Raw genomic sequence first — 72,089 nt, 5'->3', positions numbered from 1 at the left:
CCCTGTTTATTATCCTAGACACTTAAGATTTAAGTTTCTGTATGCCCTGTGAAAAGATAAAAATTTATTTTTGCATGTGGATACACCCTTAACCGATTTCCCAGTATTGTTTATTAAAAATACCATCTTTACCCCGCTGGACTATCATACAATCTTTGGCAAAAATCAGGTCTATTTCTGGACTCCCTACCGGGTTTCTCTGGTCTTTCTGGCTGTCTTTAAACTGTTACCATATATTCATGAATACCATGGCTTTATCATAAGTGTTGAAATATTGTTAAGTCTTCCAGATTTTATTTCAAGATTACTTTGTACTTTCATTCCATACATCCTGTTAGTATTAGAATGAGATTGTTAACTTCCAAAACCATTGTGAAATATTAGTTAGAATTACATCAAGTCTATTGGAAAACCTTTTATTTAAACTACATAGCTATAAGAATGAAAAAATGGTAACTACAAGCAATACATTGGGGAACCGCATAAATCCATCATGGAATAAAATCAGTCAGATACAAAAGAGTGTATTCTCTCCACTTCCATAAAGCTCAGTAACAGACAAAAGTTAATTTGCTGTTTTAGGTATCAGGAGCATGGTTACTTTAGGAAGGAGGTAAGGAGGTTAAATGGATGAGTTTATTTAATTTAGTTGCACACTTATATTTAGGAATTTTCTGTATGCATGATAACTTTTAAAAACTTTACATTGACTAGGCACGGTGGCTCATGCCTGTAATTCCAGCACTTTGGGAGGCTGAGGCGGGAGAATCACAAGGTCAAGAGTTCGAGACCAGCCTGGCCAACATGGTGAAATCCCGTAACTACTAAAAATACAAAAAATTAGCTGGGCATGGTGGCAGGGTCTTGTAATCCCAGTTACTCAGGAGGCGGAAGCAGGAGAATCACTGGAGTGAGCCAAGATTACACCACTATGCTCTAGCCCTGGTTACAGTGGGAAATGCCATCTCAAAACAACAACAACAAAACGCTTTCCATTGAAAATATTTGTTTCTAGAATGTGAAAGTTTTAAAAAACTGTATTTTCTTCTTCTTAATGAAAAATACCTCACAATTCGAGGAAATGCTCCAGGCAATCAAATTATATATGACACTAAAGAACTCAAGAGCAAAGAAACTGTGGCGTATATTTATTGGTGATAGTCATGATTTAATTTAAAGTAAATACAGTAATTATTGAAAAAGGTAAAATATAAACTGCAAATAACATAAATACTAGGTAATGTAAACACTAAGATTATATGTATGTAACAATTAAGTGCATCTATAGTAACATTTAATAAAAATCAGTCTTTAAAATAATTGGAATATTAAAATTTTAAGTGTGCACATTTCCTCATTTCTATTAAAAATAAAATATATTTTATTTATAAAATATTTTATTTATAATGTCCTTAATTTGAAAACATATATTGATAAATGGAAAAGGAGAATATAAAGGTAAAACAAATAAAACGTATATATTTTTAAATAACTAGTGTCTGGGTCATGGGATAAGAGGTGACATGCACAATCTCAGACAGCCTTGATGACAGACAATTGCTACTGATTATTTTCTCCAAATCCCCTGGGTAAAGGCAGTTCACAAACAATGGGGAAGCTCTGAGTCATGTCAAATAAAAAGAAGCAGGTGAGTAGGGTTTTCCGGGAAGCTGCCTTTAGGTCATATTATTATAATTAACAGTGAGTGGGGCTTTGAAGAACCCCAACCTTGTTCTGTCCCCTTCAGGTGGCTGCAAGGCTGCTGATTTCACTGTGATTGTGGAGGCTGATGGTTTTCAATGCTACCACTAAGCTGGGGAGTCTATTATGGAAACAAGGCAAGTTGAACTGCCACCAAAGCTCTCTCTCTTAGTAAGGCTCAGTCATCTTTTCTTAGCCTTTGGTTAATATTTTGCAATACTTTGGTTAGCTTTAAGAATTCTGAAAACATTGGTCTTGGCAATATTTGCCAGTGTTTTTCTTTTATATAGAGAAATATTTTGGCAGGCAGTACCTCTCTAGTCCTGTGGACAACAGAAATAGTATTTATCTTAAAGCTTATTTGTTTGTGATGATTTAATGAAAGATATTTGAAGGTGTAAATTTTTTAAAATAATCATAATTTTAAATATTGATAAACATTGTATGAAACAGGAAATGCTATTGTTACCACATTGCAAGATTTCTTTATGTGTACAAGTTAAGATGAATAACCTTAAGTTTTCTTTTAGTAGAGTTTTAAAATAGATTTAACAATGAAAATCATTAAAAAACATGACATGTATTCTGAGGTGCTGAAAATTATTTAAGGCTGCGGGACAAATATGACTAATACAATGGGAAGGAATAAAATATTCAGGAATAAAATATGAAGATGCTTCTCTGTTCCTGGCAATCATCTTGTTCCGGAGCCTCTTGGACATCCCAGAGCTATAGAGAAAATGATTTTTGCATGTTTCAAACACACTTGAGTAATGTCGATTCCAAACCTAGAAATGAGTTTAAACTCCCAGGAGTTTGAGTTCCATTTACAGTTGGCAAAAATGTAGATTTTTTTTTTTAAAGAAAGGTACTGTAAGAAAAGCAAATTCATACTACCTGAGCTGTTGAAAAATGTGATAACTGCTCTTTTGAAAGATCTTGAGCCTACATAAACCACCTGCTATGCAGCTCAGCATCACCATGAGAAACAGGGATAAAAGAACACAGAGGGTCAGAGGAAAGCTGAAAGCTTAAAACTCTGCAAACTGGAATCTGGATAAGAGGAAAAGAAGACAATATCCAAGATAACACATTTTTCTTCTATAGGGGATAATCCCAGTTCCAAATTACCTCATAATTTATTAAAAAGTTCAAAATCATCCTATCTGCCCTAGGTTTATTAGCAAATTTAAGTAAGAGAGACAATTTCCAAGCCAAATAACAGACATACAAAAATGTATTTTAAAACCTTGAAAGTGAAAAAATCAATTTATTCTTCTCGTTTCAGGAATGACCACTTTCTGGAGCAAGTCCAAGAGGTAATATTAAACATACGAGAATGATCATATCATAATAGCATGGAAGTTATAAGACTGTCTTCGGATGGATGAACATTTCTTCATATTAACCAGATAAAATTACTGACTCACACTATCCTAAGCTGTATCAATTAAAGCAATGAAAGAAATATGTTATAATCCCTCTGTAATTACCCTTAGACAAGACATATATTTATACTAACTCCAGATCATAAATTCCTTAACAAAAGCTTTGCTTAAGAATTTAAGAATTGGCTGGGCAGGGAGGCTCATGCTTATAATCCCAGCACTTTGGGAGACCAAGGTGGAAGGATCAGAAGGTCAGGAGATGGAGACCATCCTGGCCAACATGTTGAAATCTCGTCTCTACTATAAATACAAAAATTAACTGGGCATGGTGGTGCATGCCTATAATCCCAGCTACTTGGGAGGCTGAGGCAGGACAATCACTTGAATCAGGGAGTCGGAGTTTGCAGTGAGCTGAGATTGTACCACTGCACCCCAGCCTGCTGATGGAGTGAGACTCCGTCTTAAAAAATAATAATAAATAAAAAAGAATGTAAGAATGTAAGAACTGTAACCATAAGAATTCCTGTAATACTTTGAGATGATTCCAAATAAATTTAAATTTTAAGAAAGTTAAAAGTAATTGATGAATTTCTTCCAACTGGAAAAAACAAACCAAAACTCACAAGTATAAAACTAGGTACAAACTGCTAATTCTTAAAGCTTCTGCTCCGATATTGCTAAGTTAGTATTTTACATACATTTCTAAAGTTTTCTTTTCTTTCTTTTTTAAAATTTTTCTTCTGTTCTCTTCAAACTGGTAGCCTCGTCTTTAGTCCCTAGCCACAGTTGATGCTGCCAATAGTGGTGTTGTGGCTAGACTTCTGCTATATTTCCCAAAGCCTCTCTGAGAAATTTAGGTTTTGCATAGAAACAGGGTAGCTTAGAAAATTTGTTTGCCTGTTTTCCATCAGAATAGAGTGTTCCAGGATCTGAGCAAGAAAAGAAAATGGGCGATAGGCTTGTCTCTAGAGATTCAGAAACTCATGTTCAACATTTTGAAAAGTGTCCAAAAGGAGAAAATGACACCACTGAGGAATGACTATCCAGAAAAATTAGACTGAAAGCACAGAGCATCATATGAGGGGAAAAAAGGTGTTTCCTTAAGCTTACTGTAAAGACAATCAGTAAAATCTGAACAAAGCATCATTTCCACACCAAGACTCGTGTATTAATGTTCACAGTAGCTTTATTATAATAATTCTAAACTTTAAACAATCCAAATGTCTACCACTAAATGAATGAATAAATAAAGTGGTATATTTGATACAGTAGTTAGCTAGTCAGGCATGAACAGGGCAGGAGAGGGCCCCACCACACCACACCAGGAATGTCAGGTGACCATAAAGTGATGGTCAGGCAGTTGCTACACTGTCTCGCTAAAATAATAATTGGTTGCAGCTGGAGTCAGGGAAAGGCAGTTTCCCAAGAGATTAGAAACACCTGAAGCTGGTGATCAGCAGCTTCCTGATAAGGTCTTGGTAGTTGGGTGAGTGGGCTCCAGCATATGTATTAAGAGGCAAAATGGCAGAGTTTAACTGGTATATGACTTTCAGGGACATTCTGCTGGTAAAGGGAAGAGCACCTCAGGTGAGCATACGTACAGCTCCAATAAACACACTGCATGCTCATCACCCAAGTGCTAGCAGGCCACTGTGCATGTGAGCAGCTGACCCCAGGGAAGAATCAGAGGAGAAGGGATGCAAGACCCCAGAAGTATGCCAACCTATAAAACCCCAGGTCAAAAGGTCAAGCCACGCACTTGTCTTTCAACTTGCCCATTTGGCCCTCTTCCAAGTAAGTGTACCCTTACTTCTTACTTTCCATTCTTGCCCTAAAACTCTTTTTTTTTTTTTTTTTTTTTTTGTGATGGGGTTTTGTTCTGTTGCACAGGCTGCAGCATGGTGGTGCGATCTAGGCTCACTGCAACTTCCGCTTCCTGGGCTCAAGTGATTCTCCTGCCTCAGCCTTCTAAGTAGCTGAGATTTCAGGTATGAGCAACCATGCCCAGCTAATTTTTTTTTTCTTTTGGTGTTTTCAGTAAGACAGGGTTTCACCATGTTGGCCAGGCTGGTCTCAAACTCCTTACCTTAAAAGATCCACTGGCCCCAGCCTTCCAAAGTGCTGGGGTTACAGGCATCAGTCACTGTGCCCGGCTAAAGCTTTTAACTAAGCCTGGTTCCTGCTCCAAAATTTGCCGTGGTCGGTTTCTTTTTCTGCATACGCTCCTCAGTGGAATTATTTCTTTTGAGGAAGCAAGAATTGAGGTTGCTTCAGACTCCTATAGATTTGCCAGCACCAACATATTCATACAGTGAAATACTACTTAGCAATAAAAAAATTTAACTATTGATACACAGCATAGAAGAATCTCTTAATAATAATAAACGTATTCATCAAATGTGAACATTGCTGTCATTGTTCTTGTAGTCCTGTTTCTTGTAATGAACAGGTGTCTTTCTTCTGCTACAAATTTAACATTATTCACTTAATGTTTACTTGATGTGAAATGATCACTTGAACAATAAATGCCGTTATGGTATTTTCAGTTTAGCTAAGATATGTGATCTAGAATCAGTTGGCTTACTGTGATCATGAACACAGGTGCAAACACAAGGGCTAGATTAATGTATCAGGATTACCTTAATGGTATTTGGTGGTCATTTCCATGATTCAGAATATGCTTAAACAGTTTTATATTATACTCAAAACAAAAGAATAAAATCAAAAAAATTTCTCAGAACTATTAGAAGAACAATAGTACATCATTAGAATGCAATCTTAGGATCACTGTTAAATCAGGACAAATATGTATATAATCGGAAATGTATGCATTTGTATCTAAACTACACAAAAAAGGAACTGCATAAATTTGAGCAAGATATTTAAATCTTGGATAACTGTTGTCTTTATCTGTTAATGAATATGGTATTATCTTGATCATAGGATTTTGCATGAATTTAGCTAAATAACCTAGATCCACACTTCAATGTATGATGCACACTAAATGTTCGATAACCCATATGCTCCTTTATTTTCTATTAAATAAAATTTAGGAAGGCAAACTTATTAGGGAAAAGTTAGGAAGGCAAAATTATTAGTAAAAAATAGGTGGATATATGTTTTCAAGTTAGTGAGAAGTTTCTCGTCTAGTATTATTTACAACCATTTCTAGGTTCAAACTTATAAACATGCATATTATCCCTAAGAACTATAGTTTTGTTTATAATTATGTATTTATTTAAAGTATTATACTTTGCAGGATGTATGCTATGTTTTATATAATATTATGGCTTTTTTTTTCATGGTTCCTTATTTTTCCATTTTATGCCTAAGAAATGATTGACAATTAAGTTAAAATTCAAAATAAGAAGTTAATTTTTGTGGGATGAAATTTAGTTCTCATATTATAACCATTAGTGATATTCTTTGACAGTTATCAGATATATATTTTTTTCCTTATTTTATTTTACACCACATATGTTTCTTATCCAAAAAGTATGGATATTTTAAATATATAGATTTTTTGTTGCAATTCTCATGAATAAAACTGAATGAAGGGCTTTATAAAACACAGAAAAAGTGTTCCTCTTTTTTATGTATGTGGAAACTGTTGGAAATAAGACAGTGTATGTCACAGAGAAAAGAAGCTAGTTTCCAGAAAAGTGACTTATTTCTCTCTTTGTTCTGTGGAGTTTTGTCTTCGAAAGCAGAATTAGACTTTAAAATGAATATGGAACACCAGAGGGAAAAACAGTTAAGGTGAAGTTAGCTTCTCATATTTTGGTTGGACTCAAGGAGGTAGTAGTGAATGAATGTCGATATAAGCAGGTTTGTAGTGGCATCGTTGTTTTTAGAAGTCAAATGTTTGTTTTATTACAATATTTATTTAGGAGGCAATGAGAGTATCCATTTGAAAACTGCCTTAATGAGAAAATTTTATATTTAATGACTGTATTGTAATGAATGTGTTGAAATAAAACAGAATTCTTGTGACAAATATATTCAGGGTGTTAAGAAAAAACAAGGTTCCGTTATTTAGGAACTAAATAAGAAGGAATAGAGTCCCTAAGCAGAGTCTTCATAAAGTTCTTCATGAAGTCCTTTGGGCAGTGACATATTAGTAACTTGGTTGTAGGAATGCTTAAAGCAATCCCTAACGCTGTAATAATGACCGTGGGTTTTCTTTCCAGAGATGATATGGACATCACTCTTCGCTTTAGGACACAATTTATATTTTCCTTGCAGTAGTATTTAGTTACCAGATTTGAAATAAAATAAAGAGTCAATTAGTACAGTTAGTCCCGGATTTTCTCAATAACTATACGTACTTGGAAAATTTATTCAGGCTCTCCAGGCTTCTTTTATTCTCTTTACCTGTGTAAAATGGAATAATTTCTAAAACGATTTGTAGGTCTAAGAGTCTCAGTTATAAAATGTTCATGATGTTATGTCACAAGTGCAACACCAGTTCAGGTCCTCCAAGAAGCATATACCAAGATGGAATTAAGTTGCAAGAAATATATTGGGGTATTGCCCTAGGAAATTAAACAGGGAAGGAAGTGGAGCAAGCTACATTAGCTGTCAGACCATGATGGTGGTCGGACTTCTATGCAGGAAAGTGGGATTGCAGGTTGCAGGGTAGTTCTAGTAAAATTTTAGCAAAGCCATGAGAGTCCTTGAGCCAAAGTTCCATGTTCGAGGAATCTTCCGTCTCACAGGAAAGTCTTTGCCTTACTTAACTGATGTGCTCAATCACTGCTTAGAGAACAGTTGATACAAAGCATGACCTTGATGTGAAGGCGGTGATGAATTTGAGTACAGTAGCTAGGCCATTAATTATACGTTTGTATTAGAAAATATGTGAGGAACACTATCAATAGAATGAAATGTCTGGGTGATGACAAGGGGTTGTGGATAAAACCAAGGTTTTCTCATGCAGATGAAGCCTTCAAGTAACAGGCTTCAGGGAGAATAAATTGTAGATGTTAATCAGACTTAATATCTTTGTTGATGTTAATGCTGCTCAACTTTTCCTGAATTCCCAAAGGGAAGAGGGTATAATAAAGCATGTTCAATTTCTTTCTTTTTTTTAAATTTTATTTTAGGTTTAGGGGTACATGTGAAGGTTTGTTATATAGATAAACGTGTGACGCCAAAGCTTATTGTAAATATTATTTCGTCACCCAGGTAGTAAGCCCAATACCCAATAGTTATATTTTTTCAAGTTAACTTTGGAATGCCGTTGGCGAAGAGAAGGTGTCCATTCAGATGGCTGGTGGGGGTGGGGGTGACTAGAATTTTTCTTTAGGTTTGCGTAGTTATTGACTTACACTTATTTTAAATTAGAGTCTTTAGTCAATGAGTGAGAGGTTGTTAGTGCAGACAATTTTGGCTTAAAAGGCTTCTCTTTACACTAATGCTTATTTAAGTTGTTATGAAAGACAGACAAGGTTTAACCTGGTAAAAACTGTAAGGTCATATGCTAATTGCATCTATAGAATTCTAAACTCTTGGTTCACACAATAAACATTGAGTGGAGAGATAAGGAAGTTTATAATACATGTTTTCAGATGACTAATTTCTCTTTAGATGTTTTATGTTATATTTAAAATATAATGTCTTTGACAGACGAAAGTTTTACCTTAATTTTGCTATTTGGTTTCATTGCCTGGTTGGGAAGGAATACTTAGACACTGCTCTTTTAAACTGTCATGGTTTACTATTAGCAAGTGCGTGATGTTTCATTGCTCAAAATAATTTGTTTGAATGATTTGAATAAAAATAACTTTGATTATAAGGATTAATTTTTTATTAAACAAAATCATAAGTGGAACAAGGCAATGCATTTTATATTAATTTTGACAGATTTTCTAAATGCCATTTCATTACATTTCACTGTAATTAAATGCAAGTATTTCATTTAATACAGCAACTGCTTCCCAAATCTTACAAGACATTTTGTATTATTTTACTCATTAAGTAGCTATTAAAATATGTGATTAGACATTGACCAGACACCAACTGAAACTGGTATCTTTATTAGAATAGACCTTCTTTTAAACAGCTAGTTCTGAGGTCATTAATATGAAGGTTCTTAATCATATTCTTCTAAAAAGCTATTGTCCTTTGGGATACTCTAACAGTAAGTCTTCTAACATATAATTAATTTTACTTTGAATATATTAGGCTTTTGCAACTTTGCTAAAAGGTTTGTCTAATATGCATTGTATAGTGGGCATATGTAACATGAATGATGTAGCTTTTCTATTTTTTTGGACAGGGTTGCTTTCATTGCCAACTATACAAAAATATTTCACAGATTTAAAACATTTATATATTAGGCTACAACTTCAAATTATCTTTTCTGTGATGTGTGACAATATTTCCGTTAACATTGAATTATTAGAGTAATTTGTTAGTTTTTTAAAGATATTTTTGTAAATACTATAATTAAAAAGTTTGTCATAAATATTTTTCTAAAGACTTTTTTATAGTCTGTTTTTCTCATTTTTCACATAATCTTCCACACACCCAAACAGATCACCATTTCTTTAACAAAGCTGCTTTCACTAGGCTGATTTTAGACATATATATATGTATGTGTGTATGTGTGTGTGTGTCTACATATATATGTTTATGTGTGTGTGTATATATATATAAAACCAATGTCATTTTTAGTGTGCTTCTAAATTTATAGTGAAATAGTAAGCTCTAAGGTTAACTACATTCTCTTTCTGTTTTTATTAAATAAAATAAACTTAGAGAAATGCTGGAAGAATTAACGCACAGACACGCCTATATCCTTCACTTAAATTTCTTCACTGTTAATTTTATACTTTGATGCCATTGCACTCTCTTTATTTATTTGATTTCATTTTAATTAATTAATGGATCAAGTTGTCTTTTTGTTTTGATGCTGAACAATATGCATCAATATCAGGCTGTGTTGAATCGGTGCAAGTTGGAATTTCTTGTTGACTGCTTTGGGGCATTGCCCTGAGTCACCCTAAGCAGAGACACCAGGCACGACGGCTGAATTCACTGCATATATGCAGGTGCACACTTCTGTGTCTCCTGCCACGACCTATCTGCCACACTCCAAATCCACGTTTTCATCCCGCTCAGTTCAGCATGTCCAAGATGTTCTTCTTATGACATTCCACAAGCTGGTCCTGCCCAGTGTTATCTCTGTCTGTTATGTTATCTGTGTCTTCCCCATCACTTAAGTTTTCTCCCTGTTATTTCCATATGCAATGTATCTCAAGTGTTGTTGGTTTCAGTTTATAAAAAATTTGATGGCTTTCAATTTTTCTGGAAGGCACACAAAAGAGAGAAAACAGGGAATTAGTGACGTTAGCTGCCCTCTATTCCCTACTTTCCCTTGACCAAATATTTCTCCATGTGGATTAAATCCCCTGAAATTCAAAAATTCATCATGGGTCACTTTTTGAAGCAGTGTGGGAAGCCAGACCTCCTGGACAACTTTTATTCCAAGTTGGGAAGTGACAGAGACTGAACGTGTCACCTGTTGGCCTGTGTGACTGCCCATCTAGGAAGCTCTAGCACTCTGGAGCAAATGACTGATACCTATTATTTTCTACATGGTCGTTGTGACGCCCTTTTCAAAACGCAGGTTTGATTATGACAAAAACTTCCTTGGCATTATGATTGTGCTTGACTAAGGATCAAAATACTACTGTGGCTGGTGTTGACTTACTGGTTCTAGGGACTGTGCAGTGTTTTCTCACACCGTAGTCAAACCTACCCTCTTTATGCTCACTGGCCCCTTGTTAGCAGCTGTGTGCCCTATACTGTGTTTTCCTGAAACATAACGTACTACTTGCTTCATTGCCTCCTGCTTTTTTTCCAACACTCAGCACTGTCATCATCACTTTCTCAGATAAATTTCTTCCCAGTCTTTCTGATCTTCAGTACATCAGCCTCATTGTTTGATATTTACATGAAGGCCTTCTAGCACAGCATAATTTTCTGTGATATTATTCTCAGCGTTTCCATCTTAGAATTATTTGCAAAATTTTTTAATTGGTTGTTTTCTCCAATTGTTTAATTGGTTGTTTTATAAGGATGAAATTATAAACTTCGTCATTATATGAATTATAAGTTTTATACTTAAAGAGGCCAAATCCATTTGTTTAACAGTTATGTAATTCAACATGGTTTCACCATTGCCCAGAACAGCACTAGAATCCAATATATGTTTTGAATTAAAAACTAACCAAAATTATCACTTTAGTGGTTAAAAACTGAGATGCTATATTGAGACCGCCTGAGAACAAACCTCTGAACAAATATATTTCTCATCACTATTTATTTAAATCACTAAATAAATTAACAAAATATGTTCTACGTGTTTTTTTCAAATTTTGCATATACATGAATGACAATAATAACAGAATATAAATGTGCCAGCTGTTAAGGTACCAAAGTAATTCCAGTAACTCCAGCTATTGCTTTAGAGCAGGACAAGTAATATCTTATTTTTATTTCCTTGACCTTATAGCAAGTGTTTCCAGCTAAGTTATTTTTTTTTTTAGCTAAGAATTTTAATTGAAGCTGGTAGTTAGTCAAACAACCTAAACAAAATACAAGTGTTCCTTTCTTTTATCTTTAGAAAAAGAAAATATCAGAAAAAGATGTAATATTTAATGAAACTATTATAAAGAATGGGTTGCTGCCATTGATTTTTCCTAGCAAAATACCGATATACAAGTAGGTATAATTTAAAGCAATTTTTCAGTATTCCCCATAAGAACTTTTTCTCCGTCTAAATAGAAATTGGTTTTCAACAATAATCTTTGAACAAATCATATTTAGAAACATATTCAAAAGAATAAAATTGATAATATTTTGGACTTAATATAGTTCATCTGGCTTTGGAGTATGGCTTTATGTGCCTTTTTGTATTTATAGCTGTATTTTCTCAACCAAAATTGGCATTTAACTCACTTGAAATAACAATGGCTTGAAAAATAAACCTTTTAAAAGAGTGTGTTTCCATCAGACAACTCTAAACATTTGGAAAAATTCATGACTACCTTCTGAAATAAATGCAATAAAGAAAAAACGTGTAAGCCATATTTTATATGGTTAAACATAATGTGTTTGAAATTTATATGAAGGCTTAGCTTGACTCAGAATCATGTACTGACTGGCTAGGATAGCTATTTCTTAACATCTTCCATTCATTCTTTTACAAGTCGAAACTTAAACCATAAATATATGACCATTTAAAAGATTCTGTATCATAGGAACTCTTTTATATAACTTAATGCTTCTTAAAAGAAATAAAATTTAGTCATTTTGCAGAAATTCATTAATTCGTAGAGTAAGACAAGTAACAGTATGGATAGTACTTCCATTGCAAATAAACATGAGAACTTTTAATATTTTTGCAGTTTAAAATCAGCGTTACAGAAGATATTCTTTCTTGTCCTTATCTTATACATTTTATTTTAATCAGAAGCACAGAGGTATACTGCATTTGCTCTCCTGTTATTTTTTAAACATATTGTTTTTGAAAATGACAGAAAATCAGAATTAAAATAAGATTTTTTTTTCTGCATATGAATACAAAGCACATAAGGTATAAATGCACAAATATAGTACTATTGGAAAAGAACACATGGAGCCATTCTGCTAACATGATTATTCATACCATGGGATTCACAGTCATCATTACTCTTAGTAGGACCCAAATGTTAGCGATGATATTGAATATCACCTTGAGCTGTTCTTTGAGGATGTTTTAAAAAGAAAACAAGATGATTTGGGGATGGTTAATGGGAACAAAAAAAGTTAAATAAAATAAATAAGACCTATATTTAATAGCACAATAGAGTAACTATAGTCCATAATAATTTAATTGTACCTGTTAAAATAACTAAGAGAATGTAATTGAATTGTTTGTAACACAAAGGATAAAGGCTTGAGGGGATGAATACCCCATTCCCCAGGATGGGATTATTACACATTCCATGCCTGTATCAGAATATTTCATGTACTTCATAAATATAGACACCTATTATGTGCCCATAAAAATTGAAGTTTTAAAATGGTTAAAAAGTGCCTTTTGAAGCATATGATAAAACACAGAATTGTTCTTATCAGATTCCACATGAATCCTTATTTCCTTGCCTTTACCAGCAGTCACATTTTATTAAATACGTATTCTAATTTTGTGCAATTTTTGATCTGGACTTTTTGTGAGTATTAGATTTCAACTCCTTAAAGGTTGATGCTTATTAAGCAATAATATTTGTTTACTTGAAGTTGAGGGTTTGCTGGATGGCAGATGGATTCTACCACGCACTGCCTCTTGTTAATCTGGAAAAGAAGGAGGCTCCCTTTGGCTCTGCACACATCCCTATAATCTTACTATTCTTTGCCATGTCGATTTTTTCTTTCTCGAATTTTATTTTATTTATTTATTTATTCTCTCCATGCTCCCCAACCTGTGACATTAGAGGAAAAAAAAATACATCAAAGTCTAAGCAGAAAAAGGTAACCCACTGGAAAATGCCCAGACACCATAGCTGCACGATGGCATTTTCCACTGGCCAAGATGTAGTTTTTCATGAACATCTTCCTGTGGATTACATAAGCACATTGCATAATTAATTGATTATACCTATCTTTTAAATTTCCATTTGTGGAAATTATTTTTTTCAAGTCTTTGGGACAGCAATTCTCAAATACTCGAATTTTCTTGTTTTATTTCATACATCTTTCAGTTGCTATAATATAGCAATGCAATTAGTTGATGTGATGAGTTGAGGTTCTTTTCAATTCATAGGCCCTGCTATCCAGTATGTATTCATTTACATGGAGAGAAAGAAAACAGAATAATCCTAAAGCAAAATAATTAATAAACATAAATAAGTATAAGCTAAGATCTTTTTAAGAGAGAGTGGATAATAAGGGAAATCCAAACAGGGAATTGAAAATAAAATAAAATAAGATTGAAATGTCATTTATATTTGGGCACTATTTGTTTTTCTAGCATAGAGTAGTTAACTGAGAGCTAATCAGCAGGATTTAGAAAATATAGCTACCTCAAATTAATTTTGGTGTCATTCTTAAAGATTAGAGAGAATCAATGCCTGAAGAAAATGAGTAGTTACCCTTCTTTCAGTGCTGTTGCATAACTCTGAGTTTTGCTTTTTCTACGTTCCTTTCATCAATTTCTTGTACTTTTTCTCCTTCTTTTTGCTGAAGAAAGTGTACCCAGAAATCAAGAATCGGTTAATGTTCATGGCCCCCCAAGTATGCAGATTCAGTTATCAGTGGGAGGCAGGTATACTTTTAAAATAAGGGTACAGGTATAAAAATCCTTGATGAGAGCACGACTCCCAGTGTAAAGTGTGTGTGTGTGACAGAAATATGAAATTCATGTCATTGTTTCCTGCACAGTGTTTTGCTCAGACTTAGACTTAAGTTTGGAAGCTATCTGGAGTGCCACAGGAATTACTATAAAAGTCTTTGAATACTAGTCCCCCTAGACCATCTCCAGAAACGTGTAAGTCACTAAAAATGTTTTTAAAGATAGTCTATATTTTATATGATATGTTTCATATATTTATATATAATCTATATAAAATATATAATTATATAATCTATTTAGATTATATGTATAATATAGTTTATAAATATATAATGTATTTAGATATATAGATTATACATAAATTATAAATTATATGTAATTATATATTATCTATATGTATTATATATTATGTACACATGTGTGTACTTTTAGAGAGAGAAGTAAAAAAGAGAGAGAGAGCATTTGTTCTTGTATTTACTGAAACCAGTCTCCTTTGTTGACAATAGCCATTTTGGCTATTAGGGTGGCAGAAACTGATTTGATATTTATTTTCTATGATAAAATGTTACCCATTTCACTATTCTGTAATATTATATTATTTATTACAAATGTTCAGTAATATTCTTACGTTGTCCTCAGAGCTTGCTTTCTTCTTTCACAACCTTATAAACTTTATAGCATTTGGCTCAGATGCTTAGACTTCTAGTTTGGTGATAACCTAAACGATGTGTGGTTAACACAGATTGCATACCAATCTCTAGAGCTAACCTTGCCATTGCAAGTTTGCACTGTGATAACATTTGTTGTAGAAAACAAAAATCTGGAAGCTGAGCAAGTTATAAATATCTAAGACAATTAGATTGTTCATCTACAAATTTAAGATAATAATTTGCCCCTCATCAGATTGTTACAATTGTATGAGGATAGGATATGCACTTAGAATACTGTCTACCACAGAAAAAATGCTGAATAAATAATATTGAATAAAAAAGAAACCCTGCATAAGAACCAACTTGATTAATTTCTAAGGCAACAGGCCAACTATGCTGTTTGGGTAACAGAAGAGAATGATGGAAAGTATGGTTAACACAGAGACTCAGGCTGGGAATGGTGGTTCACTCCCATAATCCCAGCAATTTGGGGGACTAAGGCAGGAGGATCTGTTGAGTATAGTGGTTTGGTACCAGCCTGGACAACAAAGCAGAACCCCATCTCTACAAAGAAAAAAAAAATAGCCGAGTGTGGTGGTTTGTACCTGTGGTCCCAGCTATGTGGGAGGCTGAGTGAGACCCTATCTCAAAGCAAACAAACAAAAAAGGCCACGGAGATTCTTCCAATCTTCAGATGCCAGTAGACATTGGCAGGGGCAAATAAACATGTAATTCATGAACCTTTGACTTAGTTGTATGTATATATAAATATGTAAATATGTATCATGTCCTTCTATGAAAAGCCCAGAAAATATATCCATTCCCCACTCCAGATTTACATAACTCTATCTCCAAGGATTCAAGTTTAGCTTAAATGTTACCTTTCCACTTTGTGTTCCTTCAGTTACGTTTGTAAAATTGCAACCTCCACCACACAACCTTACCAGTTTTGCTGTTCTATTTTGCAACACAGACATATGATTATCACCACCCAGGGTACACTATAGGCCGTGAATTTCCTTTTTTATTATTGTTTATTTCATTTCACCCATAACAAGATAAAGGCTGGGATTTTTGTTCATTTTGCTTTCTGCTGTTCCCCCAACACCTGAATCAGTGACTGACTCCTAGCAGGCGATAGATAAATGGCTGCTGGATAAATATATTCCTTCAGCAGCACTCAGGCAAATGAGTTTGACAGCCAGTTAACACAAAAAGAATCTAGTTAGGATGGGAAGACAGATGGTGAGTTTTATTGATGACACTGACCTGTGAGTCACATAATGAATTGTGACGCCACTGAGAGGGCATGATATCTGCTGTGGCTTGTCCTGAATAACAGTGTTACAGAATTTTTTGGCTGAAATTGCTCTTGAAATTGCCTTCAGAAGAAACAGAGTCAATACCTTCCTTATGAGCACAACGCTGTCCACTTTTCCGCATGTCTTACGTTTTTCTTCTTGTTTAAGAATCACGAGAAATTTTTAAGCATTAGAAATGTACAAGTGTTAGAGAATGCTTGCAGTGCATGCGTCCACAACACTTCCCTCTCCCCCACATGATTCTGGTGTCTGCAATGCTATGATTACTAATGGTGCACTAATTTAAGACTGATTCATATTTTTTCTAGATGATTGCCATAAATATTTTAACTTTTATTATCTATCAGAAGACACTTTTTAAAATATTCCATATGTAAATATGTTTTTCACAGTTTAATGTATTAGTATGGTTATATCAATATATTTTGTAATTATTAAGTATGCTTACAGAATAACTGCTTGACTTTGCTGTTTTATAATTTTCATATTGTTCTCTATGGTTTATTATATATAGAGCGACTAGATAACTGGCCATTTTTTTATTATAAAATTCTACTAGAAACTGTTATGTCTTTCAAAATATTGAACATAACTATTATGTTTTGGCTGTGTCCCCACCCACATCTCATCTTGAATTCTTGTACCCATAATTCCCACATATTGTTGGAGGGACTCAGTGGGGTGTAATTGAATCATGCGGGAGGGCCTTTCCTGTGCTAGTCTCCTGATAATGATGGTTTTATAAAGGGAACTCCCTACACAAACTCTCTTGCATCCTGCCATGTATGACCTCCCTTTGCTTCTTGTTTGCCTTCCACCATGATTGCGAGGCCTCCCCAGCCATGCTAACCTGTCAGTCTGTTAACCTTCTTTGCATTATAAATTACCCAGTCTCAGGTATGATTTCATTTGCAGCACGAGAACAGACTAAAACAGCAATATATCCAATAAAGACTTTTAAAAAATAAAGATAGATAAACCCAATATTATTTGGAAGTAGATGCAAGTAGATATGTATATAATATTTAATTAAAGAATGTTTAATGCGTACAATAGAAAAGACAGAATAACGTAAGAGCAACAGTGTTACCTCTGTGCAATAAAGTACGGCCACATGCCAAAACAAAGCATACAGCATGAAGAAAAATTAAAAATGTGAACAAGGTCTTCAGAGTCTTTAAAAATAAGTCAGATAAAAATATAGGTCCAGCTATAATTTAAAAATCATTCAAAAATAAGCAAAAGTAGATTTCAATTGAAAAGCTGTCAAAATGACACGAAAAAGGAGGGCAAATTCAGCTAATTGTATTAAAATTATTCAAAAAACGGTATTGACAAATGCAAGTATAAATAAAATTATTTTTCTTCTAATATTGAAAAATAAATAAAATATCATTAGAATATTGAGAAACAGGCAGTGTTATTTGCCACTGGTAATAGTGAAAACTTATATACAAATTCTAGACGTTTTTTCCTTATCATTTACTCTGATACAGGTTTTCTAGAAATGTTTTTTCAATTAATAATCTGACTTGTCCTAAGATTGGGCTAAAATGAAGTTAATTACAGTATATTGCCATAAATGCTTACTACTAAACAATCATCATTCTAAGAATTTTATCTAATTAGTAATTAATTTAGAGCACCTCTGCCCGGGAATTTCCTAGTCTGTGGGCAATAAAAACGCGGCGTCCACTCACCCTCTGCGCTTTCACTGGGAGCTGCAATCCTGAGCTGTTCCTAAACGGCCATCTTGGATCCTCTCCTTAATCCTCATTACAAATTTAAAGGCTAGATTTTGTTATTATGATGATTTTATTTTAAAAAGTTAAGGCAGAGAAAGGTTAAATTATTTTTCCAAATCCTACAGATAATAAGCAGAAGGATGTTGAGTCAAGTCTCAGAAGCCTAATCCACAGATTGTTCTCATAATGGCTAGCTGCCTTGTAGGTCAAGGATTGGGAAAGAGTAAAGTTTGATAATGGGATAGTATTTAACAGGAATCAGTTTGTTCATAGGAGTTGTATGCAACTCTCAAAGTTATTTTACATAAAAATATATGTAACTAAGTAAATCTTAATAAACATTTATTTCTCCATTTTATAATTATGGCAAAATACAAAGAACACAAAGTTTACCTAAATTAATATTTTTCAAAACTTTATTACTTTTGCTAACTTCATTATATTTAACTAAATTAAACTAAAATTATATTTGTGTTACAAAACGAATTCTTAATTTCTTTTAGTTATTGCACCTTTAATTTTGCCTTACTCTAATGTACTAATACCATAACTGGGAAAAATTTTTATCATAAAAGGAAGAAAAAATTAATTGCATGTTTTCCTTGATTGTGCATTTATATTTTTTTCTGTTTTTTTAAATGTTCCTCAAGTCACAGGTTTACTTTGGAATTATAACTGACAGCCCCTATATAGACTGGTAAATGTAATAATGATTATTACAAATAAAAGCTATCAAAGGTCTGAAATATATTGGTTTTGATTGTAATATGATATCAATTAATTTCTTTTAAAATTTCAAGAACTGAAACAACTAATCATTTCTATTCGTTTTACAGAAAATCTCGTTATAAATAAAGTAATTATTGCAGAAAGGCTCTTTCTTATTAAACACACTATGAGAAGAAAGAAGGAATTTACAAAAATAATTGAAAAGGTAATTGAAGTATTTAGAGAGCTTTTATTCAGACTGAATAACACAATGCTTTTTATCTAGGAAAGTCATGATATGCAAATAAATTGAAGTTTTAAACAATATGAAAATGCAAAAAATTACAAATTTCCATGTTGAAAATTTTAAGCGATTTTTTGTTCAGATTAGCCTTTAATTCTGACCAGAACAGAGAGGTGGATGGCCACTGGCCATCTAGAAATAGCGGAGCCACTACTTCAGGTTAAAAGTGTGTTACTGACAAACCAGATGGGAGAGCAATGAAAATGGTGCAAATCACTACCACTACTAGAAACATCACTATATGCATGATTTTAGCACTAAGAAAAAGTTTTATCAATTAAGTTAAAATTGGAACTATACACACTAATATATCATTTTGTCTGACTTGGTTTTGTATATTTTTATGAATATTAAGAAAAATTATTTAAATGTAAATAAACGGGAATCACAATATAATAAAGGTTTCTTTCATTACTCTTTGGCAAAATTTTATTTTAGTTGTAGATAGCCGGAATTTAAATATACAGAGAAGTATATTAAACAATGTCACTTTTATATATTTATATCTATTTCCAAACCTCTCAGAAGAAAGAATTGAATTTTGGTTCTATCTTAGGCATTATTTGAACTTAGATCTGCAGTAGTCATGGGCTAGAGCTAACTTACTCTATCACCATTTACTGTTGTTCTCTCACTTTGTATATTTAGCATTCTATTTGATTTTCTTGGAGCTTATGGTTGTTTCCTGAAGAAAGATTCTCACAATTCCCAGTTCTGTCGTTTCTGTTTTTGCAATGTTCTCACTTAAAAATGATCTTATCAAAACCAAAGAAGTTTAACAAATATTTCATTTTCAAGTACAACATAGAAAACATGAGAATTTCCTCCTGATGTAGATTGCTGAGATAGTACACCTCAATATTTGAGTTAGTAGTGACCATGCTGGAGGGCTAGGCAATGGTAAGACTAAGGAGGTACCTTGATGGAGAAAAATAATTTTAGCTTTATTATAATTTTCTATGATCTGAAGCTTTTCTGCACTAAAATCTTTTATTGTAAGTAATAAAGAGAGATGATCCAAAGAACATTTTAATGTACTGATTCTGCATAACCGTATCCACATTTCCCTTGAGATGTTATTTCCTTGCAAGACAGCATTGGGTTTTACTTGCATTGACTATCACTTCAAGTACTTTGCTACAGAATAGCCTAATTGCATAAATTAGTATGGTGACATTATTCCTTAAACAATTTTAACATTTTTTAATGATTCAATTAAAGTGTAAAGGGATTACTTTGAGTAATCCTTTCTCTGTCTAATGTACATTTTGGCAATGATGTTAATAATGTTAGTAGTATCTACCAGTCATTAAACCTTTACTTGGTTTCAGCTTGGAGTCACTATATTATTTCCTAGGGAGATTGCTGTCCAGCAACCCTATTGTCCCCATTTTTGAAATTTAAAGAATAAGACTAAGAAAAGTAACATTTACAGACATTCAGATAAAGTGATCTAGAAAACATGAACCTAATAACTTGAACTTTGAGTCTGAGCTCAAGTCTGTGTCCCAGCAATACCCTCTCTAAATTCCTCCACCACCTTTTAAACTTTCTTCATTTATTCATCCAACTTGGAAGTTACAGGATATTAGATCAAAGACAGCAAATGACATGCTCTTACTTGACTCTTCTTTTTCCTTGTTCTAAGCTTTTCTTTAGTGGCATGTTGGACTGCTTTACAGCTCTGAGTTTTTATTAGTGGGGCAATTTGTACTTTCCTGTGGACTCAGCATTTTTCTCGGAGACAATTCAAACCACTGAAGCAAGTAATAAAATGAGAAAAAAAAAATCCATCTTGAGTCTTTTCCTTTGTTATAGATCAATAGGTAATGCTGTCCACAGTTATGAAAAGGTTTCTTGGACTTAGTTTCAAAATGTTTTCTTTTCTTTTGATAGCAACTGATCAGCAACAATATATATGTCCACGGTTTTGAGGGGATGATAGGTGAGGCATACTGTAATCCTTCCCTTCTTTGAGAACATCACTTTTTGGGAGGAGAAGAGCATTTTCTCCTGACAATCTTACAAATTATGATTGTTTCTTTTTATGTCAGTACTCAGAAGAAACTCTGTAAATGATAGCTTTACAGATTTAGAAAATAATGAATAGAGCCTCCAAGAGAGGAATCCCAGGGGCGATGTTAGCTCACTTTAATGATGACATTTGACAGCAGTTTTTGTTTAGTATGAGGTTCCCCTAGCAACTCTTATTGGAAAACTGAAAATGGTAGAAAAGCACTGAAATATGCATTTTTATTTAAAGAATATGAGTGATTTTAAAATTATTTTCTTGCTCCTTTTCAATGTAGCATAATCATTTCAGGGAATTAATCATGAACATTAATTTGTGCAAAGCGTAGCTGAATTTTGAAGAAATTAAGTAATTCAGGAAGTTATTTGGCTTTCAAAAATTTATTTTAACATACATGGTTCTTCTTTTTGATTTGAGCACTATGTTAAAAATGGAATGTTGTACAGCCCTAATTTCCAGTTCCACATGTGATAGTACAGGTTTTTAAAAATTGACTGGATATGGTTTCTAAATAATAACTCTGTAATGCATACGTATTGGAGATAATCTAGAATTTTCCTTGATCACTGGACCACTGTGATGAATTTGTTTTCATGATTTAAAAAAAGGTGAAAATGATTAATGAGCAATAGAAGCAAGTGTTGCATCATAAAAGTTAAGTCAATGTTTTAATGAAAGTATTAAGTCTGTATTTAATGAGACTATAAGCCATAGTATAATAGAACATTTCTCAGTTGTATTCCATTCAAATTATTTGTTGGTTTATCATCAATCTCTATGTAAAATATATGTAAAATATGCTTACTGATACCTAAGAAAGACTGACTTCTTATAGCATCTACATGACTCTCTAGAATGTGTATATGTTTTTGAACATAATAGTTGAGTTACATGCTTACCAAGATTCAGTTGTGTTTGTTCAAAAACTGCTTATGTCGGCTGACTTTGTTATTGCTATTTTGTAGTTGAGCTGAATATTTTATAAGCTTATTAACTATGAGTGAAAGAAGAGTTAATTGTTTCCATGAAAATTAAGTAGAATGTATCAGAAAAATCAGTTCATATGAACCTTTCAAAAAGACACCTTCTGAATTAAGTGTTGAAGAGACAAGGGTAAACTTTTTGGTGAAAAATATAGAATGATTCATGTAGGCAGTATTTTTTTGGCTTCTGACATTTTAAGTTTTAAACAAATGTATGGAGATACAATTGACATTAAACACATAACACATGTGCATGAGCACACAGGCACACACACACACACACACACAAGTGAAAGTATTATTGTAATTAAGCAAATGGTAATATTCATCACACAAATCTATTTTCTTTTGTTCTTGTATAAAGTCCATCCTTTTTCTTCACTTTTAGAAATAAACATATGCTACTATGGATTAATTTCAATCTTAAAACTTTCCTTTAAATGGAATCATACAGCTTATATATTTTTGTCTTGCATCTTTTATGGTGCATATTATTTTGAGATTCATTCAGGTTTTGTGTAACAATAATTTAATTCAATCATCTTTATTGCTTCATAGTATTCTATTGTCTGGGTGTATCACAATCTGTTTATCCACTCACTTTTTGTTGGTTACTTATTGTTTGCAGGTTATTACAACGAAAGCTGCATTGAAAATTTCTGCACAAGTCTTTGTATGCCATGTCCTTTCATTATTCTTAGATACGTGGACCTGGAGTAGTGGCCCTTTCATGGCTGTCACACGTTTAGGTTTTTGTTTTGATTTGTTTTGTAAAAGATACGGTCCATCTGTTTTTAGTAGTTCATGACATTTTACATTCTCACCAGCCATGTATGGCTTTGACTTTTTCTATATCCTCGCCAATATTTGATACGGTCTGTATTTTTAATTATAGGTCTTCTTATACAGATTTAGTGACATCTCATTGTGGTTTTGATTTTCCTTCCTGTAATTACTAATGAAGTCAAGACATATTTTCATGTCCTTATATGCTATTCTTATATATTTGGTAAAATATCTACTCAAATCTCTTGCCTGTTTGATAATTAGGTTGTTTGCTTACTTATTACTGAATTTTACACAGTATAGGTTCATTTTTATCATATGTATGTAGTGCAAATATTTCTGCTAGTCTCTGGCAGAACTTTTTATTTTATTTTGAAGAGCAGAAGTTTTTAGTTTTGATGAAATCTAATTTGCTTATCTCCTCTGTTAAGAATCATGCTTTTGGAGTTATACTTACAATGTATTTGTCTATACCAAGCTATAGGCTTTTTTTTCAAATAATCAGTGTTCTAAATTTTAAATTTAGGTTTCTGATTTTCGAGTTTATTTGTGTAGGTGTGATACATGAATCAAAATTCATTATCATGCACATAAATGTTCAGTTTTTCAGCAACGTGTGCTCAATGTCATATTCCTTCTCTACCATATCACATTGTTGTTCATCTAAAATGAATTGTTCACATAGATATAAGTGCAGAAGTGCTATTCAATTTTGTTGATCTTTGAACTAACTTTATTCCAATACCACAAGCTCTTGATGAGCATTTCTTGACTGTTGTCTTGAAATAAGATCATTTTAACTATTCAATTTTGTTCTTATATTTTATAATTTTTTTGGTTATTAGTTATTTTTGGCACTTTCCATATAAAATTTAGGATTATTTTGTAGATTTCTACCAAAAAAAATACCGATCCATCTATGTATCTATAGATATATTTAAGTAGAACTGACATTTTATCAATATTGACTCAGTATACCATCATAAATTAGATATATCTTTTCATTTATTCAATTACACTTTAGTTTCTCTCAATAAAGTTTTATAGTTTTCCATGTATATATTTTTGTACATCTCATGTCAGAGTGACCCTTTGCACTAAAGTTTGAGAAGTTACAGTTCTCCACTCCAGAAAATTCCTAAGTCTAGATAGGGATCCCGGATTGAGAAGGAGTAAAAAAACATAGAAAATTTTAAGGATATCTGAGTTGATGCATCCTAAAACACTGAAACCACAGATTTCCTAGAATCTATTGAGCCTACACAATAGCACATTCCCCCCTAAATGCTCCTCTCCTCTCTATGCCAGATCTTCTTGAAGAAAATCAAACTGTCTCTGCCTTGAAAGACCATCTGTGTCTTGCTCAGGACCTACTGTGAACTTTCTTCATGAGCAACATGCCAATAAAATTTTGGGAGGAAATTAAGTACATCCTGTCGAAGCTTCAGGCCCTAGCCAATAGGTACCAGTAGGAGCCAGGAGATTATATAAAAATGAATTATGTGAATGAAAGTAGCAGAAAACAATACTGGATAATGGAGAGATGATCTGTATGGGAGAGTCCACCACAAGATTTCACAAGGATCTACTCTGTGAAAGATACCAAGCAGATATGAACCCAAGATCAGGAAGTGACACAAAGGTCTTGATGGTTTTGAAACAAAAAACAAGCTCCAGAGAGTGGGAGAAAACCTTGCAGAATTCAAGGGGCCTGCTGTATTCATGAGGTTAGTAGTAGCAGTTCAGGAGTCTGGTGCAAGCAAAAATCTTGTCTCTAAATAAAGGACAAGTAACTTCATCCGATTATTAAGAAAGAACAATTCTTGATATGCCAATTTAAATTATGCAGTAACATTTTCGAGACTTGCCTATATTTTTTGACCCATTTATGACGTGACAGAGAAGTTTACCACATTTGAGAGAGGACAAAAAAGAAAAATTGTCTGCAACAAGTCTGAGTTGGATTAGAAAATCAGCTCAGTCATGTAGACCATGTAACCAGATGATCTTATGGTATACTAAAGATATGTCAGGTTGGAAAATATTCCAGGTGGAGTTGATGGCAAGTCTAATTAGGAGAATTGCAAAGTAAACACCTAGGGTTCTAGATTAAAGTTACTACATTAAAACAACAAACAAACAAACAAACGAAAAACAACTTTTGGACTATTACCATTGCATATGACCGAGAGACCTTGATTATAGAAAAAAAAAAAAAGAAAAACAAACAAAGAAAAAAAAATGGCACAGGTCCTTTCAGATAACACATCATCTGGAGATGGCCAAGCTCTTACAGGAAAAGCATATCATTTTAGAGCTGCAGTGGAGGCGTCAGCTTAGACATAAACACCGGCAACAAAAAAATGCCCTGCACTAGGAGATTGCAGGTACACTGAAACTATGACATTTATACAAACTCTTTAGAAGAGCTAGGAGAATATTGCCATGTGACCCTAGTGAATTTCCACATCAAACAGAAGATTTGTACAGCTGAGACCTGCTCGAACGTGCCTTATTAACACATGAGCTACAATAAGTTATCTATTTTGTGACGGTTTGTTATCAATAGATATCTAGAACAGAATATGGTACCCAGAAGTGGAATACAGCAATGATAGAAATAACACAACATCATTGACACTGGGATCAAGAGGCAAACAGAAGCTGACAGAAACTCAACAGGACTCATGCTGGAATCTGGACAGACTTAAGGAGACTGCTGGGGAAGAGCTAAAGGAGAGTGTGCAAATATTACTGAAGGCTGGGGAAAAATTGAGCCTATTTTATACTGTTGGGACGTTTGGCCAATGATTACCATCAGTGGTAGGATAAATAGAAAAGGTGTCTTATGTCTTGGCTGGGAATATTTCCAAGAAAAAGACATAGTGCCAAATCATTTCTTTTAGCTGTCTGTCATAAAATATGAGGGCATAGAGATCAGCCTGAGAAAGAATTTTACAGATTTTATGGAGAATTTAGAGGAAATATAAAGAAGTGAAGACATGCTAGGTTTGAAAGTAAAACTGTTTCTCATCCTCATTTTTTTTTTCTGAAAAAAGCTTTCTCAAAGTCATAAATGGCCTTAGATACAGATCCCAAGGATATGTTTGTAAGACCCTTTGTTGAGACCTCAGAAAGACCTAATAGGACTTCTAAGAGTGTTAAGCCCACGCATACCTCATTAACCTTTTAAAATAGACCAGGTAAATTCTAGTAATCCTAAAGGTATTTTCTCACTGTACCTATTCTCTTACCTAAAGGTGGTTTAGGTTTTAAAAGTATTCACTGCCTTTATGTAAGCAGAAACAAATGTACCAATGAAGCACACAAAATTTCAAAATTTGTAACAGGTTGGTCTGAAAAGGGCAGATGGAGTTCAAAAGAAAACAGATATTTGGACCCCAAAACTTCCACAAGTAGTCTTCATCTTATTTACTGTTATCACTAGCACTTAGTTGCTATTCAACCAGTATCTGTTTACTGAACGGCTCAACATTGGTATATATAATACTAACATTTTGCACATGCTCAGAATTCCCCAGATTGTAAGCAGTGTGGGTACAGGGGAAAGTCTTTTGTTGTCAAAAGTCATGGATTAAGACACACATAACACACAAAAGAATCAGAAAAGTTTCAGTCATTATTCCCCATCCATACACAGGTTAAAAAAAACACCACCACAGATTTAAAAGGGCTAAAAGCCTTTTCAGATCCATATAGCTAATCGTGGGGAAAAGATAAGAAGTTAAATATATTTTTAAATATAAATATCTATTATTGTCATAGTCTTTCATGTTAAATTAATTAGAAAATAATCCAAATATTAAAAAATATAATGGGCAATACATAATTTTACCAATGACAGAGATTTCTTCACATTTTTGTTGACAATAAAACACTAACACTCATGCTTTCCAATATTAATAACCACTTGAGAAAAGCAAGAAAATATTCTAATATTGCAAATGCATCAATTTAATATTGTGGGTCACATAATTTGCAAAACACTCTTTCAGGTCTCTTAGTGAGAGGCATATTTTTACTTTTACATTCTTCTTCTGGAAAAATCCTAACATTGATCTAATGCACATATGCACTAATAATTCATTATGAAATACTGAAAGCACTGACTATCTAATATCACATTTGGAGCTGAAGGAGCCAGGAGCAAAAGAACACAAATTAAAACCATTATTTCATCCTTATTCAGTATCAACAGGAGAAGGCAAGTAAAGGTACTGTCATTTGTAGTCAAAGGTTATTGTACTTTTTGTGGACAAAATTCAGTTGTGATTTTTAACAACATGATTTAATGATATAGATTCCACGATAAATCATATTCTGGGTAACTATTTGAAATTTAAATACTGAATTTTTATAAAAATTGTAGTTTTAATTTATAACAGTGCAACCAAGGTCAGTTGAGGCTTTTGGTTAAAAGCTTCAATGTTTTCCTGAAGCTAGGTTTTGTAGTATCCATCTTTTGTGAAAATATATCTAATTGGAAATAATCCTCAAATAGTTATTGTTCAAAGAATCAAGTTGATGAAATATGTGGCAAAGGTAAAATATAGGACACTTTTAAAATGTCTAATTATTTTTATTTCATGCTAGGAAATGTTACCATTCTTATGATTTCTTCCAATGAAATCCTTTGTTCTATTTTGAATGATAGATTACTGCAAAAGGAAACATAGTTTGTTTGTGAAATATTTTTCTTTACATGAAATTATCTGCAACTTAGGACTTTGATATAAATGCATATCCTAACTTGAATATTTTATGATAAAATAGAATCCATAGACTTAGCAATTGAAGTATTTCTGATAAGAACCTACTATCTTGGTATTCAATGTTGCTAATGAACAGAAATTTTCATGCCTTGGAAAAAGGCATCAAACAAACAAGTGGGAGGTGGGACTGACAGAATATTGTGAGAAGTATGATGATTTTTTTTTTTCTAAAACGAAAGGATTGCCTATCTGTACCTACCTGGCCATGGAGCCCTAGGGACAGCACAGTGAGGGGGCTACTTCAGAGCAGGGGGAGCTGTATCTGCTCCCGTACAAACCCTGATTGCATCCCCAGAGTTCACGCAATACAGCAGACTAGGGAGGATGTAGGCCTTTGCTAACAAAGATGTTAGCAGTAACAAACCTCAGTCCTGGACAAGCACAGCTGTGCTCCTATAGGCTGTGTGAACTTGAGCAATGTGGTTTCTCACCTGTCTGCACAGGGAAGTAGCTGGAAAATGTATGACAACCTAAGTAAAGGCACTGACTAGGTGCAACCAATCTTCACTTGTTGGGTGAATTCTGTACTAGGTATGTCAAATGTGAGAGTTTTCTTTTTATATTTAGCATTTTTTCATGCTGTTACTACTGAGAATGACATTTTTGATAAAATTTTGGCTTTACATTAATAAATTAATCACAGTAATTTAAAGGAGGATATTTATATCTCATCTTTTGTTGAAGGAAATTTACTCAACTCATTTAGAGTGTTTTAAAATCTTTAGCACATTAAATTAAGGCAGGATATAAGCTGTCTTAAAATATAATTCTTTTTTATCTATTGATATCTCTGTGTAGGCAGGAGAACAGACCTGCTTTCATTGACTCTGCATAGTAGTAAAAGCTAAAATTTCCAAGAGCGTTACTAATTGAGACTCTATGTACTATTCACACACTTGGCTCATACTCACAATCTGTCCAAAATCAAAGGGCATTTAAAGATCACTGAAAGAAACAACTCTTGCTAGGTTATTTTTATCAAATTTCTTCAAGCAGTGGTTGAAAATAAAATCATGATCAATATTATAGTGAGCCTACTGAAGCCTATTAATTTCTAAGGTACAGCATCTGGCTAAACCTTTTAGTTGTGTAGTAAGGAAGAAAATATTTTGTATTACTTCCTTCGCCTCCTCCACTCCCCAGTAAATTCAGAGGCATAAAATTTTGTACAGTTTTACACTTTTAGTCAACAGACTGAAATAAATACATCCATAAAGATCAGAAAAACACTTTGATTAGTCTTAAAGCACCAGTTCCTACGATTATCTCTCCAGTTAGCAACTGCACTGAGCATTGAGCAAAAGAGAGCTTGGTGAGTTCCCTATGAGAGTGGTGTTCTCCTGGGAGAAGGTCCAGGATACAGTGACAGTAGCTGGGGAACTTTTAGGTGCTTGAGCTCCTGAAAATAACTTCTAAACCAAACTTATTGGCAGTAACAGAGGATTTTATTATTGTGGTGCAAAGGAATGTACACAGGTGTGATGGGGTTAAAATACATTACTCTGGTACATTGACTATTTAAGTTAAAGGCACATGGAAAACAGCAGGTGCAAAATGATCATTTTGACCTTTGTGCTGTTTTCAAGAAAAAGAAAATACAATTCCCCCACAAAAGACACCCTCCAATACTACATTAGTGCAACATCATTATTTTCAAAAACGAGAAATTGAAACTGAGAGAATACTATATAGAATACTATATTTGTTAGAATAACTCTTATTTTTAAAGCCTCCCTGCGTAATTTAGTTGCTTCTTTGCAAGTTGCTACTCTGTCCAATTCAGCATATGAGTAACTGACTTTAACTACTTGTTTGGGCCTTCATTTTATTATGAGGTCTCCCATGCCACATAAAACTTGCATTATGCTTTTCTCCTATTAATCTATTTTTTATCATTTAATCCTCAGACCCAGCTGGAACCCTAAGAGGATGGAAGTGGAGCATTTCTGCCCCTGCTCATGCCAGGAAATGCATTATCCCAAAGTTTCAGAGTTTGACCATCTTTGACTCATTTTTGATTGTGACTATATTGGTCACAAAATACCAAAACATACACCACACAGTTACATAATTATTTCTAAACATCGTCCCCAACACCACACTAGTTCTCCCTACAACTAGGCATTGTACGTGTGTGTGTGTGTGTGTGTGTGTGTGTGTGTGTGTGTGTGTGTGTGTGTTGAGCCACATCTTTGGAGTAAAATAAGTCCACTTGTCTCTTTAAACTTTATATTTTTGTCTGGAGTTAGGAATTTTGTGTCAATTCATTTTCCTTACTGCTAAGTTTTGATATTGAAGACTCTGATGAGTAATCCAGCTTTTTTTTTTCCAAACTGTATTTTGGAAAGTAGGTGGTTGAAAAAATTCCACAGTGAAATATGTGATAAAATAGGAATGATGTTTTTAAATTTGTCTACATAAAATTTGGAAGGATTATCATGGGCCCTTTGAAGCATAATGAAGTCCAGGCTGGAGTGTTGTGATCTTTTTTCACCTTGAGTCTCCTTAGGAAGATGTCAAAGACACTTGAAATTGATTTCACTCAAATAGATTTCATGTAAACCTTAGAAATCTTTGTTCTGTTTCTTCCAAGAAGTATCTGAAGGATTGAGTTGTTAGAAAACAAAAGTGGAGGCAATTTTCAGTAACATTTATCTCCGTAGATCCTGGTTTGAAAGTTGCCTAACTTACACAAAACTTAACAAGTCAAAGTACCAAAAAACCGTGAGGAAAAGGTGAACAATTAATACTCTCTCTGACATTCTGCTTTATAATCACTTCACATTTCTTTATTTAGTCACTAACCAATTTGTTATATGAATTTTAAAAATAGCGAGGGCAAGCCACTGCTTAGAATCCTGTGACATGATGAGTAAGGCATAATTTGGCTTCTGTAGCCTCCTGCACTTGATGATAAGCTGAAAGTGACCACATATAGGGTGTGCTCAAGGTCAATTTGTCAATAACATTTCTTAATAGTGATGATAAATCAATTACTTTGGCATAGTAATATTTAAAATAAAGCATAGATTTAACTATAAAGATACTTAGCAACATTTCATGTAAAACAGAATTTAAACAGGTGCTTTTGCTTACCATGTAGCAAGGTGTACATGATACATAAACGAGAATCGTGAGAATTCGGCTCTGTAATTATTTCTAATTGGGCTTTCTAATTATTTCTGTTTTGATGATGAGGAAACATATAACATGTAAAATGACATGCCTACTATGCATGTTTATTAAATGTTAAGGAGTTCTTTAAAGAGTACTAACTTATTCTAAAGCTTATAGACTTATCTTTTCAATTTCTGCACTGCCTCTCAAGAGAAATACTGCATTCCAAATGATTTCAAAAGAAAAGGGATTCAAGTTTTTATTTTAAAAAGTAGAAATATTTCTCTAATGACCAGTGAAGATGAGTTTTTTCACGTTTGTTGGCTGCATAACTGTCTTCTTTTGAAAAGTGTCTGTTCATATCCTTTTTTGTTTGTTTTTTCTCTTGTAAATTTGTTAAGTTCTCCATAGATTCTGGATAGTAACTTTTTGTAATATGGGTAGATTTGCAAATATTTTTTCCCATTCTGTTGGTTGCTGGTTCGCCCTTTGATATTTTCTTTTGCTGTGCAGAAACTCTTAAGTTTAATTAGATCCCATTTGTCTATTTTGGCTTTTGTTGTCATTGCTTTTGAGAGAAATGCAAATGAAAACCACATTGAGATAACACCTCACACCAGTTAGAATGACGATCATTAAAAAATCTGGAAATAACATGCTGGAGAGGATGTGGAGAAATAGGAACACTTTTACACTATTGGTTGGAGTGTAAATTAATTCAATCATTGTGGCGATTCCTCAAGGATCTAGAAATAGAAATTCCATTTGACCCAATAAGCTCATTACTGAATATATGTCCAAAGGATTATAAATAATTCTATTATAAAGACACATGCACATGTATGTTTATTGTGGCACTGTTCACAATAACAAAGACTTGAAAGTAATCAAAATGCCCATCAAAGATAGACTGAAAAAAGAAAATGTGGCACATATACACCATGGAATACTATGCAGCCATAAAAAAGGGTAAGTTCATGTTCTTTGCAGGGACATGGATAAAATGGAAACTATCATTCTCAGCAAACTGACACAAGAACAGAAAACCAAACACCACATGTTCTCACTCATAAGTCGGTGTTGAACAATGAAAACACATGGACACAGGGAGGGAAATATCACACACTGGGGCTTGAGGGGTAGGGGGCTAGGGGAGGAATAGCAGAGGTTGGGGGGATTGGGAAGGGATAGCATTAGGAGAAATACCTAACGTAGATGACAGGGAGATGGATGCAGCAAACCATCACCATGGCATGTGTATACCTATGTAACAAACCTGCACAATCTGCACATGTACCCCAGAACTTAAAGTATATTTTTTAAAAAGTCAAAAAAATACAAATATTTTGTAAAAATAGAAGAAATATAACTTCAGCTTTGGCTGTTTGTATAAACACAATTATTGAAATTTTGCTTTCTTTAAGCCTACCTGTGTTTCAGTCTTGGAAGAAATAGAATTTAGAATTACAGAGGATAAGGCATTTTCTCCTGCCCTCCTAGGATTTTAGCATACCTGCAATAATTCTTCATTGTTGAAAATAATTAATGTAGATTTTTATAGCCTTAAAAGTATGAGTACAGACAACAACAAGATTTGAAAATTTTTCATAAAAATTTTACTGAAATATTAGCTGGCTGTTATTTCTAAATTTGCTAACTCTCAACTGGTTAAAAAGCCCGTGACAATGAAAATAAAGACACTTGCTCTCAACGATCTGGAATGTACTGTATCTGTAGGATAAAAATTGATCTCAGAGCCTCTAAAAAACTGTTCTAAAATGAGAGGGCCCTTCTTACATTTATTATATTCTTGGAAAATGGTTCTGCCACTTCTTTTTTCTCTTAGCTAATGTGAAATTATATTACTTTCTTTATTTTTCATGCCAGTGTCTATTTTCTGTTTTATAAAACCGCTTTCTCAGTATTTCCTTCTTCCTATGACTCTTTTTTCTTTTTCTTAAACCAAGGAAAACAATGAGAGGGATAAAGAAGCTGGGTGATTGAGGGCAAGTAAAATGGTTGTTTAATAAATCGTATGAAAAAGTATAAGAATTAAACCTGATAATATATTCTATCCTTTTAATCTTATTGAATATTATAGTTTTGCTGTCAAAAACCTCTGCAAATAATTACAAGCTGATGTCAGTATACTTAGAATGGTCAGATGAAAATCAAATTTTAGTATCTGTAGTGGGTATGCATAAAGTACAATATTTGGGCATTTGTGTGTTTGACGTAGGTCAGCTATTACCTGAATCTTTCAGCATGTTATCTTAATCAGACTATCTGTTTTCTAAACTAACTGATAACTATAAGTGGTGCAGAAAACTGTCTGGACAGTGCAAGACTTACATCAAATATTCTGAAATCTGAAGTTAATTAATTAGGAAGTGTCAAGACAGATTTTATACTCAGGGATTCTATGGTATTTTCATTCTTTGTTCAAATGTACTTTACTTTTGAATGCTGCAGATTCAGCATCTTTAACAGTGCCCAATTAGGAGAGAGCCTAAGGAAGCCCTAAGGAAAAATAAAACAATTACATAGAAAAAAATATTTTCTTAACAAGTTTCAAAATTGATCATATTTTAAGTTTTAATGGAATCTTTACACAGGATGAACTTTAGTAGTAAATATATCAGTAAAATCTGTTTCATAAATTGTTAGAGAAAAGTTTGCAACATCAATTTAGAGGGAATATTTGATATCTCTCATCATTCTGCAAAACTAAACTGCAAAACTAAAAACTGGTTCAATTAGGAGCAGGCTGTCGGTAGTACTAGAATGTGAAAATGTGTGTGTATTTTATACAATTTGAGAGAAAAAAATGTATTCTGTTTATCTAAGGAAAAAAGGCCTCAGGGTCTCTTCTTCCATGAAGAAAAGATAGCTTAAGGTCAATCAAATTCTTGAAAATTTAAAGGTTATTTTAAATCTCTTCCCTCTGTGCTTTGCACATGAGATTCCAGGCAGAGTAGTAATATGTGAGAGGGTAGGCAATGGTTGTTTTTGCAGGGGGTGGGGAGGAAAGAAAACAAATCCCAAAACCAAAAACCAAGTTTTCCTCCATTTGATACTATATTAAAAGCATATATTCTTACTGTGGTTGAGAAAAATTGAAACAGAAAAGTTTTGGGGTTAACTCTTCTGAATTTAAGACATTTATATAAATGCAGACTAAAATCGTCTAAAGTTTGGCCTGAATATCAATATATTGGCTCTGTGAATTTGTATTTGTTCACTTCTTTTTAATATTTGAGCACAACTCTAATTTGCTTCCTCTGGTTTATACTTCCTAATCCTTCTGACTTCCTACTAAATTACATTTTCTTCTATCTTACCGTGATTCTATTATTTATATGTATGTATACACACATATTAAATATATACACACAATATTTTAAGCCAATGTTAAAGTCCATAAATACTCTTTTGTATGTTTTTAAGACTCACCCATTCAATATTCCCTAATGAACTTTTGATCTATTCTCAAGATTTTTCTCTACCAGAAACTGTATTCAATTTTTCCTATGAATCTCAAATATTCTCTCTGTCAAATGCATGGCTTTTTTTGTAGTTGTTCAGGTTTTTCGAAGTCCAGCCATTTATTTTGAAATAAGGTTATATTTATAGAAACATTCCGAAGATAGTTCACAGAGTTTCTAGAGACCCTACATCCAGATTTCACTAATGTTAACATCTTGCATAACTAGGGTGTACTTATCAAAATTAAGAAATTAACATTACTATAATACTACAATGAAACTAAGGGCTTTGTTTTGATTTCATTAGTTTTTCCACTGATGTCATTATTCTGTTCCAGCATCCAATCCTGGAATGCACATTGCATCTATCTGCCTTCTATGTGTCTACGTATCTTCTTAGTCTTTTATGATTTGGCAGTTTCTCAGTTTTTCCTTGACTTCCATGACATTGCCACTTTTGAAAAGTTGTGGTCTGTGATCTTTGCGAGATATTTATCAAATGGGTGTACCCGATATTGTCTCATGATTACACTGAAGTTATGGGTTTTGTTGATAAATACCCTAGTGGTGAAGTGCTCTTCCTATCAAGTCAGATCCAGGAGTGCATGATATCACCATGACTTTTACAGCTGATGTCCACCTTAATCACTTGGCTAAGTGCTGTCAGGTTTCTGTACCATGCAGTCACTCTTCGTCAACACTTTGAATAGTATAAGCCTGCATGGATGTTTGTTCATATATGTGTGTTTGGTTTTCTTTGTTTTGGTATTTAATCTGCTTGGTTTACTTTAGGCTGCTTTTATATGTGTTTTGAGGTCTGTTATAATTTATAAAGTTCTCAACTATGATTTCTTCAGTTGTGTTTTCTACCTCATTCCCTCTCTTCTCTCTCTTTTTTCTGCATAGTTTCCAATTTTGCATAGGTTACACAGCACTTTTATTTCACCATCCTTAAATTCCTCTATTTTCTCTACCCACTTTTTTTTTTTTCTTTCAAATTCAGCTTGGGTTAATTTTACTGAATCATTTTCAAATTCACTTAGCCTTTTGTGTTGTTAAATTTAGTAACTAGTCTCTTGAAGGAAGACTTCATTTCCATTACTCCATATATATATTTTTTTCTTCTTTTTTTTATTTTACTTTAAGTTTTGGAGTACATGTGAAGATCTTGCAGCATTGTTACATAGGTATACACATGCCATGGTGGTTTGCTGCCTCCCTCCCACCTCTGTCACCTACATTAGGTATTTCTCCTAATGTTATCCCTCCCCAATCCCCCTCCTCCCTGTTATCCCTCCCCTAAACCCCCACCCCCCAACAGACCACAGTGATTGATGTTCCCCTCCCTGTGTCCATGTGTTCTCATTGTTCAACACCCACCTATGATTGAGAATATGCAGTGTTTGGTTTTCCGTTCTTGTGTCAGTTTGATGAGAATGATGGTTTTCAGATTCATCCATGTCCCTGCAAAAGACATGAACTCATCTTTTTTATAGCTGTATAGTATTCCATGGTGTATATGTGCCACATTTTCTTTATCCAGTCTATCTCTGATGGGCATTTGGGTTAGTTCCAAGTATTTGCTATTGTAAACAGTGTCACAATAAATATACCTGTGCATGTGTCTTTATAATAGATCAATTTATAATTCCTGCTCGTCTTCTGGGTGTAAAGTTTTGGTCTTCCTCTCTTCTTCCACCAACCACAGTGAGTTTCCCCTCATGCCTAAAGGCAGCAGTTTTATTGTTACAAATCTTCTCTTTTTTTCTGAATGGAAACAGAAGACATGGGTCTTGGGAGACGTTTTGGCAGGGGCTGCTTTTGTCTTCCTCACATTGTGTTCAACACTCAAAGAAGTTTTCCACAGTATCCTCCCCCATGCACCTTTCAAGAGCACCTTCTCAGTGAGCTGCTGTCTGTACGCATGGTGAAAGGCTTGCATGATTATGAGAACACCATGAACAGCAGCAGGTTCACAGTCTCACATTACCCTGCATTCGGCATACAGCAGTTTGTCCATTTGTGCTGCTATAACAAAATACCTGATGCTACACAAATTTTAAAGACCAGAAATATATTTCCCATGGTTCTGAAGGCTGGGAAGTCCCAGACCAAGGCACAGCATGCCTGTGGTCTTGTGAGGGCCTGCTCCGTCAATGCTGTTTTCCTCTGGTGGAAGGCAGAGGGGCCAAAGGAACAAGTGCTTTGTCCTCACATGGTAGAAGATCTGAAGGACAAAAGGGGCAAAAGGTGCTAAAGTCAGTTCCCTTCAATGCTTGTATACAGCACAGAGTCTTTTATAAGGGTTGAGGCTAATGACTTAATCACTCCCCCAAAGTCTCCACCTCTTCATACCTCCACAACAAATATTAAGTTTCAGCACATGAATTTTTGGAGAATTGAGACCACAGAATATAATATACTAGTTTGCCTCAGCCGCAGAAGAAACAAAAAGACAAAAAACAAAACCAAACCAAAAAAAAAAGGACCCTACAGACGAGGTCATTACAACAGCAGACATCTATTTTCTTACAGTTCTGCAGGCCAAAAGTCTGACAGCAAAGTGTCTTCAGAATTGTATTTTTTCTGAGGATCTCCAGGAAATGTGTGTTCCATAACCTTTTCTGAAATTCTGGTGGTTTGCTGAAAATCTCTGGAGGTCTTTGGCTCGTGAAAGCACATCCCTCTGTCTTCACCTGGTATTCTCCTGTGTCTGCGCTCAAATTAGTTTTCTTTTTATGGGAACACAAGTCATACAGATTAGGAGCCCACCTTACTCCATATGATCTCAACTTAAATAATCAAATATGCAATTACTCTGTTTCCAAATAAGTTTATATTCTGAGTTGCTTGGGCTTATGGCTTTCAACATATGGATTTTGTGGGTACAAAATTCAACCTATAATGTATAAGGTCTGTTAGCGTTTGTCCCAAGTAACTAAACTTATTTTTTCTCTGTAAGTACCTATTTTACTCCAAAAATTACCCTAGCAATTTGTCTTGAGACATGAGCACTAGTTGGGCCAGCATTTTTCTCATTATAAACGTGAATGGAATACTCTTTCCAGTTCTGTATCTGTGACATGACATGAAAACTAAATCATGATATTTTAATCTCTAAAAATGGGCTTTGAGTCCTCAGGATGTTTATAAAAATTTTACTTTACTCTTGATAGCATCATATGTGTAGTAAGTTATTCATGCCATGAGTTAACATTATTTACTAAATTTTAATGCTTACAATTTATGATGTCTGAAGAAGGAAACTTTAAATAAAATATCTTGAAAATTTCCTGGATCAATAAGCATTTAATAGGTGCTCAATAAATATGCAATGGATAAAATAAATGCTATCAGACAAAGAAGAAAACAACGACCATAAAAAATCACATATATTCTGCTTAAATGTGCATATACCTAGATTATATATTGCCAGGATTACTTTTGAAGTATGGTTGGCTTTTTATGTTTGCACTGATATTGAGTAACATAACAAAACAGCAAAAGAGAAGATAGGTTAGTTTGTTGAAATTTTGTATTTGTCATAACCAGAAAAGCCACAGAATGTTTATCCCTTTGTAAAGGAAAATTTTTTTTTTACTTTTATTTTTATTTTCTAAACCTTTGGGAAAATTCTGTCTCATTTTGTAAACATAGGACGTGTGAGCCCTCTAAACAGATGATTGGCTGATATTTTATATAAAACTGCGTGTGTATGTACACCTGATTTTAAGTGCTCTCATTACTGTAATGCAACAAAGGTTTCAGAGAAATACCTGACACCGTTCAAAATATATCCAAAGATTTACTTCTCTGGGCAGGCATCATGATTTACTACCACTGTTGGCTGGAGAAAGCTCTGTGCCCACCAACAAAATGCAATTTGATATCATGCCCAGAAATGCCAGCACTGGCAAATGTCTTTCTTTAAGCACTAGAACATTATTGTGTAAGTTCCCCACAGAGCTATTTTCTAAATGGTCTGAGAAAGTATAGTGGGAATGGCTGAAAAGAACAAATGTTTCCCTTACCCTTGTGGTTGGCAAGAAGAAAGACCTGCTTGTAAAAAAATGGGTCTAAGAGAATGAAAAGGACATCATCTTCCTTCACAATTTGCATTTTTCTAGACACTCTCAGCAGGATTTACTTTGCACATCTGTCTGTTTGGACTATGTAAGCCCCTCATTTCTTTGTTATTAACACACTTGGAGTTCTTGCAAGAGCAGGAATTATTATTTTTAAAAATTAAATGCATTTATTTTATAAGCTTTGTGCATAAAAAGCTTGATATCTTGTGTAAGGGAGATCCTAGGTGTTTTTGATTACTGTCAGTTAAAATACTCCTTTAATGCTGAAGTCAAAGAGTTTGTAACATGACTTAAAATATGTATAGTTAAATATGGGTTATATTATATTCATAAATATATGAGATGGGAAAAAATTTAATACAGATATTCTTTGTCATTACGAATGACTCTGCTTTGCCATGGTCACATTCGATATCATGTATTGTGGTTGCTGTTTCATGAAGAGATGTGCAAATGGCTAGGTGGAAGCCACAGCCAAATATCTGGGGCAGATGAGCTCATGGAATTAAAGGCCTTGCAATGTTCAAATTGCCTTCATCCTTGCTTTTCTGCATCTCTCCTTATGATATCTCAGAAAAACAAAGTACATTCATGAAATAATGTACTTTGTTACATTATTAATGTACAGGCTAGTCCAGTTCAATTTAAAATTTAAATCTTACTTTTTGCTAAAGTGTCTTCTGCTTCCCATCCCAGGAAGAATAATTAGAAAAACCAGAAAACGCTAATGTCGAATTTGAAAATATTTACATAATTAATAGACATTCTGTCGTGTTTTATTTCTATACACTTGGATGGGTGTGGTTAAAATAAAATTCCCAAGCTTAGATCCTTATATCAAAAGAAGAGCTGAATGGTCTTCCAGTTCATATTCCTCAATGCGCAAATGGGGAAAATGAAGTCCAGAGAAATAAAATGAGTTATTTATGACACACTTGCCATTAGAGGAAACATTGGGAATACTGTATAAGCTCAAGTATAAAGGCATTTGATTAGAGCCTTCACTCTTCAAAATCTCCAGACCATGTTTTATATCCATTCTCTTTTCAGCTTCATCTATTCTGTGTTTTCTATTTTACACATTAACCTCCCCCTTTTTCTTATTTAGGGCCAAGTTTTAGATTGGCACAGCTGGAAGTTTAGTTAAATTCAGAGGAGGTGGAAAACACAAGTAAATGCATTTGAGAATAATTCATGCCAGTGTTCTCACAGTTGGAAAAAGCAGGTATAAATATGAAAATGAGAAAGGCTCATTTTCTGTAGCATAGTGTCGGATTTTAGTGGGAGGCATTAGTCTGCACTCAGGGTGTTTAGACTAGATTTGGATTATATCTAGTCTATACATACACAATCACATTGATGCATTTTTGTGTTTATATGTATGTGTATTTGTGTATTTATATTTATGTTTCTTGACAAAGTCAGCTTAGGGCAGCTAGAAACAATAAAACCTTAGCAGTAATAGGTATAATTACCATCCAAATCTTGGTTTATAAATACTATTCCCTACAAAAAGAACAAGATCTATTTGGAGAAATGGCTTATCCTTAGGCTTGTGCTAGAAAAAGACAAAATAAGTCTAGAACACCTGGTGCTAAAATGTAAAGCAGTTGTGAGAAACTGATAATAAATAGAAATCTTTTAATCATAATGCTCTAAGTAAAATAATTTAGATGGCCATTCTCCATGTCCCGTGAATTCAGATTTCTGTTAATAAACATGATCCTTCAGTATAGAAAACCAAGCCTTACAAAATCAAGATAAATAGGGCATGTTACAAATGTACGCATTTTCCACATTATCTCACAGTTCCAGGATTCTTAGTGAAATCAAAATCCAACTCTGTATTCTAGAGGTTGTATAAGCAAATGTATACTAAAATGTGGCATTTTGTTATTGATATTTTTAATTAGCAACACTGGGAGATTACAGGTGCTAACTGAACTCTACAGAAGCCCAATATTGCTGGCTAAATGAAAAATACTCTAGACAATTATTATTAGAGAAAAACAAAGTCTACAAAAATTAACACACATAGATCCAGAGTAGCTCCATCTCTGTGCCAAGAATCCTCTAGCCAGAACTATTATTTCTCTTTTTGATATGGTTTTCATTTTTAAGTATGTTTAAATATGCAGAAAAGTTGCAGAAATAGCACACACAGCTGTTTTATAACTTTCATATAACTTGATGTTATCACTTTTATCTGAATACATTAGTTGTATAAGAACAAGGACATTCTATTATCTATTCAGAGGTCAACTTTAACTTAAATAAATTAGTATCAACCCCCTATTACCACTTAATACACAGAACCCAACTTATTTCACCCAGCTACTCAAAAAGGGTTGTGATGATAATTCATGATTTATGCACTTAAGCCATAAAACCGCAAACATAATTATGTAGTCCTCTCAGTTCTTGGTATACAATATGGATTTATCCCAGGAAGTTAGAATTTGTCATTTAAGATGGTGTCTGATATTTTTTCACTGTAAAGAATATATTAACAATAATATTAAAATTATTACATAATAATGATATGCTTATAGTATATATTTTGTGTGGAGATATTTTTGAAATATGAAATTTTTAAAATCTAATCAAACTCTCAATCGCCACTTCTAGCATCATTGATGATCCTTGTCTCAGTCATTGTTAAATAGTGATTTTCTAATTTATCTCTCCCTCCTCATATTTTCTTAGGCAATTAGTAGAAGTCACATGGTGTTTTCTTGGATTTCCCTAGTCAGATCCATGATTTCATGAATTCATTGGATGCACTTTCTATTTTCCACATAGGGTGAATTTTCGCTAATTGTTCTGTCAGTGCAAAACTAGATTGTCATTATCTGTAGTCAAATATAATTGCTATTTACACACAGTCTCCTTGGATCCTTTTAACTTCTGTTTTCCAATCCAAAAGTGAAAACTGCATGTCTTACATCAGCACCAAAATTCCAAGCACCGAATTACATTCTAGTTATCTAGTGTTGCATTACTAACTACTTTGAATGTTAATGGCTTAAAAAAAACAAAGCTGATTCTATTTCACTAATACGTGGTCCAAGAATTTGGCCAGATGAGCAATTCCTCCGCCCCATGTTTTGTCACCATAAAATCACTTGATGATGTGCAGCTTGAGGCTAGATTTGCAGGCTCCGAGACGGCTTCACTGACAAACCTAGTGCCTGTTTAGGCATGTCAGATGTTTGGGGTCAGATGGGTCACACTCTCCCTTTCCACATGGCTGGTCAACAAAGTTCCTGGGCTGCTTCTATGACAGCTCAGGGTTCTGAGAGTGAGTATTCTAAGAGAAAGGAAGTTTCTAATATGTTAGCAATAGGGCCAAGAGGGTGGAATAGTGATGCTTCTGCTATGCCTCCTCCACATATATACAGTTAATTAATTTTTGAAGACGAGTAAATGTAATGGGAAATATAATGCTGTAACACTGAATAAATGTACAGAAAAAATAAACCTCAAACATAACTTCACATCATATAGAAAAATTACTATGGATAATAGACCTATATAAAAATCCCAAACTATTACATTTCTAAGAAGCATAGAAAAAAATATATTTATGATTTTGGGCTAGGAAAAGACTTTTTTACATGTCATGGAAAAATAACATAAAAAATGATAACCTGGAATTGATAAAAATTTATAATATTTATTCTTCATACACACAAATCAGAAAATTCACAGCCAAACTAGAGATTCTAAGTAAATTTCACCATATGTATTTTTCAGATACTGCATCTAGAATATATGAATAACTCTTACAAATCAACAAGAAAAATGTAAAACAATCTCCCACCAAAAAACAAAAATTTTTGAACTGACACATCACAAATGAGAATGTACACATTAAAAGAAGGTTAAACCTCATTTGTTATGAGGGAAACAAAGATTAAAATCATTATGAGATACCACTTCTCATCAACTAGAATGGCAAGAATTAAAAAGATTTTTAAAAAGAGCAAATTAATTTCAAGGTAATCAGAAAACAAGAATTAGAGCAGAGATCAGTAAATGAAAACAGGATATCAACAGAGAAAATCAACATAAGTAAAAGCTAATTTTCATAAAAATATATAAAATTGATAAACACCTAGCCATGTTAACTAACACAAAAAGAGAGAAAATATAAATTCCTAATGCCAGAAATGAAAGAAGGGTCTCACTACAGATCCCATGGACATGAAGAGGATAATAAATATTTGGAAAAACTCTACACTTAAATATTTCACAACCTAGATGAAATGGACTCATTCCTTCAAAGACATAATCTGCCTAAGCTCTTATAAGAAGAAAAAGATTGTATGAAGAGGCTTATTTATAAAAGAATTTGAATCAATTATTAATAACCTTTCAAAACATAAAACATCATGCCCTGATCACTTCACCAGTAAATTCTCTCACACATTAAACGAAGAAATTATACCAATTTTTTACAATGTTTTACAGAAGACAGAAACAGAGAAAAACTTTCTAACTCATTTTATGATACTAGTATTTCCTCAATAGTGAAACCAAAGTCGTTACATAAAAATAAAATTACAGATCAATATATATCATAAACATAACTGTAAAACTATCAATAAAATATTAGAAAGTTGAATCCAACAATATATTTAAATAACTGTACACCACAGCCAAGTGAGTCTTATCTCAGGTATGTAAGGCTTTTTCAACATTCGAAAGTCAATTAATTTAAGCCTTTAGATCAGCAGTTTTAAGAAGAAAACCAAAAGATTGTGTCATCACATGTAGAAAAACATTTAACAAAATTCAACACTAATTTACCACACACACCCACACACACACACACACACACACACACACACACACACACAGCTTAAGTAAACTAGGAATAGAGGGTAATAATCCCTAGATAATTCAATAAGAAAAGATAAGGAAATAAATGGTATTCAGACAGGAAATGAAGAAATAAAACTGTCTTTGTTCTCAGATAAAATGATTGCCTACATACAAAATCCAAAAGAATCGGCCAAAGAGAAACTCATGGAATTATTAAACAATTATAGAAAATTTGTAGCAGTTATAGAAAGATTAATATATGAAAGTCAGTCACTTTCTTACACACCAGAAATGAAGAAGTAAAATTTAAAATTAGAAAGGCATTACCATTTACATTAGCACCTAATAAAATGAAACCTCTTTGTATAGATCTAACAAAATATATGCAAGATGTATCTGAGGGAAATTACAAAATCTGACTGTAGGTAGCAAATAAATTAAATTAAATATGCAATTTTCATAGAAAGTAAGGTCAAGAGGTCAGTTTTTCCCAACTGTATGTATAAATTAAACAAAATTCCAATTAAATACCAGCAGGGTTTTTTTTGTTTGTTTGTTTGTTTGTTTGTTTTTGCATATCAACAAACTGATTCTAATGTTTGTATGGAAAGACAAAAGACTCGGAATAGCCAACTAAATATTGAAGAAGAAAAAGTCAAAGGTCTGAAACTGCCTGACTTCAAGATCTACAATAAAGCTTAAGTAATCAAGACAGTACAGTGTTGACAAAATAATAGACAAATAGATCAATGAAACAGAACAGTGAGCCCAGACATAGACCTGCATAATATAGTTAACTGATTGACAAATAAGCAAAGGGAATACATGGAGCAAAAGAAGACTTTTGCTTGAACAACTGAATACCCACAAGGGAAAAAAAATGAATCTGGATGCAGAACTCATACCCTTCACAAAAATTAACTCAAAATAAATGATAAATGAAAATATACTATGCAAAACTCTAAAACTTGTAAAGATAACATAAGAAAACAACCTGGATGTTTTATGTATAAGGTTGAGTTTTTAGATACAACACTAAGGGCATGATCTATGAAAGAAACAATTGATAAGTAGGACTTTATTAAAATTAAAAACTTCTGCCCTATGAAAGGCATTGTCTAGTGAATGAGAAGATGAGCCACAGATTGGGAGAACATCGTTGCAAAAGACACATCTAATACAGGACTGTCATCCAAACATGCAAAGATCTCTTACAACTCAACAATAAGACAAACAACACAGTTAAATGGCAAAATACCTGAATAGACACCTCACCAAGTAAGCGCATGAAAATATGTCCAACATCATGCGTCATTGGGGTATTGCAATTTAAAATGACAATGAGATATAATTACTTACCTATTAGAATGGTCAAAATCCAAAACAGTGACATCGCCATATGCTGGCAAGGATACGGAGCAACAGGAACTACCACTGATTGTCAGACTACAATATAGCACGGTCACCTTGGAGGACACTTCTGCAGTTATTTACAAAACTAAACACACCTTTACCATATGATCCAGCAATCACACTCTTTGCTGTATTCCCAAATAAACTGAAACTTGGGTCAACACAAAAACCTATATATGGATATTTATATCAACTTTATTCATAACTGCCTAAACATGGTAACAAGATGTCCTTGAAAAGGTGAATGGATAACCAAACTGTGCCACATTCATGTAATAAATATAAGTGATTAAAAGAAATAACTACCAGCTACAAAAACACATAGAAGAACATCAAGTGCACGTTACTGGGTAAAATAAGTCAATCTGAAAATCTACTGAATGATTTTAATTATATGATATTCTGAAAAAGGTAAAGCTATGGAGATAGCAGAAGGATCAGTGGTCGCAAAGAATTAATGGAGAGGGAGAGTTAAACAGGGGAAGCACAAAGGATTTCAGGGCAGTGAAAGCATTCTGTATGTAACTACAGTTGTCAATACGTGTCATTATGCCTTTGTCAAAATCTATAAAATGTACAACACCAAGAGTGAGCCTTAAGATAAGTTAAGGACTTTAGGAGATAACAATTTGTTAATGTTGTTTCATGAGTTGCTACAAATTGCCACTGAGGTTCAGGATATGGATAGTGGGGAGATTGTGTGTATGCTTGGGGATGGGTGTATACGGGAAACTGCTATTATTTCCATTCAGTTTTTGCTGTGAACCTAAAAATACTTTTAAAATCAAGTTTATTAATTTAAACAAAGTGGGTGTAGTACACACACACACACACACACACACACACACATATACAAAGATTGACAACATCAAATGTTGGTAAGGATGCAGAACTACTGAAACTTATAAATTGTTTCTGGGAGCATAAAAATCATGCATCCACTTTAGAAACCCACTTGTCATTTTGTTATAAAATTAAACATGTGCCTACCTTATGACCTAGAAGTTTGGTCACTGTATATATGAGCAATTAATACAAATGTCCACAAAACCTCTGCATAGTTGTGCAGCTTCATATTATACTTGTGCAAACATTTCTTTCATAGCAGCTTTGTGTTCTTTTTGTACATGCTTCAATTTAAGAAGGAATAACTTGCTGTATATTCATACACTTAAATATCACTCAACACCCAAAAAACTTAAAACTAGAGATGAATCATAATAACATTATCATAGTGCAGAGGGTAGGCACAAAAGAAAATGTACCACATTATCCCATTTACATGCAATTGAAGAACAAATAGAACAAGGCTGTGGTCGTAACAATCAGAAGATTGGTCATCTACAAGAAAGCCAAGACTGGGTGAAAGGAGGCAAAAGGAATTTTTGGTGTCCTTGCATCGGCTATTTTTGGTCTGCAACACTCTTCTCCCAAATTTCTACATCACTAATTCCTTCAATTCATTCCAATATTTGCCTCAATATAATCTTCTCAAAAAGGAGAATTCAAACAAAATACTTTAGTGTTGCTTTTTAATTCTCCATGACATACCTTCATAAAACAAATTTTTTTGGCTTGTTGTATGTTCTCCTGAAATCCTAAGTCCCTTGAAAAAATCCAGGGTGCTAGTTTCTTTACAGTGCATAATTAGGACAGTGTTGCCACATAACTGATGCATGAATTCATCTTCATATTCTCATTACTAATTCTGATTCAGGGCTACTCTTCTGTAGCCAGTGATCTCTCACATTTCCCCTGCTTATTCTGCTGTTTATGCCATGCTTTCTCTAGGCTTTGGTGGCTTTATCCCAAGTCTTATGGCCTCAAATGCCTCCCCTGTCAAGATTTTCCATGTCCTCCTATCTTTGAATTCCCATAAATGACCCTTAGCTTCTCGTGTTCCTTGGACTTGCTCCACATCTAACTCTTTCAGTTGATTAGCAAAATATTTCTGAACCATATGTATTTAAAGGTGGAGCTAACAATAAACCCAAAATACCTAAGTTAATATAATTTTTAACCAGAAAATGTTAATGTGTGAGACTGAGACAGTACTTACTCATTTATAATTCAGTATCTTAAACACTACGGAGACTTTTTCTTTACATGTTTCAATTACTATATTACTAATATATGTTTAAACATATTATCTTAAATGATTCTAAATTAAATATGAGAAACCGATTTGCTATTTTAACAAAGTCTTAAAATGCATTTGGTCTACATATTTCATCTCTCTCTGTATGGACATAGAAACCTCCTGCCACACACACACATTCTATTTTGTGTTTGTTTGGAAAGAAGCACTGCTGCTTTTATGTAAGTTTTGCCACAGATTCAAACTGATATAGATGAGAATTTACTTAAAAAACCATAGGCAGCATCTATATTACAATTTCCTTCTCTTTTTTTCCTGTCCTTTTCTTTTTCAGTTCCATCCCTCTGAGTTGTTGCTCATCAATCATACTGGGAAGCTCACTTTTATTCTGCACACTTCACCACTAACTGGATTACAGAGCTGAAAAACTTACTCAAAGTTTAGAATATGATAAACGTAATCAAATTGCTCTAGTCAAATTCTAACAGTGGTGAATAGATGACACTAATTACCTTTTCTTATTATGCTACAAATGTAGTTTACTCCATCTTTATTCATGAAGAAATATCATGCAGCCCACTGAGAGGACTGCAGCAGGGTGTAATATTGGCTTATTTGTTTTCTTAGTTTTACTTTCTTTACCAGCATCCAAAAGATGTAATTTTAAGCTGCAATATATTTATATGCAGTAGTTTTTTACCCACTTTGGAAGATAATTGTAACCCACTGCAAAGCCTCGCAATTCTGCATAAACAAGTGCTTTAAAAACTCCACTAAAATGATATAAACTTTTTTGTTGTGGTTGGTGCTGACTTTCGTTTTGGAGTAAGTGATATTTTTTTTCCAAATGAGTTAACACAGAAAAAAGTGGAGCATGTGATTAAAAAAAAATGTATCGTGATGAGAGAAATTGGACCATTCTTTTCAGAAAAAAATATGAAAATATACTACATTTAAAGCTTTTTCTACATTTTTACATGTGGAAATTTCTCAGTAATTCACCTTGAAAATAGTTTATAGGAAATAACTGTTCAAACTTGCTTACATGCTGTCTGACTTAAATAATTTACATATCTATTTCTAGTGGTCATAGTAGAGACAAGTTTCAGAAACCTGTCATTAAATGATTATATACTCATTCTATATATCAAATGCTGTACTAAGGAAAATTATCTGTGAATGCTTCTGTTTCCATTTATCAGACAACCAGAAACTGGTTTCTTTTAATGCTTGCAACATTAAATCAACCTAAATATTTTCTCTTATGCCCATAAGGCTTACATAGAATATTAAAATAATAAGCAGGAATATGCCTATAACATCATAAGTACGATAGAATATTGATTTTAGAATATTTAAATTATTAACATACCAACAGAAAGTATATCTGAAGTTCAATAAATTTTTTTTTTTTTTTTTTTTTTTTTGAGACGGAGTTGCGCTCTTGTTGCCCAGGCTGGAGTGCAATGGCGTGATCTCGGCTCACCGAAACCTCCACCTCCTGGATTCAAGCAATTCTCCTGCCTCAGCCTCCCGAGTAGCTGGGAGTACAGGCGTGCACCACCACGCCCAGCTAATTTTTTGTATTTTTAGTAGAGACGGGGTTTCACCATGTTGGCCAGGATGGTCTCGATCTCTTGACTTCGTGATCCACTCGCCTCCGCCTCCTAAAGTGCTGGGATTATAGGCATAAGCCAAGGCGCCCAGCCCTCAATAAAGAAGATTTACATGAAATGAGTTTGGAAGTTAATACACACATTGAAATTAAATAAATGAAAATGTTTTAGGATATTACCAGAAATAATCAGAATAGGAATATAAGAAGTGAACAAAAACTATAACTTATAATATAACCTGCAGCATAGGAAAAGCATATAGTTAACATGCTCAGGAAATTTTACTTTTATACCTGTTGTCCTGGTTTAAATATTGATAACACTTCCTTTCAGTTTTAAAAATGTTCTGGTTGGGATGCTAAGTTAGGCAGGCACGCTACTTATGGACAATTATAATGGAATGGCATTCCATTCTCAGAGCCAGTGAAGCCTTAGAAAGGATTTAAACAGGTGACTCCTTGATATAATTCATATTAGTGTGTAGAGAATAGACTAGAGGGAGCAAGGCATGGAATTAGCACAAGAGGGGCTGTGGCACAGCTGGCAAGGAGGAAGGTGGTAAGGGGTGAAACTGGACAACAGAAAGGATCCGGATATTGGAATTCTTTAAAAGCTATAAGATGTTTTGGTTATTTCTCCCTCTTACCTTGAGATGAAAATTTTGTAAGGCATTAGGTAGATTAATTCAGATGTCAGATTTATATTTCTTCAAATAATTATTTGTATATTATAGTGGCATAAGGGTGGAGGGAGGAAGAGCATTTGGAACTGATTGTGCTGCTGAAACCAAGAACAATGAGGGCATAGACTGGGAAATGACCATGGAAGCACATGGAGGGTCTCACAGGAGTGCTGGAGGGGGAGCAGTTGGATATGTTAATGGATTCAGTGCAGCATGTGAAGGACACACGGATTTACTGCATCTCTCACAAGGGAAGATGCCTGGATTGCCTGACTCAACAGTGAGATGGATGTTATTTATGGAATGGGCTAGGCATGTGTAGGATTTAGAAAGAAAACAACTAGTTCTGTTTGTAAATATTAAGTTCGGGATGTCTTGAAACATCCAAATTCCAATAGCCAATTGGATGTACAAGCCTGGTGATCAGAGAATTCTGATATAATGATATAAATGTTGGCATTATTAGAATATGATATTCAAAGTCATGTTACTATTTGACCTAAGTTATAAGTAACAAGTTTTTGAGATAAAATACGCCATGATACACTCTCTGATGCCAAATGGATTTGGTAACACTAGGACTTTTGCTTTGTCAAGGTGGAATAGTCAAAGGGTCTTGAATTCCTGGCCCATGTTGCTCTTCCCTCAAAATTATTTTAGTGGATGCTGTTCCACTGCCTGCCAGCAACTCTGCTTTTGAGGTAGGACTGAGGCCAGCCACCGGTGATATGAAAATTCTCTCTAAAAACCAAAATAATTTTTATTTTATTGTTAAAATTCAATAACAATTAATATTTGTTTCACAGATGGTTAAATACAAATGACTTCATTGATACGTATTGTGCACCCTTTCAATCTGCAAATTTAGGTCTTCTATAATCAGATAGACTTTCCTATATTTTAAAATGTATTTCCATTAAATGCAGTGTGCTCTCTCCTTTAAGAAAATCCGTATTCCACATGCTGGCTCCCTACCTTAATAATCACACACCTAAATCCTGCATCTATTCAACTTAACCCTCCTTTGCATTGTGAAAATTTTTTTCTCAAATCAAATTTCCATGTCATTGCCCTGGTTTTGGTTTTTACCAGTATATGTTTTTCTTTTTATCTTTATTACTTTCAGTCTAATTTTCAGTATTTTTATGTAATTATGTATGTGAGCACTTACATTTAAAAAATCCGTTTCAATTTCCTTTCCACCATGTAATCACTTTCTTCTTAAAATCTGTGTCTCCATTATTTTCCTTGACAAAAGGATGGATATTTTCACTATGTTTTCTTTTTTAAAAAATTTTTTGAGATGGAGTTTCGTTCTTGTTACCCAGGCTGGAGTGCAATGGCGCAGTCTCGGCTCACCACAACCTCCACCTCCTGGGTTCAGGCAATTCTCCTGCCTCAGCCTCCTGAGTAGATGGGATTACAGGCACGTGCCACCATGCCCAGCTGATTTTTGTATTTTTAGTAGAGACGGGGTTTCACCATGTTGACCAGGATGGTCTTGATCTCTTGACCTCGTGATCCACCCACCTCCGCCTCCCAAAGTGCTGGGATTACAGGCGTGAGCCACTGCACCTGGTCCCACTATGTTTTCAATTTGATGGAATAAGTATTATTCAAAAAGTATTTATTTATTTATTTTTGAGACGAAGTCTCACTTTGTTGCTCAGGCTGCAGTTCAGTGTCACAGTCTGGGCTCACTGCAACCTCCAGCTACCAGGTTCAAAAGATTATTATGCCTAGGTTTCCTCATTTATTTCTTTTATACACTATTTTAACTCACATTTTTAAAAGCATTTTACATCTAGTTTTTCACACAGTTAACATATTTTTAAAACATTTGATATTTATCCACTCTTTGCTCCACAAAATTTTGGTAGTCTTTCCTTAGCTATTTTATGTATATTCTTGTGCACTATTTCAGACTTTTTGGGTAGATAGATTAGATTACCTATTGTGTTGTTCATATGATTCAGGCAGATGTGGGGGCATCAAAAATTTAGTCACTGCATATTTTTCCTAAATATTTTTAAACCCATCTGGAACTACAATTGCTAATTTGTAGGTATATCTTACACATTTCACAAATGCTCCCTGTGTTTAGATAGTTCCTGTTACTAGGACTAAATATTAATTTTTCCCAACAGACCACAGAAAAACAGGGGTCACTATAGTATGTATGTGGTAACTTTCATAAGTTAACTCATCTACTTAGAGAAAAGTGTTTATTACTTAACTATCTCACATTTTCTCTTAGCACTCTTTGAGCCTTCTGTCCAACTTGTATTTCCAAATCAAGAAGGTTTATTGTTACCAGATATTACTATTTTCTAACAAACTGTTCAACTCTCTTAAGAAGAAATGTAATATGTTAGCATTTTTAATGCTTTTGTAAACTTCATGTTTATTCTAATATTTCCCAAATTTTATAGTATAATATTGAGGCCATTTCTTTTTATTAATACTTATTTCGGTGCATACATATTAGCTGGGTTTATTTTGGCAAATTTTATATAAACCAGAAGTTGTAGTTTTGTATTTTTTTTGCAGTCATTTTTCATAGAAGACTTTTTCTAATATTTTCAGGTACTTATAGCATAAAAATCATAGCTACCTAGAAAATTTGAAATAAAGCTACTTTTTATAATGAAAAATAGTTTAATATGTTGAGAACATAAATATTTTATCATAAAAAGTAATGGAGGTAAAAGTCAAGATAGACTTATTCTATAGATTTATAAAATATAAAAGAAATAGTAGACATTTTCTATAATACAAATACATTGTATTAAATTTTTCTGTAATACACATACAAGTATTATATAGTACAACAGGTAATAGACTGATTTTAAAGTACAAAATATATAAATCACCCCAAGTGTTTCAGATTCAAATCTTATCTGGTTAGAAATGTAAAAATGCTTATTAACATTGTACAGAAATAGGTTCCAAATTAGCATGCTGCTATAGTAATGTGATAAGTGCCCAAATAAGTTAAGTTTATATGTAAAATCTCTATAAAATACCGAGATATGCAGAAAAAATAACCATATATCATTATAAATATTGAGTTAATCTCTTAATATTTTAGGAAAACAAATACTTATTAAAATGTTTTAAGAATTGAAAACTACAAGAATAAGAAAACTTAAATCAAGCCAAATGAAAACACAAATACATTTTTTTTAATTCTTTTTCCTTCAACTATACTTGGAGTTTGGTAACAACAAAGTAAGACATTGAGTTAAATGTAAGTGTTGCAGCCTTTTTACTCCTTAGTTCACTGAGGTCTGAGTTCTAGTCCCACAGCCAAGATGAATAAGGCATGCAGACTCCAGAGAGTGAGTAAGGTAGAGTAGGGTTTACTAAGTGACAGTAAAGCTCTCAACAGTGAGAGAGTACCCAAACAGGGTTGCCAAATATGGGGCTGAGTTCTGGGTCTTTTACATGGCAGAAACAAGGAATTCTTCTGTGGGTTGTGCCTTAATTAGAGGGGTAAAGCTCCCCCCGGTGGGGTTGCAACTGTGCCTGCCCAGGGTTTTCTATAATGACTCCATCTTAGTTACCGATGAGTACCTAAGCAAAACCGATGGGGTGGGGCGGTAGCTAAAACCACAATTCTAATGGCATTATAATGAGTCTGGGGTCATTTTAGGATACATTCTATCCTTTTCTGTACCTATGTGGGCAGCTGGAAAGTCCCTTCTGAGCAGAGATCTTGGTGTAAGAGGAAGTTTCTAGCCACATTTACTCCTGCTAGCTATGTAACAGGCAATGCAGTTGTAGTCCCACAGGTGTTGTCTCTCTTCCCAGACACTCCCTCTCTCTCTGCCTAACCAGCCCCTATCTGCCTCCTCTCTTATAAGTCTTGGTAATCAATGGCAGAAGGTGGTCAATGACAATAGCTACTGCAAGCTTGAGTAGCAAAATCTGAAATTTCTGAGTTACCTGAGATTATTATTTTTCAAAGACAGAATATTCTTGCTGTTGTGAGTGCACTCTCGAGTGTACTGGCTCTTTAGGAAGTTTACTGAAATCCACAAACTACCTAGGAAAATTCTACAATGAAACATTGGGGGTCCTGAAATCTAGACAGAGTTATTTTTTAGGAAGGCTCCATAAGAGGCTGTCTTTAGCAGCAACAGTGACTGAAATCTTGGGTTGGCTTGCATCTGTCCATCAGCATCCTACAACTCACACTAATGAATTGTACCTATACTCAGAGCAACTTTCAGGTGCAACAGTAAGTTCTTACAGGGTAGTCCCTCAACAGAATCTTGTCTGGATTTCCGAAAACACCAAAGAGAGTTGAGAATTCAATACTCTGCTGCATTGGCTGCCTCTTGGCTTTGACATATTGGTGCAAAGAAGAGATGAGTGACCCTTACTGTTTTCACTGTGTCCTGGTTGTCTGGGCAACTTGCAGATTGCTGACTCTTGGGAAGCCTGTGTCTTGAAAATTATCACCCTAAAGTTTTTGTGAAACAGTATTAAAAAAAAATCTGTGTCTCACAAAATAAATTTCTCATAAAAATGTATTTTAGGACTTAATCCTAATATAGGGCAAAGTGTTATAGAGATATTATAGAATAATTTCCAAGAAATTTTTGCCTGCAATTTTCATTAATAATGGATCCTCAGGAGTGTTTTAGATGGAATGAATTAAATATTTAAAAGGTGAAGAAGTATAATGCCATCCACCATGTTTAAAGGTTAATATTTATTTAATATTGTTAAGAAAAATGTGAATTATGTAGAAGAAGTTATTTTATATGAACAGTGAGATTTTATATGCATCCTTGGCTTTGTCAGGAGAGTATCTTTCAACCCAGTTCTGTAGGTGGAAGAACATAAGATGCTTTTAGCTCACAGAGTGAAGGGGACTGGCATATGTCATGTATTAACCCTGTAACTCCCAGGACAGTCCACCTGCACTTTTTCTTGCCTTTATTCACAAAACAAATTTGTTAGCATGTAGACAGAAAAACGGAGAAAGTGGTAACATTAGGCATTCCTGCTATTGTAATCAGCAGTAAAACAGTTATGTCTTATTTCCTGTAATATATTTCCAAGAGGACATAAAAAGTACAGCAAGATGATAAAAAGATACATTTATGATTATTCTTTCCCTCTTGAGAAAGCAACAGGTTTGTAATTTTAAAAATAGCCATCATTTTTCCTAAAGATAATGGAATTAATGGTCAAATATCTGCTCCAGGGTTCCCCCATCTCTGGTCATTGTTGAATAAAAATACATTTGTACTTTGGGAGGCTGAGGCAGATGGATCATGAGGTCAAGAAATCAAAACCATCCTGGTCAACATGGTGAAACCCCGTCTCTACTAAAAATACAAAAAATTAGCTGGGCATGGTGGCGTGTGCCTGTAATCCCAGCTACTCAGGAGGCTGAGGCAGGAGAATTGCCTGAACCCAGGAGGCAGAGGTTGTGGTGAGCCGAGACTGCGCCATTGCACTCCAGCCTGGGTAACAAGAGCTAAACTCCATCTCAAAAAAAAAAAAAAAAATACATTTGTGAGTGAACATGACTCTAGAGCTTAGAATCTGTTAAAATCTCCTGGGAAATATGGGATTAAAGAAAATGGGAACAATATAGACCTTCTCCCTCTGTACAACATGGAATTTTATGCAATTTAGAATTTTGATGTGTAGTACAATGAGAGTATACCACAGGATGAGCTAGGGCTATCTTTCTGCCCATGAGGTGTTGAATAGACTTCTCTATGGTATGTTCAGGATAAAGACTAATAAATTCTGTCTCTCCCAATATTACTGCCTTTCCCATTCTCTCTCCTTCATTATGCATTGGAAAGTAATATATTTGACAGAAGGTGGCTGGGGCCACCACTCTCTCTGGAAAGGGCCAGTTCTGGACCATCTTTGGCTTTAGTAGGAAGGTGAAAGTCACATAGTCCCAGCTACTGTGTGATTTCAGAAGGTACAAAGATGATATGAGTGGTAGCATTCATAACATTATAACCGACTAAATATGTTAAATCAACACTGGAAAAGAAAATAAACAGTATATTTGTTATGCCAGAAAGATAAAATAAAACAGCTTTGCTGTTTGTTAATTTTTATATATTATGTGAACTTACTTTTCTAGAGTGTCATGAGACTTACGTCTTTCTAGAGCATGACATGATTATTTAAGCCCTTCTGAAAGAAATTTAAAAATTGTAATATTAACAAAAATTACATAGTAATACAAAATAGGGTTTAAGGAATTAAATTTTATAAAAGGATACTTTTATTTCTATGAAAACATATTTTTCACTTTTGCTCTTTCCTCTTTTTTACAAAGCAACAATTTTGCCCCTGAATTCCAGATTTTACACAAGTTTTAAAATTACATTTGAACTCATAGATATTTTAATGTAACCGAGAAAATTCTACATTAATCTTTCCTTTTTTACAAATATAATTAATTGTCAATAATTGGTTTCATTGGTAAAAGAGCAACTTACAAGGTGATTTCTGGAAATAAGCTGGTAGGTTAGGATTGGGAAGCCTAGGAATACAATGTGACGCATTGTATGTGTATGCATGATATGGGTTGGATGTTTGTCCCCTCCAAATCTCATGGTGAAATGTGATCCCCAGTGCTGAAGGGAATGTGGAGGGAGGTGTTTGGCTCAGTAAGGGTTTGGTGCCCTCCCCATGGTGATGAGTGAGTTCTTGCTCTACGAGCTCACTGAGAGCTGGTTGTTAAATAGAGCCTGATACCTCTTCCCTTCTCACTTGTTCCCTCTCTTGCTACGTGACACACCAACTCCCCTTTCCTTATACCATAACTAAAAGCTTCCTGAGGCCCCACCAGAAGCTTCTGGTGCCATGCTTGTGCAACTTGCAGAATGTTGAGGCAAATAAACTTGTATTATTTGTAAATCTCTCGGCCTCTGGTTATTCCTTTATAACAATGCAAAATAGACTAACACGGTGGTGTGCATGAGTGTGTGTATGTTTTAGTTCTTTTTTTTTTTTCCCTTTGGCCTGCTGGTCACTTTCAGGTTTCTTCAGTTAAGCACAACACAGGAATATTGCTATCTTCTTCCCTCCCTTTTTGGGAATATCAATATGAATGGAAACATTTATTGACCTACTACAGGGTACTGTGTTTGATGTTTTTAAGGTTTTATTTCTTATAATTTTTACAACTTTATGATAAGTTTCTTATAATTTCCAAGATTATGTTGCAGAAGTTAACCTAAAAGTTTATTGATCTTGTGTGGGAGAAAGGTAATTTAAGCAAAAATATCCTAATCTAATCCTTGTAGAGCTATAAAAGAATGCATATTCTGTTTAGCATTATATGAGAAATTTAAATTTCCACGCCAGTTCAGAATTATATTACTTCATAAACATGTAAGTCATGTTAGGCTTTAAAAAATGATTTTCACAGATTTATGTCTATATCTACTAATTGACAATTAAAAAAATTCTATCTGATTTCAAACCTTTTCTTGAACTACTGAGATATGCTGCATGGCATTACATATCAACATTTATGGTAGGACATGTAATTTACTAATAAAAAACAGACAAAGATTCCAATATTTCCTAAGAAAAATTGATGCATTGAAAACATTTTAGCATTAGTAGTCCTTCATCATATTTTAAAATAAAATAGTTTTAAATGTATTTTTAGTAACTTATGTAGAAGATAAAAATTTGTTTTTTTAGAATAATTTACTTTTTTTTTTTTTACAGCTAAAACATAAATGATTTTATTGGTTCCATAAAGTTGATCTATAAATGAATGGGTGCTCTTCCAGTTGGAGAGCTAGCTGGGATGGACGGAGGTGAGAATCCAAGGAACTCAATAATTTACTTTTTGAAGTATGACATAAAAATTATACCATCCATTCAAATAATATTGAGATGTAGCATAAACACTAAAATTAGATTAACAGAGGAAAGTATAAGTTTATATTTTTATAATGAAGCTGTTCTTCCTCTCTAAGATAAGAAGGAGTAGCCTGAGATCTACTGGCACTCCCAGGTAGAACTGGAAAAGCCACACAACAGATCAGACTCATCTCCGTAAAAATATCTTAAAGTTGCTAAGACAACAAGCCTGATATAAAACTGATGTTTATAGTTTCTATTGAATAAGCATAGAAATTAACCATTCTAGTTTTAAAAGTTACATTTGTCTTATCTGAGTTATTTTCTCAGATAAATTTCCAACCAGAAGCCCTCCCAGATAATATCAAGGAACTGAAACTCACCAGATCACTGCCTTTGGACAATGAGAAGTCAGAATCCTCACCCATCATGACTGTCAAAGCGATCATCTGCTTCCTGTTGACAAACATCTTCTCCTTACCCCTTCCTAATTTCTGTTTTCCTGCATGTGGTTATTTTTCTGCTATATAACCCTCTAATTTTTATTCCATCAGGGGATGGATTTCAGACTAATCTCCCATCTCCTTGGGTACAGCACCCAATTAAAGCCTTCTTCCTTGGCAATAATGGTTGTCTCAGTGATTGGCTTTCTCCGTGGGAAGCAGAAGGACCTAGACAAAACCCCTGATATTTTGGTAACACAGGGTGAACTTCAGAGAGGTGCACTAACTTCGGTCCATGCTTTAGGTCAAGAATCCTGACTTCAGGAGTCTGAGGCTCCTGACTGCACTGACCTTAAACAGAGCCACTGCTCAAGTGAAAGCACTTTGCAACATGTTTGGCAGAAATGATGTGGACCTTAGCACAAAGGCAGTGGTTCTCATGATGAGCTTAAAGAATTCTTAGGGTCCCTGCTTGAGTGTGTGAATGTGCACATCCAGATCTGTGGGCTCATGTGTGTATATGCTAAAGTCTCTAAAACTCAGTAACTGAAATACAGAGTTTACAAAGGTCTTGAAAGAAGCACAAGTGTGTGGAGCTGTACCATCTTGCCACTGAGCCTCCACTTATTGCTTAGTAGATTTGATTAAATAAAGGTGGTGATGAATTAAATGTGACTGTTGAGGGAGAGGAAGGTGTCAGTAAACATACCTGGATATTTACTTGAAAAAATGTGCGTGAAAACCAGAAGCATCATTTGGGGTGTATCATCAGGATTTCAGAGTTGGACCTCATAAATTGGGTAAGCCTGTGAAAAACCTGAGTGCTCATATCAGTGAGGTGGTGAAAGTATGACTCATGAAAGTTAGAGACAGAGGCTTCAAATAAATTGGTATTTTATTAGCATATTCATAGAATTTAATCATGGAAATACATTCATAGGTGGTTACCTAGGGAAAAACGTCGGATAGTAATGAACCCCTAAGGAATCTGATTTTTTTATGTAAAGAGCAAAAGGAGATCCTGACCTATAAGCTCCTGAACAGATGACAGAGTGATGAGAGGCAATTTTTAATTATTTACAGCTCTACCGACAAGCTTTGTGGTTGTGGAGGTGACTTAAAGTGACTTTAATATATTGAATGTATTTCAACTTATTTAATTTTTCAAACTTAATTTTTTATGTTAATGACATGCAGAGTAGTGCGGTTGGAAGAAATTTTATTAAATGACTGGGAAAAGCAAATTAAGAAAGAAATTTGAGAATAAGTGCAAAACTACATAGGTGTGAAAAAGTGTAAACTTACAACTTAGATCAATTTGACAATAAATATTTTCTAGGTTTTAAATTAAAGGGGGTTTATCAACTCTTCAGCTTCACAATGTAAGAGAACAAAATTGTAGTTTTTACAATCTGGATTGTTTTTCAGACTGTTGCCTGTCCAATATCCTCCTTTGTATTACTAAATTCTTCTGTTACTGGGAACAGTGAAGTACCAGTTTAAAAAATAAAACAACCAATAGCAATAGTAGAAGCAATAAAAACAAACCTTCCTTTTCAAAAAGGGTAACAATAAATGGCATATGGAAATAATTTATCAATACTTTAGAGTTTGAAGAGAATTCATTGACTTATAGGGAGAAGCTGACTCAAAGGTCTTGTTCCCAAGCATAGGGTGATGGAAGAGCAGCTACCATGCTTAAGTCATGAAGGTTTGAGCCCCACCCCAAGGCTGAGAGTGGAAAGTCAAGGGACTTTCTTTTCATGGTCCTGTGTGGATTCATACAGCTGTGGCTGACTTCCAATGGAATTCTCATTATGAGAAAGTTAATAAACTAAAGCTGTCTTGGTTAATCCACTAATTTTCTAAATTCTTCATTAATTCATAACTGCTTTACTTCCTACCTCTGTGCTCTTGAGCAAATTATCTAACCACGGGGTGATTCAGAGACTCATCTGAAGACGGGATATCCTCCATGTAGTTTCTATAGTGATAAACTGGCATAATGGTCTTGAAATCTCCAGCATGCAACAGTCTGAAAATCAATCTCAGGTTGTTACAATTACAGAGATTTGGTTTCCTTACGCTGTGCCAGCCAAAAGTGAGGTTTTAGATATTGAAATGAGTTATTAAAATTTGAGGTGGGGGTGACAATCATAAAAGTTTTACCATATTACTTTTTTTAAAAGATGCTATATAAAGATACTGTAAATGAAGTAGAAGACAGACCAGAGTGGGGAAAGCCAGTTGCAACCAACATGACAAACGATCTGTTAGAATTGAAAATTAATAGAGAACCAGCTAATCACAAATGAAATTTCAAACATAATGGATAAATTAACTAAAAATATAAATAGGTTGATCCTATTTTCATAAAAATTATTTTGGTCAAATTTTAATGTCAAACATTAACATTTTATTTAACCATGTCGTAAGCACATCACCCTTTAATATATTTATCTGATCAATACTTTATAATAAAAGTAAAAATTACTAGCTAGCAAGAAAAATAAATGTTTCTTTGAATATTAAAAATGTCTATTAATCTGGACTTTGGTGGGGGCCTCTATGGCAGGCTGAATAACACTCCTCTCACCTAAAGCTACCTGTCCTGGAACCTATGAATATGTTATGTACAGGATAAACGGGACTTTGCAGATGTGATTAAATGAAGAATTTTGAGGTAGTGAGATTATCCAAGATTATTTGTGTGGGCCTGTTGTTATCATAAGTGTCCTTATGCAAAGTTGAAGAGAGAAGATGTTAGAATGGAAATGGAGGTGAGAACAGAAGGCCTACACTATGCACCTAGTTTTGAAGGTGTAGGAAGAGACCATGAGCTAAGGAATGTGGGCCACCTCCAGATGTGAGAAAAAGGCAAGGGAATGAAATTTTCCCTAGAGCTTCCAGAGGGAATCAGCCCTGCCAATACCCTGGCTTTAGTCCAATAAAACCGATTTCACATTTCTGACCTCCAGAACTATGAGATAACAAATTCATTTTGTTTTAGCCACTAAAGATGTGGTAATCTGTTACAACAGAAATAGAGAATGCAGCCTCCATCTTGAATATCTGTAGCGCATGCTGCATTGTCTACAGCTGTATAGTATCAACTGCAAGAGCTACCTTGTGCCCTAATGCATCCACGTTATTTTTTTTCAAGTCTTAGCAATAGAAATGCAGCTTAAAGCCCTTAGGAATAGATAATGTATTCTGTATTTCTTGGTATGAAATAAGGGTGATGATTAGAGATATTTCCTTCATGTTATATTTTTATTTTCTTATTTAAACATGTTCTTCAGCGGTATTTATCTCCAAGAATCTTTTTCTCAGACAATAAGTGGGTATCCCCTTGAACCCTTACAAAAATTGAGTGATTAGCTTAGAATTTCACAAATAATTTTCTTAAATTCTAATCAATAATAGCAGTAAATTTTGAAATGTAGGCTTTGTTCTGGAAAAGAAAAAGGACTCCCAAATGCCGTCAACTGCTAATTAATGTATCCAGCTTGGTACAAGAGGGTGGACGTTGTGCAGGAGGATCAATGGGAGGACGCTAAGGTCCCTGGACAGAGATAGCACCTGTTGCTACACACATGACAAGAGGTCTCCATGGGCACAGATTCTGTGGGCTAGAATGTCAGAGACCTGCTGCAGCAGGTTGACTAGGCTGCTGTGAGGGACAGGGCAGCAACGTGGCTGTTCTTGATGCCTAGCCCTGGTGCTTACACATGGCCCCCAACATCTAGACAGGACATTTCAGAGCACAGACCGCATGAGCACCAACCCTCATGGCAGAGCTGTGACACAGCCCCTTGAGAAGAGCAGGGACTTGGAGGACACATGGCTGCCATGCTTTTCTCCTAGGACCATCAGCAGGGGGTCCTGATGACATTTTCCAAGAAGCAGGGAGGAGGAAATTTGAAAAATATCTGAGAAAAAAAATAACAGCAAAGTTATATGCAATGTAAATTCCTGTTGGACATCTTTGATTGTCACAGGATGCAGAAAAGACATGTTGCAAAATGAGTCTACTGTTTTAAAATTGTCCTATCTTCTCCACACCATCCCTGCAACACACATTTCTCACTCATCTAACATTTCCTAGTGTCATTTTTATCCACTCTGCCACCCAACACTGAGAAAATAATTATCATAAACCGCTTGTCCAATCTGTCTATCAGATCATCTCAACCTCCCTTCTAGACTTTCTCCTTTCCACCTTCCCAGAAGCCAAGGCCCTCCTTTTAGCTCTTGCCATCTCTTGAATAAATTATTTCAAGTGAGCCTTAGTATGGCGATCTTTTAGCTGTGATGATAAAGCCCTCTGCTTATGGTACAGGTAGATACATAGAGTAGCTCTGAACCGAAGTGAGCTGCACTCAGTGACTAAGAGCATGTGCACCATATCTCTCAATGGCAACCTTAGGAATCTCCTTCCTATCTCTATCAAGTTCAGCATCCCTATGTCAAAGAACACAGTGAAAAGTACAAAGAGAAAAGGTGAGAAATAGCTGCCAAATGTGGATGTACTTTTCGGCGAGTAATGAACACTAAAAAAATATTGAATTGCCTTAATTCAAATTTATTTTGATAGAAAATATCCACATGTTGGGGAGTTTTATATCATACAACTACATTCGTTATGCAGATATACTTTGCTCCACATAACAGATTTTCCCATAGAATGAAATATAAAGTACAAGTATGATAAGCATGTCATTTTTATAGACATCAACAGAGAGAATGAACTTTAACAAAAAGAAAATTTAGTTTTCAAAGAATATGACTTTTATGATAAATATATACTTTTTTACGCATACAGTCCTGCTTTAAAAAGTCCCTATCTGTCTACTTTATAAACGCTTTCCTACCTCACACACAAATATTTGAAAAGTCCTCAACTATAAAAGTATCAATGTATCTTTAACTCTGCTTTATTAAAGAAAAAAGCTCTTCTTATTTCTTACCTAAATGGGGAAGATAGACGCTGATGATTCTGAATCTGGAACACAGCTCCTTACATGAGGCTCTTTAATAATGACATCTGGCCTCAAGCAGGTAGGAAAAAAAAGAAAACACTCTGGAGTAAAGTATACTTTAATTAACTGCAAACAGTTCTCAAGGCCGTCTTCAAACACTTACACTTCATTGCAAGACAGAGAAAAGATAATTAATAAAAGAGTCTCTCCAGAAAATGAATTAGTCAGAAATAATTATTTGTTAAAATTGTTGGCACTGATGACATCCAGTGTGACAGGAGCTGGCCACCTGCACCTGCTGTTAGTCTCAGCCTCTGCTCCAAGGACACTGTTGAGATTGCCGCGCTCCTTCCATCAAGCAAGAAAGCAATAATCAACAATTCCATCGAGTAAATGGAAGTGTGAATAGCACTGGATATGCATGAATAACTGGGCAAAAATAACTCTTTGCACCTGCTCCTTTTTGTATTTCATAATTGACATCAAAGGCTTATAAAGGCAGTCCCTTTTTCCAGTGATTGCTACATTGGTTTAACTTGCTCCTTCTATTTCATTAGAAGTGGAAAAACGTGTTCACATTTAATGACCATCTACCTGACTTATTAGTGTAGTCACCTATGATAGTAAAATCCTGTTGGATTTATTAATAAATTATAGCGTATCAGGAGGGATAACATTTACAGTCACACTAAGTATAATTTGCCTTGAACTTCAAGAACAATATAAAGGATAATTGTTTAGTGTGCCCTAAGTTGGTTTTGAATCTATTTTCTATAGCAAAGGGTTGATGCTTCTAAAAGTGGTCCCAAGGCCCTTCTTTTGTCCCTGATACTACATTCAATAAACACACACACACACACACACACACACACACACACACAAAGAGAGAGAGAGAGACAGAGAGACATTGCTTTTTCGGCATGTCTGAAATGTAATGGCACTGAAGAAAGGACAGAAAATTTAACAAGCCTGTATGGACAAATTTGGTCCAAAAAGAGTTGGAAGGATTTGAAATAATTTAAAAGCCTACAGAGTCCCTACCATGAAGATCTCCAATGTATATAAACTAATTGTAAGAAGGGAAAACAACATGGCATCTAAAGGTTTGTAATTTAAGAAAAAGCCTCTATGGAAATGTAATCTTCTTTGGCAGTTCTTACTACTAAAGGCAAGAATTTAATTGATATTGTAGAAATTCAGGAGAAAATTAGGTGTTCTAACAAGAGTCATGTTTCAGTTTTCAGTGTCGATTTTGACCTAATTGCCTGGCCAGGTAATGAAGGTAAGATAGCAGCAGGGGCACCGGCATGATGATGTGAAGCTGAAGATCATCAGTGGAAACACGTATCGCTGTGACTCTATCAGCATTTTGCCACTGTTAAGTATGTTTCCTCAGACTTCATCCTGTTTGCTCACGAGAAATGTAGGTTGGATAAAAAAGTGAGGAAAGTAGTGCAATACTTAGTCTGCTATAACCAGGATGGTTTAAAACGTATTTATTCACAGGAAAGCTGAAGGACGGTAAGACGGAGCTCAATGTTGAATACATACTTTTAATTCTGGAAGTGGAGCAGTAATGGATAATGTCATGTTAGAAGGTGTGATTATGGTAATCGGAGGTTAAGAAAACCTGGAATATTCAACAGGTAACTGGTAGTCTAACAGGGGCCCTTTATTGATGTGCTGTTCACTTTATTCTTGTCATTCAAGGCTATTTATTTACGGATTGATTAGAATTTCCTTCTGATTAATAAAAATCTCAACCTTTCTTTTTCATTGAAAATGTACAAATTATTCCTTTCCCTTTGATGTTTTTCTTCACCTACTCTTAGTGCTGGGTAGAATATCACCTAATTGGAGAAGCGTCCCTGGCCATCCTTCCCAATAGAGCATTCTGCAATGATTCTTCGTCACTGCTCCCTGCTTTCCTTTGCTCTGCATTTGCTTTTGCCCATGTTTCTTGATGGTCTAGAGTGCATGTGCCATGAAGTCACAGACCTTATTTTCCTTGGTCAGCACTCAGTGTTCAGCATTCAGCAGAGTGACTGGTACTTGACTTGGGCTCAATAAATTATTGATTTAAAAAAGCAAAGTAAATACTTTTTAATAAAGACTGAATAACAACATATTAGCTTTCTAACAAATGCACAAAAAGGACATGAATTTGAAGGAAAATGGATCAAAGACATATAGAAAATATAAGTAGATTGAGATTTGTTAAGAATAAAAATAACTCTTTCAAACAGCTTCTCCCCTAAAACTCTGCATACCCAGATGGTTTTATGAGTAAATTCTTGCAAGTTAAGTGAAATCGATAACTCCCATGGTGTTTGCATAGTTCAACAGCACACAGAAAAAAGATAGCTTCTCAATATATTTATAAAGCGGTGCTATGCTGGCAAGGAGAGCACATAGAGAATATTTTACTTATTAATATTGATACAAAGTTGTAAATAAAATATTAATGCATGGAATCAAGTAAAACATCACATGAATAATACACCCAAACAAATAGGTTTATTCTTTTAAGATAAGAATGATAGAAATGCTTTAGCACTACAAAATTAACTAAATATGTTTTATAATATTAACTGGTCAAAATAAGAAATGTATAAACATTTTTACTGATGCCAAAAAGGTCTTTCTGACAAAGTAATCGACTAACATGTGAACAGAGGAACAGTTTCTGAGCAAGCTGAGAGTGCAGGCCAACGTGCAGAGGCTTAATGCGGAGGTGTGAGAAGCATGGGGATGCAGGAGCAGGAGGGAGACGGAGATTTCCCTGTCTTTGTAAAACCTTTAATAGTGTTATGAAATGTCTCACCAATTCAAGTAGACATATGAATGATAAAAAATAAATATAATACTTATAGGAGTACCATGGAGATGTTGTGGTTTGAACACAATGAAGCAAATATTGCAGTAAAGACAGTCACAAGAAGTTTTTGCTTCCACAGTACATATAAAAGTTGTGTTTACACTACCCTGTAGTCTATTGTGTGCAATAGAATTGGGTTTAAAAACCAATGTATGTACCATAATTAAAAATACTTTATGCTGGCTGGGCGCGGGTGGCTCAGGCCTGTAATCCTAGCACTTTGGGAGGCTGAAGTGGGTAAATCGCCTGAGGTCAGGAGTTCAAGATCAGCCTGGCTAACATGGTGAAACCCTGTATGTACTAAAAATACAAAACTTAGCTGGGCATGGTGGCACACACCTATGGTCCCAGCTACTTAGGAAGCTGAGGCAGGAGAATCACTTCAACCCGGGAGGCAGAGGTTGTGGTCAGCCTAGATTGTGCCACTTCACTCCAGCCTCAGCAACAGAGCAAGACTCCATCTTAAAAAAAAATACTTTTCTGTGAGTCACATGCATGTTTTTGTCTTTTCAGTGCATATGAAAGTTGTGTGTACTGTACTTTAGTCTTTGAAGTGTGCAATTACATTATGTCTAAAAGCAATTTGCATGCCTTAATTCAAAATAGTTTACTGCTAACTAATGCTGGTAATCATCTGAGCCTCCAGAGAGTTGTAATCCTTTTGCTAGCAGAGGGCCTTGCCTCAGTGTTGGTGGTTGCTGACTAATCAGGGTGGTTTTTGCTGAAACCTCGGTGGCTGTGGCTGCATCTTACAATAAGGTAACTGTGAAGTTTGCTGCATTATTTGGCACTTATTTTAATAAAATATTCCTCTGTAGCATGTGATGCAGTTTGATAGCATTTTACCCACAGAAGAACTTCTTTCAAAATTGTAGTCCATCCTTTGAAACCCTGCTACTGCTTTATCAACCAAGTTTATGTAATAATCATTTTTTTGTTAATTTCAGCAATGTTTATATTATCTTCACCAAGGGTAGATTTATTCTCAATAAACCACTTTTTTTGTTTATCCATAAGAAGCGACTTTTCATCTGTTAAAGCTTTATTATAAGACTCAGCATTTCCATCACATCTTTAGTATCAACTTCTAATTCCAGTTTTTTTTGGCTATTTCCACCATGTCTGAAGTTACTTCCTCCACCTAAATATTAGACCTCTCAAAGTCATCCATGAGGATTGGAATAACTTCTTCCTAACTCCTGTTCATATTGATATGGCATCTAGAATGGTAGAATCTTTATGTTTTCAGAATATTTTTTCCTTTTTAAGAAAAAGTTCTGCTTTAGCTTAGGTTCAGGGAGTAGATTTTCATTTTTGTAAAAATTCCAACATTTAGTTTAGATTTAATGGGTAGATGTGCAGATTTGTTACATGGGTGTATTGTATGATGTGAAGTTTAGAATAAAGTTGAACCCATCACCGAGGTAATGGGCATAGTAATCAATCAGTAGTTTCTCAACCCTTAGTTCCCTTCCTCTCCTACACCTCTAGAAGTTCCTGGTGTCTATTGTCACCATCTTGATGTCCATGTGTACCCAATATTTAGCTCCCACTTATAAGTGAGAACATGTAGTATTTGATTTTCTGTTTGTGCATTAATTTGCTTAGGATAATGGCCTCCAGCTGCACCCATATTGGTGCAAAGGACATGATTTCATTATTTTTATGTCTGCATAGTGTTCCATAGTGTATATGTACCATATTTTCTTTCCAATCCACTCCTGATGACCAATCCTAGGTTGAGTCCATGTGTTTGCTATTGTGAATAGTACTGCAGTGAACATATGTATACGTGTGTCTTTGGTATAATGATTTGTTTTTCCTTTGGTATATGCTCAGCAATGGGATTGCTGGGCAGAATGGTAGTTATGTTTAAACTCTTTGAGAAACGTCCTAAATGCTTTCCACAGTGGCTGAACTAATTTACATTCTCATCAACAGTATATAAGCATACCCTTGTCTCTATGGTCTTGCCAACACCTGCTATGTTTTGACTTTTTAATAAAAACCATTCAAACTAGTATGAGATGATATTGCACTCTAGTTTTGATTCGCATTTCTCTGATGATCAGTGATGTTAACCATTGTTTTCATATGTTTGTTGACCACTTGTCTGTGTTTCATAGAAGGTTTTCCATTTGTTTTGCCCAGACTCATCAGAGGAATTACTGTCAATCGCAGCTATAGGCTTACAACATGTATTTTATAAATAATCAGATTTGAAAGATGAAATTTCTCATTGATCCATGGGTTATAGGATGGATGTTGTATTTGCAGGCATTAAAACATCAGTAATCTTCTTGTTTATTTCCATTAGGGCTCTTGGATGGTATGATGCATTATCAATGAGTAGTAATATTTTGAAAAGAATTTTTTTTTCTGAATAGTAGGTCTCAACATTGGATGTAATAACATTCATAAAACCATGCTATAAATAGATGTGATATTGTCCTGCCTTGGTTATTCTATTTATAGAACACAGGCAGAGAAAACTTAGCATAATTCTTAAGGCCTTATGATTTTTAGAATAATGAGTATTGGCTTCAATATAAAGTCACCAGCTGCATTAGCCCCTTACAAGAGTCAGCTGATCCTCTGAAGCCAGCCATTCACTTCTCCTTTCTGTCTATGGAAGTCCTAGTGGCGTCTTTTCCAAGAGAAAGCTGTTTTGTCCACATTGTAAATGTGTTGTTTCATGGAGCCACCTCCATCAATGCTCTTAGCTAGATTTTCTGGGTAACTAATGGATCTAGAAGCTGCTGCTTCTATATTAGCACTTGGAGCTTCACCTTGCACTTGGCCATCCTTTCCTTAAACCTCATGAACCAACCTCTGCTAGCAGCAATCTTTACTTCCGCAGCTTGCTGACCCCTCTCAGCCTTCATAGACTTCAAGAGATCCTTGCTCTGGATTAGGCATTGGCTTGAAGAAATGTTATGTCTAATTTAATTTTTCTAACCAGACCATTAAAACTTTCAATATCAGCAATAAGCCTGTTTTGTTTCCTTGTGTGTTTACTGGAATAGTACTTTTCATTTTCTTCATGAAGTTTTCCTTTGCATTCACAACTTGATTAGCTGTTTGGTGCAAGAAGTTTTGCTTATAGCTTATCTTGGCTTTCAAAATGCCATCCTCCCAAATCATTTCTAGCTTTTGACTTAAAATGAGAGTCAGGCTTCCTTCAATTCCAATACATAGAGGCTATTGTAGAGTTACTAACTGGCTTAACTAGAATATTGCTATGTCCTAAGGAATAGGGATGCTTGAGGTGAGGTAGACAGCCCAGAGAAGAATCGGTCTGTGGAGTGGTCAGAATACACAACAGTTATAACAGAAGTGTGCCATCTTATGTGGGCATGGTTCATGAGGTCCCAAAACAATTACAATACTAACATCAGTGATCATTGATCATGGATCAGCATAAAAGATAAAATAATAGTAAAAATACTATCCTATGTACAACCAAAAATGCACTAACCAAATAGGGCAATTGGATACTGTTTATTAAGGCAATGTAAACATATGATTTGTACAAAACATGGAGGCAGCAAACCACATTGCCATGTGTGTACCTATGCAACAATCCGGCATGATCTGCACACGTACTCCAGAGCCTAAAGTACAATTAAAAAAAAAATTGAACAACTTAATCACACACAGGTTACGTGTTCTTATTTATGTTAGTGAACTACTTGATCAAATATTCAGAAAATTATCTACTTTTCATTGGAGAAATAATTTCAGGGATTTGTTTCATTTTGATTTTTGTGTTCTAGTTATATTAATTGAACATTTTTACCCCATAGTTGTTTTCTTTTCTAATAAGACATTAATTCTTTCCCTTTTGTTTAAAAAGGGTGACTAATTTTCACTGAGAGATATAATCGACTAAAAATTCCTCTTTCTCAGTTCTGATTTTGATTCATCTGAGTGTAGTATTTTTAAAATACATACTTTTGAAGATTTGGCCTACATGTCCATTAATCAGATGTTGTCTTCTATTTTTCTAAACATGTTTATATTGAATATAGTAATTTTCACCCTGGAAGGAGTGCTCTTTTTTCTTAGTTTTAGCATTGAATTCTGTATGGGTAATATTATATTATTCAGCAGCAAAATGTATAAATATAAAATTATATGAGCAATACAGCTTTGCATTTCAGCTTTTATGATTTTCCTAAATGTCAAATAGAATTTGGGTTTAATATTAAAATTATCAATTAAGTGTGTTTTGTGTCAGCTACTTTGCATAAGAGATCTCATAAAGTCTTCACAAAAGCAGTTTGGGGTAAGCATTAGCATTCTAATTTTATGCACTTCATAGTATAAAGCTATTAAGGCATCTGAGCAATGTAATAAACCATGGATCTGGGGTTTGAATTCAGGTTCATTTGACTCTATTCACAAGAATTGCCAATGCTGCATAATGTCGCTAATGTGAAGAAGTACATGTGATGATTTATCACTTCACATTAGCAGCTATGTTAAGAAAAAAAAATATAGGTGTAGTCTCTTAACCCCTCAAACAAAAGCTAAATTGACACTTACGAATTTACAATGGACTATTTAAAGCATTTTTTTAGGGGTGACTTCAGTGTCTTCTCAGTCTCTTACAACACTGATATTTGAACTAAAGGCAGGATTCTAGGTAGTCCTAAATATAATCAACACCATACTCTAAAACTGCCTGAATTTGTGAAACAGAATTATATGGATTGGGATTTAGCTCAACTCCTTAATACTTTTCAGTCTTGTAAAACTTACAAATCAAAATTCCTTTAAAAACAAGATGCGCCGGGCGCGGTGGCTCAAGCTTGTAATCCCAGCACTTTGGGAGGCCAAGGCGGGTGGATCACGAGGTCAAGAGATCGAGACCATCCTGGTCAACATGGTGAAACCCCGTCTCTACTAAAAATACAAAAAATTAGCTGGGCATGGTGGCGCGTGCTTGTAATCCCAGCTACTCAGGAGGCTGAGGCAGGAGAATTGCCTGAACCCAGGAGGCGGAGGTTGCGGTGAGCCGAGATCGCGCCATTGCACTCCAGCCTGGGTAACAAGAGCGAAACTCCATCTCAAAAAAAAAAAAAAAAAAAAAAAAAACAAGATGCAAGAATAAAATCAACCGGAACTCCTACCACTCCAGATATACTCCTGTGGTATATGACATGGTTGTTTCTAATTCTTTTGCTTTCTCACTTAATTTTGGTGTACCAGGAAAGCAGAGTTTGTATATGCAGTTTTCTCTGACCAATGTATTATGAAGAGACATAACATGAACAAAATAGTAGATTTAAATATGCATGTGTGATTTTGCTTTCCATCTTGCACTTCTACTACCTGCTATGAGAAGAACAAGCCCTGACAAGTCACTATGTCAAGTACCATGAAGACACAGAAGGAGCAGACCTGGCCTCAACCCACAGTTGGTAGGCAGGCAGAACTGAGCTCAGACACAATCTGGCAAACTCCAGCCAACCGAGGCCTGTGAGTAAAACACAAAAGTATTGTCATAAACCACTAAAACTCTGATGTTGCCACACAGCAATAACTCTTGGCCTTCTGTTGACTATCCCATTATATATTTTGCTAGATGTGTGCCCATACAAATCCACAATAAGATAGTCAAATTTATAACTTAAAATCATTATGTACAGTTTTCTTTATTATTCATATATGTGGATATATGTTGAGATAGTTCATTCAGTTATTCTTTTCTTTATTACCTTTATTGTCTAGTTTATTTTCTGTTCTTTTCTTGAAGATTTAATGCAAAGGTTCAAGTAATCTTCATTCCTGTGAGTCTTAGGGGGGTCATTTCGGCTTGTTTTTCATGAACTAGAGCAATTTGAGATAAACAATATTGCAACACATGATTTATAATTCTACATTAAGAATGCAATTTACATATCATATGATAGGGCAAATTTGTTTTATGCGATGTAAAAGGGAAATCTGCAGAACATGTAACTAAGAGCCTCTCTACAAACACAACCTAAACAAAGTGACTGAATTTCCTATTCATTGATAATAGTAACTCATCACTTCGCCTTTTAGTGTGTCAAATTTTCCTATTGCAACACGAGATAACAAGAGGACTTAGGTAACTCTCAGACTTCACCTGATGAGTGTACAGTCTTTTCTGCAGTTATGATTTTCCAGTAACTCCTAATTGATTTCTGTCATTGGTATAAAAACCTGCCAGTAAATGTATAGCACTCTAGATAACTTTACATCTGATTGTTATATTTGTAAGTCTGCAGTTCCTGTGTCAAGTTTTCAGTGGATGATCAGCACACATGTGGGAGGAAACTATCTAAGCTGCATAAAGCATCACCCAAAGAATTAAAGGGGAAATACTCTAAGCTCACAGCGGCTTAGCAGAACATATGTTCCCAAAATCGAAAATGAAATTCTCATAATTTACAAATATCTTAATGCAGGGGCATCAGTTGCAATTTTGTGTCAGAGAGATAAACAGTATGGTATATTTCTACATTGAGAAGCACTAAATGTGGGCATCAAAATAAAACTATTACAATTGCATTTGTGTCACAAGGCAGTTCTAGCTACTTCTGGATCCACACAAGCATTTACTTTCGTGAGACCTGGGTGTTCAGCTGCTATGTCAGTGCTGTGTTTCTCATTTCTTCCCCAGGTCCCACTGCAGCACACCCTCATCTATCAGAGCTCTCTGGGAACGTCTCTCTTTAAAAAATCTAAACTAGTCTCACCAAATAGTCAGGAAACATGAAACAAACAGGAGCAAATGAAGAAAAAAGTGATGCCACAAAAACAGAACACCCACCACAGCCAGGTTCCTTTGGCTAGATTTTAGGTCAAA

Source organism: Sapajus apella, unplaced genomic scaffold (assembly GCF_009761245.1).
Source record: "Sapajus apella isolate SASKATOON/1434 unplaced genomic scaffold, GSC_monkey_1.0 scaffold30, whole genome shotgun sequence".
Classification (NCBI taxonomy): domain Eukaryota; kingdom Metazoa; phylum Chordata; class Mammalia; order Primates; family Cebidae; genus Sapajus; species Sapajus apella.
The sequence above is the reverse complement of the archived record's forward strand: the minus strand, read 5'-3'. Positions refer to the sequence as shown.